Source organism: Lolium perenne, chromosome 4, assembly GCF_019359855.2.
Source record: "Lolium perenne isolate Kyuss_39 chromosome 4, Kyuss_2.0, whole genome shotgun sequence".
NCBI classification, from domain to species: Eukaryota; Viridiplantae; Streptophyta; class Magnoliopsida; order Poales; family Poaceae; genus Lolium; species Lolium perenne.
In genome coordinates, this window is record NC_067247.2 from 218,041,420 (window position 1) to 218,113,508 (window position 72,089).

General features: G+C 43.9%; 1 long non-coding RNA gene across 1 annotated transcript; it reads left to right on the plus strand.

The window, feature by feature from the left end:
- The first annotated feature begins 28,365 nt into the window (after positions 1-28,365).
- On the plus strand, positions 28,366-33,759 carry LOC139830594 (uncharacterized). The gene is made up of 2 exons (XR_011743326.1): positions 28,366-28,918; positions 33,526-33,759. It is a non-coding gene; the product is annotated as an uncharacterized lncRNA (long non-coding RNA).
- The last annotated feature ends 38,330 nt before the right edge of the window (positions 33,760-72,089 follow it).

The following is a 72,089-nucleotide window of genomic DNA, read 5'->3' on the forward strand; positions in this document are numbered from 1 at the left end:
GCACAAAATATGCAATATGTACCAACTGGAGCTAAACCAAATTACAACATCACATAGCACATAGCTACAACATTACTGCTAGCATTTTATTATGATGCCAAACCACACAAGAAAATGATCCCAGAAAGGGATGCCTGTTGAGCTACTAAACCTTTTCAATCTAGACAGTTTTAACTTCATCGACGGTTGAACTCTAGATTTGAACAAGTGCCAGGTTATCATGCCTATTCTGTGCTGCACATGTCCAGCATCCCTGCAAACAATTTTATTTTCATTTCAATCTCAACCAGAAGCAAACCAGAAGCATTTAGTATATAAAGCATTTAGTAAATATAAACCCTAAATACTAACCAACAATGAACTCCACCTAATGAACTAAATACCTAAGCAACATGAACTAAGCAACATTTTAATTTTAAACCAGTAGCTAAACCAGTAGCATAAGCATGAGCATTTTATATATATGGTAGTAGCATAAGCATTGCATTTTGCATTTCATGTATATAAATTGGCAGTAGCATAACCAAAAAACCCTACTGCCTAGCTACCTAGGTACTGCAAGCATTTTTATTTTCATTTTCACATTTTGACCGAATTAATGTAAGAATGCTTCAGGTCAGGAATAGACAACTCAACACTACTAGAATAGGAACAACAATTTTATCATTCACATCATGTAATCTACAATCTACAAACAAGCATAGGAACAACTTAGCATATAGCACACCAGGGACAAACAAGCATAAGCAAATTGCAGTAATCAACTCATACCACCATATCTCAAATTCTCAAACAAGCATAAGCATACTGCCTAGTGTCCAGAGAATGAATTTAAAAGAAAAAAAAGTCACACTGCCTAGTGTCCAGAGAATAAATTGAACCAGAGAATGAATTTAAAAGAATGAATTGAAACAGAAGAAGTCACAGGGCAGCTAGCAAAACCATTTTCATTTTCATTTTCATTTAATGAAGAACTAACATACTGCCTAGTGTCTAGTTTTTATTTTCATCATAAACCATAGCATAAAAAACCCCTACTACTATAGCTACTGCTAAACTAAATGAACCAGAGAACCATGTACATCATTTTCATTTTGTTTTAAATGAACCATAGAATGAATTGAACCCTAAAGTTTTCATTTCATCATTTTTTAAATGAACCAGAGAGCATTATTGCTATATCAACCAGCCAACATCTATAGAATTTATAGAATTTAAATGAACCAGAGAGCATTGTCATAGAAGGCACTACATTTATAGAATTTCAGCCAGCCAACATCTTGCTATATCTTGGCTAGCCCACACACAAGCAATTCAATGTACAAATTCAATTTTCAATTTGCAAGAAATCAACCATAGCACCAATTTTTATTTCCAATTTTCTTACTGCAAGAAATCAGAGGCAGAGCACCAATTTTTATGAACTAAACCTACTATATGTTCCATTAACACCATCAGTAGCATTTTTTCCTCAGTCATTTGATTCTACTGCTTACAGAGATGCACCAAGCAAATTTCTATGAGACCTAAACCAGTAGCTACTGCATCAAGGAAACATAGCATCTACCAAGAATAGCACACCATGGGAGTAGAGAGGGGATCAAAGAGGGAGGGGAAGAGGGAAGGGGAGAGGATGCTTACCGTGGCTGGCGCGCGGGGCAGGTGGTGGGGGCTGGTGGAGGGGACGGTGGAGGACGGTGGCGCCGACGTCCCCGACCTACTACGCGCGCTCCTCTCGGCGATGGTGGCCCGCGCGTGACGCCTCCTCCTCTCGGCAACGGTGTTGACTGCTCCTCCTCTCGGCGGTGACGCCCTGCTCCTCCCCGCGGCGGCGTTCTCCTCCTCTCGGCGGCGCGAAACGGGGGCGGGTACAGGGCGGCGGCGCGGTAGGGTTTGTTTGGGAATGGGGAAGAAGGAGAAAGAGTCGCGTGTGCGGTTAAGTCCTAGGTATAGCCGGACCATCTTATTGCCGGTGCACCACTTGTTTGGTTCACCGGGGACAATTATACCCCCGGCGAACCAAATAGGTGGTGCGCCGGCAATAAGATGGGTCCGGCTATACCTGGGACTTGTCTCCCAGCCCCTGGCTGGCCATTTACTTTTCTATTTTTATTTTCTTTTTCTTCATTTCTTTATTTTTTCACTTTCTTTTATGTTTCTTTTCTTTTCCCCCAAATCCTATACAAAAATGAGTTATGCATTACAAAAAATATGAGTAATGCATTGCAAAAAATATTAGTTATACATGTTGACCAACACAATATTAATCAGTCATACATAAAATATTGGCCATGACCATATGAGTAGTTATGAATTACACAAAATATGAGTAATAGATTGCAAATAAAGTTTTACATCATCGATTGAGAAGAGTGTTTCACTTTCTTCTTGCTTTTCTTGCTCGTTGTTGAATAATTTAGCCCCGTGTCGTGACTTCTTCTTTTGAAGTGTCGACCTGACCTCGGTAGCGTGGTCCTGCTTCTTCTTGTGGTGTATGTTGTGTCTTCGTCCTCGGAGTCTTCCATCATTGGGTCTCCGACTTGTCCTTCGAAGTCTTCCTCGTTGGCGACTCCATCCATTCCGATGATGGTCCTCTTGCCTCTCCTCACGATAACACGGCTAGGCCTGGATGGTTCGGTTATGAAGAAGCATTGGTGCACGTGTTCTGCCAGTACCCATGGCTCATTCTACGCGGTGGCGTTCGTGGACTTTGATTTGTTGGCTTCGGGTAGAAACATGGTGGTGAAATACCGGTCTTCTTTTATGACGCTCTTAGCCCATCTGATACGGAACATCGGCACTTTCTCCCCAGCGTAGCTAAGCTCCCAGATTTACTCGATTCTTCCGTAGTATCTAGTCTTTACGTCACCCTTCCAGGAATCCATCGTTACCCCTGAGTTCTGGTAAACACTGTTCTTGTCTTTTTCTTCCGTGTAAAATGTGTACCCGTTGATATCGTACGCTTGGTAAGTCATGATGTTGGGCGCGGGGCCATGTGACAAGGCCAATACTAGTTTATCCTTGTCAGAAACCATTGGTGGGGGATTAGCATCAATGTGGTCTTTGAACCAGCGCGCCAAAGAGGAGTTGTGCTCTTTGTATATTTCTGCTTCCGTCATCATCGGCTTGCCACTGTTCTCTATCATGGTTTTGTGCTCTTTCAGCGCGCCAAAGTCAATGTGTTGTAGCGCTACTAAGTTGGCCCTGTCAAAGTCGGAAGTCCGACCAGACATGTGCACGTGCAGTTCCTTCCTTCCATTTTTGTGGCCTACTCCCTCGAACCTGCAGAGGTGCTTGTTTTGAGGCAAACCAACACGGTCCTCGATGTCTAGATAATTTGTGCAGAAAGAGATGCACTCTTCGGTGGGCCAGCCCTGGACGATGCTTCCATCCGGATGTGACCTGTTACGAACGTATCCTTTAATGACCCCATTCATTCTTTCAAACGGCATCATGTTGTGTAAGAATGCCGGCCCTAGACTGATGATATCATCCATGATATGGACCAACAGATGGACCATCACGTCAAAGAATGCAGGCGGGAAGTACATCTCAAGCTCACATAGGATCACCACGATCTCTTCCTGGAGCCTTGCGAGTTTCTTCACGCTTATCGACTTCTGAGTTATGACGTCGAAGAAGTTACAGAGCCCAGTCAGCGTTGCACGGACATGGTCATCCATTATACCTCGGATTGCAACCGGAAGAATCTGCGTCATCATCACGTGACAGTCATGAGACTTCATGCCGCTGAAGTTTTGTTTCTTGGGGTCCATGTATCTGCTTATTATCCCGGAGTAATCGAAGGGCACTTTGACTCCTAGAAGGCAATTGAAAAATCGATCGACCTCAGCCGGACTAAAAGTGAAGCCGGAGGGGGGGACAGTAATAGTCTGGCTGCTTCATCCTTTTGCGCTTCTGACCGCCGTCCGCCTCCTCCTCCGACTGTCCCTCTTGGGTCGCCGGGATCTGAAGCTCTTCCCTGATGCCCAAAACTTTCAGGTCGTGTCTTGCTTTCGGCCCATCTTTGGTCCGGTCCGGCATGTTGAGAACAGTGCCAAGCAAGCTCTCGCACACGTTCTTTGTAATATGCATGACATCAAGGCACTGAGGTATATCGAGAATTTTCCAGTACGGCAAGTCCCAAAACACGGACCTCCTTTTCCATACACCAATGAGCGGCGTCGTTTCCTTTTTCTTCTTCTCTCCAGGCTTTTGACGAATCTTTCCCGGCGCAGGGCACTCCTTCCAACCTTTCTGTAATGTATCGATCTCTTCGCCGCTCTTCTTACGTGGAGGTCCTTGGGGTTCATTTGTACCATCGAACAGATCTCCACGCTTTCTCCACGGGTCAGTCTTGTGTAGCCACCTTCAATGCCCCATGTAAACTGTTTTCGAAGAGCCGGGATACTTACCAAGCTGCAAAAACATCGTCTCTTCCATGCACCTGACACATGCCTTGTGTCCATGGCACACCTGGCACGAAATATAACCGTATCCGAGGTAGTCCTGCACCATCGTGATCAACGCAGCTCAAAAAGGGAAATATTCTTCCACGACGGCGTCACATGTATCTACCCCTTCCTCCGCCCACAACATTTCAAGCTCCTCCTTTAATAATTCGAGATACATGTTGATATCGTTTCCTGGCTGTGTCGGCCCTTGAATTAGCATACTCATCTGTATGTACTTCCTCTTCATGCACAGCCAGTGCGGGAGGTCGTAGATCCATACAAACACGGGCCATGTGCTATGTGTGCTGCTCTGGTTTCCGAACGGATTGAATCCGTCTGTGCTCGCACCCAACCTGATGTTTCTGGGATCTGCCCCCAAAACTTCCGAATTCATTGTCTAATGCTTTCCACTGGCTTGCATCCGAAGGGTGCGTCAGCACTGGGTGCTCAATCCGCTCTCCATCATTCAACACTGCCTCCTTTCTTTCAGCGTGCCAGCGCATGAGCTTTGCTTCCTTGCGGTCCGCGTAGAACCGTTGAAGCCGGCGGGCGAGCGGGAAGTACCACACAACTTTCCGAGGAGCTTTCTTCTTCCCTTTCTTGTACCGTTCAGCGTCACACACAGGACATTTGGTCTTGTCCATGTGCTCCTTGCGATACATGATACAGTCGTTGATGCAGGCGTGATACTTTTCGTGGGGTAAGTCGAGAGGGCACACGATTCTCTTGGCCTCGGCTAGACTACCAGGACACGTGTTCCCGGCAGGAAGGAGATCTTTCACGTATTCCAGAATATCGTTGACGCTTGTGTCCGTCCATCCGTGTTTCGCCTTCATCTGCAGCACATCGAGCGCTACTCTCAAGCGGGACTCCCTCAACCCGCGACCTGAGTCGTACAACGGAGTATTCGAGTCTATCTCCAGTTGCTCAAGCTTTGATTTCCACTTGGCGCCTTTCGTATTTTCGAGAAGCAGATCTTGAAGATGAGGGTCCCGCACGACTGAAGCTAGCGGCACCTCTTCGTCGTCGTCAAGGTTATTGTCGTCGTCAAGGTTATTGTCATTGTCAAGGTTATCGTCCTGTGCGACAAACTCTTCATCGTCATCAATTCATGATGCCCTCCTTCTTGCCAGCCATTACCACCTGCTGCCGTCGCCCCATTGACCTCCGCGCCATCATCACTCATCCATTGAGTGTGTCCATGCATGAAACCATTAGTGAGCAGGTGCCCTTGCAATTTTCCTGAATAGGGGTCAAACCATTTCACTCGTTTGCATCTTCGGCACAAACACAATACCTCCGTGCGGTTATTTTCATACATGTCGATGATCGCGTGTTTCAGATATCTCATCACGACGCTTTCACTCATCTCGATAACCATTATCGCCTGTGCACGGTAAGATTATATAATTGATTAGAACCATGCATCCGACAGTAGTTTTCACGGAAAATTTCGGCATGACCTTCCTACACGGTAGGACATAGGAGCGCCAGAAATGTGCCGAAACGGAAACTTAACGAATCAACATTTCGGCGCAACGTTGGCAACTCATTTTCAACGCCAACACACACAAGCACAAACACAACACATATATATGCCACACACGAGAGCTTTGCTTCAAATATCCAACATACGTCGATTTCATTAATCAATTTAATCATTAATCACCTATTTATTTGATATATTCGTCGACGAGATCGAGACGACACGCCACGACAACGGCGTATGGAAGCCGACTTTCTAGATCTAGATCTGGATTGAGCGGTCAATGCGGGATAGTAGATCTAGATCTACATAGGGGGATGTGGGAGATGCATGTAGGAAGGGAAGATTTGCTCAAAAAATATGATTTTGTATGGTCAAATTGGCTAAATTGGTGGTAGAAATGGGCAAAAATGAGCTGGGTTGGGAGAAGGCTCGGGTTTGTGTGGATGAGTGGAGTAATGGTAGTGGGGAGTGGTAGGTGTGCAGAAATAAAATCCCAGGTTACTGCCGGCGCACCAGGACCGGGGTGCGCCGGCAGTATACAGTCGTTCCGGCTAAAATTGATGCGGGCCATGCCCAGCAAGTATTGTCGGCGCACCGGCCCAAGGGTGCGCCGGCAAAAGCTTAATTCCACTGGCGCACCCCTGGGACGGTGCGCCGGAAATACTTGCTGGGTCTGGCTCGGACGAGCGAAGCCACGGCCTCAGTTTGTCACTGGCGCGGTGTCTTGGCTGGTGCGCCGGCAGTGTGCTATCATAGCCGGCGCGGCGACAAAGTGGTGCGCCGGCACCACTTGCCACCGGCGCGGCAGAATAGTGGTGCGCCAGCAACGTTTTCTCCACCTATAGCCATTTTCCTAGTAGTGGCTAAGCACATCTTCCTACCCTTCAACACCTCACCCAGCTTGCGACCGGAAACGCCAACAACAACAATGGAGGGAACGGAAATGGAGACCCCCACTCTAAGCTGAGGGATTTCCAGAACACCAACCCTTCTATCTTCGCCAAGTGCGCCGAGCCCCTTGATGCCGATTATTGGCTTCGCACCATTGAGAACAACCTGGAGGTCGCCGGAGTCGGCAATGATGAGAAGGTGTTGTTCGCCACCCACTTCCTTTCTGGACCTGCGCGTGCTTGGTGGGAAAACATCAAAGCCCTGCAAGTTCAAGGACACGTCATCGGCTGGGAAGAATTCAAGGCCAAGTTCCGCAAGACTCATATTCCATCTGGTCTGATCAAGCTCGTGAAGGACAATTTCATGAACCTGAGGCAAGGAAGTATGTTTGTGGTGGATTATCTGGACAAGTTCACCACCCTGTCTAGGTATGCTCATGAGGACACTGATGACCCACAAGTATAGGGGGTGTATTGTAGTACTTTCGATAAATAAGAGTGTCGAACCCAACGAGGAGCAGGAGGTGTCGACAAGTAGTTTCGATGAAGGATTCACTGTAAATGCTCACAGACAACTTTTCAGGAGGTTTTGATATAGCAGATAAATAAAATACAAGTAAGTAAAGTGCGAGAATAATAATTGCAGCAAGTGGCCCAATCCTTTTTAGCACAAAGGACAAGCCGGTTTGTTTACTTATGATGACCAAACGTTCTTGAGGACACACGGGAATTTAGTCTAGTGCTTTCGCTTCATATAGTTGATTAATCTTCATTGTTTTGATAAGTGTTGTGTGGGTGAACCTATGCTAATGCACCGCCCTTCCTAGGACTAATACATACTTGTGATTAAACCCCTTGCAAGCATCTGCAAATACAAGAAAGTAATTAAGATAAATCTAACCACAGCCTTAAACTCTGAGATCCTGCTATCCCTCATGCATCGATATACCAACGGGGGTTCAGGTTGCTGTCACTCCACAATTAGAAAACAAATACAAGATGCATTCCCCTAGGCCCATAAAGGTGAAGTATCATGTAGTCGACGTTCACATGACACCACTAGAAGAATAACACCACAACTTAAATATCAAACCATTAAATATTACTCAACATAGTTCACTACTAACATTTAGACTTCACCCATGTCCTCAAGAACTAAACGAACTACTCACAAGACATCATATGGATCATGATCGGAGGTGATATGATGATGGATAACAATCTGAACATAAACCTTGATTCAATGGTTTCACTCAATAGCATCAATAACAAAGAGTAATTAACACCGGGAGAGTTTCCCCTATGAAATACTCAAGATTCAACCCTAGATGTTACAGCGGAGACGAGGTGCAACGGTGGAGATGATGGTGTCGGTGGTGGAGATGATAATGATGATGATCCCAATGAAGTCCAGCTCGATGACGGTGACGATGGCGCCGATTTCCCCCCTCCGGGAGGGAATTTCCCCGGCAGATTTCTTCCTGCGGGAGAGCTCTTTTCTCTCTGGTGTTTTCCGCCTCGAGGAGGCGGCGGTGGCTATCCTCGATGATCTCTCGCACCTTAGGGTTTTTGGGAGATGAAGTACGCGAAAGGGCGATGGCCGAGGGGGTCGTGGGCCCCCTCCCCACATGGCGGCGCGCCAGCCCTGGTGGCCGCGCCGGCCTATGGGGAGGGCCCATGGCGGCCCTCCTCGGCCTCCCCTTTTGGCTGGCTCCGTCATCTGGAAAAATAGGAGCTTCAGTATATTTTCCGTCAATTGTTGATCTTCAGAAATATTGTATCCGGACGGTGCTTTTTCCAGCAGAATTCTGACTCCGGTGAGTAATTCTCCAATAATCATGAAACATGCAAAATAGGTGAAATAACATAAGTATCATCTCTAAATATGAAATATATCAGTGAATAATAGTAAATTATGATATAAAATAGTGATGCAAAATGGACGTATCAACTCCCCCCAAGCTTAGACTTCGCTTGTCCCCAAGCGAAACTGAACTCAGTAAACAAGACCACGTGTTTATGGAGTGAAGAGTCGATAAATAAAATACGGACAAAAAGCATAACATTTATTAATTCACACAAGACATTCTAGTAAACAAGTTCCACATATAACTCAACTTGAGACAAGTAAAGGGAAATCACAAATAAAGGTGCATAGGAAATCATAATTGGTGATGGCAAACTTCGTTCTTGGTCAAAGAACAATTAACAGATTGTACTTATATTTTGAGCAGAGCCTTTATATTAGAGCTTATATGGCAGATCTTACATGCTCAATCATAACAATCTCTTCATAATCATTGATAACCTTCAAAGTCATATTCATTCAGATAAAATTTGTACTAAACAAGGAAGAATAAAAGACATGATTAAATAGATCACAATATAAATGGTTGGATCACAACAACTCAATTGCTTGCTTGAGATAGAGGGAAATAGGTTTACTGACTCAACATAAAAGTAAAAGATAGGCCCTTCGCAGAGGGAAGCAGGGATTAAATCATGTGCTAGAGCTTTTCAAGTTTTGGAATCATATAGAGGGCATAAAAATAAAGTTTTGAGAGGTGTTTGTTGTTGTCAACGAATGGTAGTGGGCACTCTAACCGCCTCGTCAAACAGACTTTCAAAGAGCGGCTCCCATGAAGGACGTTATCTCTACCAGCAAGGTAGATCATCCCTCTTCTCTTTTGTTAACACATGTACTTTAGTTTTATTTACGGATGACACTCCTCCCAACCTTTTGCTTTCACAAGCCATGGCTAACCGAATCCTCGGGTGCCTTCCAACATTTCACATACCATGGAGGAGTATCTATTGCAAAATTAAGTTGCTTACTGATAAATCAGGGCAAAATATGTGAAGAGAATTATTAATGAAAGTTACTAATTGGGGCTGGGCACCCCGTTGCCAGCTATTTTTGCAAAATTATTGGATAAGCGGATGTATATGCCACTAGTCCATTGGTGAAAGTCTGCCCAACAAGATTGAAAGATAAAACACCACATACTTCCTCATGAGCTATAAAACATTGACACAAATAAGAGATAATAACTTTTGAATTGTTTAAAGGAAGCACATTAAATATTTACTTGGAGTGGCGCAAAATACCACATAATAGGTAGTTATGGTGGAAACAAATGGCATGGGTTTGGTTTAAGGTTTTGGATGCACGAGAAGCATTCCCTCTCAGTACTGGGCTTTGGCTAGCAAGGTTGGTTAGCAAGCATAAGAGTTGAGGGAAACAAACAAATATACATGTGATAGAAACAATCATGCATCTTCCTTGTAAGCACAAACAATTTTAACTTCAGAATACTAAGCTCATTAGCTAACAAGAAAGAAAGATAATGAAATAATATATCTACATGTATTTCTCTCTTTTCTACTTAAGCTTCAAAGTATTGTTGTTGTTGACCAATGCTAAGTTTGCCAAAGCCAAATAAATTTACTCGATGCTCCCAAAGTGATACCAATACTAACAACAAGATCAATCATATAACAGAAATTGCAAACTAAAATAAGGTGTGCAAAACGTAAATGATAAGACTTCTCATTAATATTCCATAACGATAACTCACACCAAGGGATACATAGATAACCAACTAAAAGAGAGATACTTCCACACTGCAACCATCTTATATGATAACTTCCCTACTCATGATATGACACTACTTGACAGTAAAAAGGTAAAAGATAGTGATGATGTGATACCGCGACACTCCCCCCAAGCTTGGAACAAACCAAGGGGGTGCCAATACCAATGATGAATTACTCCTTCGGTGGTGATGATGAATTGTTGATAAGCTTCTTAACAAGCTCCTTTAGCTCATCAATCTCGTAGGTGAGGTTGCGGATCAGCTCCGAGTTGTGCTCGACGCGGTTAAGAAGTATGTCAGATGGTGAGTCCCAACTTTTAGAGTTGTTTCCCCACTCCTCAGCTTCAGGTCTCATCCTTCCTGCATTGTTAGAACGATCCATATCCCATCTACTAGGCAATTCTGCCCTAGGAATCCTTTCAATTTGACTCTTATGAATTAGAGTGTGGAAGGGGTTATTGATGCCTGGAGGAGATGTCCTTGGAGCTAGGAAGCGACGTGGGACTTTTCCTCCGGTGCTCATTCGTGCGCCTCTCTTGAAGTTGAGCGGATTTGCCACCACCCCGATGCTTGCGACAGTGGTGGTGGAGGAAGAAAAGTTGTAGGGCTTCGCCTAAGCTGGAGCAGCGTATGGATGAGGAGAGGGGCGGCCAGAGGTGGTGGCTTGAGTTGGGGTCGGCCCCCTTCCCTCTCCCCTCTTTATATAGGGGGTCGGCTGGGGTGGCCCCCCATGCGCCCCAAACCCATCTAGGGCCGGCGCACAAGGGGGGAGGGGGGAACTTCCCCCCCCCCCCCAAGTTGATCCCCCCAGGGTTTTGGGGAAACCCTAGGGGTTGGCCGGCCTGGGCCTTGAGGCTTGGTGCGCCTGGCCCATTAGGGCTGGGAAGCACCCCCTCGGCCCATGTGGGCCCCTCCTAGGTCATGGGCCCCATGGTGGACCCCTTCGGAACCTTCTAGAACCTTCCGGTCTTCCACCGGAAATATTCCGAACTTTTCCGAAACCTAGAAATCAACTTCCCTTATATGAATATTATTCTCCCGACCATTCCGAACCTCCTCGTGATGTCCTGGATCCCATCCGAGACTCCGAACAAACTTCGTCTCCATACCATATTCCAAATCTAATTATGCGACATCGAACCTTAAGCGCGTCACCCTACGGTTCACGAACTATGCAGACATGGTCGAGACTCCTCTCCGAGAAATAACCAATAGCGAGATCTGGAGATCCATAATGGCTCCCACATATTCAACGATAACTTAGTGATCGATTGAACCATTGACATACGATGCCAATTCCCTTTGTCACACGATATTTTACTTGTCCGAGGTTCGATCATCGGTATCTCCATACCTTGTTCAACCTCGTTACCAACAAGTACTCTTTACTCGTACCGTGGTATGTCATCACTTGTGATCCAATCACATGCTTGCAAGCTAATCAGACGACATTCCACCGAGAGGGCCCAAAGTATATCTATCCGTCATCAGGATGGACAAATCCCACTATTGATCCATATGCCTCAACTCACACTTTCCGAATACTTAATCCCATCTTTATAACCACCCATTTACGCAATGGAGTTTGATGTAATCAAAGTACCCTTCCGATGTAAGTGATTTACATGATCTCATGGTCGAAGGACTTAGGCAACTATGTATCGAAAGCTTATAGCAAATTGAACTTAATGACTTGATCTTATGCTACGCTTATTTGGGTGTGTGTCCATTATATCATTCAACTAATGACATGACCTTGTTATTAATAACATCCAATGTTCATGATCACGAAACCATGATCATCCATTAATCAACAAGCTAGTTATACAAGAGGCTTACTAGGGACTTCTTGTTGTTTACATAACACACATGTATCAATGTTTCGGTTAATACAATTATAGCATGGTATGCAAACATTTATCATAAACACAAAGATATTATAATAACCACTTTATTATTGCCTCTTGGGCATATCTCCAACAGTCTCCCACTTGCACTAGAGTCAATAATCTAGATTACATAGTAAGATACCTAACACACATGGCATTCTGGTGTTGGTCATGCTTTGCCCTAGGGAGAGCTTTAGTCAACGGATCTGCCACATTCAAATCTGTATGTACTTTGCAAATCTCTACTTCACCATCTTCGATGTACTCGTGAATCGAATGGAAACGCAGCTTGATATGCTTTAGCTTCTTGTGTGACCTTGGTTCCTTTGCATTGGCGATGGCACCCGTGTTGTCACAATAGATGACTAACGGGTCCAATGCACTAGGAACCACATCAAGCTCAACAATGAACCTCTTCATCCATACCGCTTCCGATGAAGCCTCCGAAGCCGCTATATATTTAGATTATGTTGAAGATTTCGCCATCGTGCACTGCTTGGAACTGCTCCAGCTTACTGCAGCACCATTCAATATAAACACGTACCCAGACTGAGACTTAGAGTCATCAGGATCAGTGTTCCAACTTGCATTGGTGTAACTGTTTACAGCGATCTCTTGGTCACCGCCATAACAAAGCAACATATCCTTAGTCCTTTTCAAGTACTTTAGGATATTCTTGACCGCTGTCCAGTGTTCCATTCCTGGATCACTCTGATATCTGTTGGTCAAACTAACAGCATGTGCGATATCCGGTCTAGGACACAGCATGCCATACATGATAAGCCTACTGCCGAGGCATAGGGGATCTTGCTCATCCTCTCTCTTTCTTCTGCCGTAGCCGGACCTTGAGTCTTACTCAAGACCTTACCTGGCAACATAGGCAAGAACCCTTTCTTGCTTTCATCCATTCTAAACTTCTTTAGAATCTTGTCCAGGTATGTACTCTGTGAAAGCCCTTTTAGGCGTCTTGATCTATCTCTATAAATCTTGATGCCTAAAATGTATGCTGCTTCACCAAGCTCTTTCATTGAAAAAGACTTATTCAAATAACCTTTAATGCTTCTTAATAGTTCTATATCATTCCCAATCAATAATATGTCATCTACATATAATATCAGGAATGCTACAGAGCTCCCACTCACTTTATTGTAAATACAGGCCTCACCATGAGTCTGTACAAATCCGAAGTCTTTGATCACTCTATCAAAGCGTCGGTTCCAACTCTGGGATGCTTGCTTCAGTCCATAAATGGAACGCTGAAGTTTGCATACCTTGTCAGCATTTTTAGGATCGACAAAACCTTTGGGTTGTACCATATACAACTCTTCCTCAATATCACCATTAAGGAACGCCGTTTTGACATCCATCTGCCAAATATCATAATCGAAAAATGCAGCTATTGCTAAAAAAATCGTCACGGACTTTAGCTTCGCTACATGTGAGAAAGTCTCATCGTAGTCAACTCCTTGAATTTGTCGGAACCCCTTCACGACAAGTCGAGCTTTATAGACAGTAATATTATCATCAACATCTGTTTTTCTCTTGAAGATCCATTTATTCTCGACAGCCTTGCGGCTATCACGTAAGTCTACCAAAGTCCATACTTGGTTATCATACATGGATCCCATTTCGGATTTCATGGCTTCTTGCCATTTGTTGGAATCTAGGCTCATCATCACTTCTTCATACGTCGCAGGGTCTTCATCATTGTTATCCACAATCATGACATTTAGGCAGGGATCATACCAATCAGGAGTGGTACGTTCCCTCATCGATCTGCGAGGTTTAGTAGCTTCCTCGTTCGAAGTTTCATGATCATCATCATTTTCTTCCTAACCTATCGGCGCAGGCTGCGCAGGAACTTCTTCCGGCACTGCGCTACTCTGATCTATGAGAGAAGTTCATTAACCTCGTCGAGTTCTACTTTCCTTCCAGTCACTTCTTTAGTGAGAAACTCCTTCTCAAGAATGGATCCGTTCTTGGCAACAAAGATTTTGCCTTCGGATCTGTGATAGAAAGTGTACCCAATTGTTTCTTTAGGGTATTGTATGAAGACGCATTTCTCCACTTTAGGTTCTAGCTTGTCAGGTTGTAACTTCTTTACATAAGCTTCGCAACCCCAAACTTTAAGGAACGACAGCTTAGGTTTCTTCCCAAACCATAATTCATATGGTGTCGTTTCAACGGATTTAGATGGTGCCCTATTTAAAGTGAATGCGGCTGTCTCTAATGCATAACCCCAAAACGATAACGACAAATCGGTAAGAGACATCATAGACCGAACCATGTCTAAGAGAGTTCGATTACGACGTTTGGACACACCATTGCGCTGTGGTCTTCCCGGCGGTGTCAACTGTGAAAGTATTCCGCATTTCTTTAAATGCATGCCAAACTCATAACTCAGATATTCACCTCCACGATCAGAACGCGGAAACTTAATCTTCTTGTTACGTTGATTTTCTACTTCACTTTGGAATTCCTTTAACTTCTCGAAAGTCTCGGACTTATGTTTCATAAAGTAAAAATACCCATATCTACTCAGGTTATCCGTGAAGGTTAGAACATAACGATAACCACCGCGCGATGCTACACTCATTGGTCTGCACACATCGGTATGTATGATTTCTAACAAGTCTGTAGCTCGCTCCATTGTACCATAAAATGGAGTCTTAGTCATTTTTCCCATTAGACATGCTTCGCATCTATCAAGTGACTCAAAGTCAAGTGACTCAAGAAGTCCATCAGAATGGAGTTTCTTCATGCGCTTCACTCCAATCTGACCAAGATGACAGTGCCACATATAAGTAGAATTATCATTCAATTTAATTCGCTTAGCATCAACGTTATGAACATGTGTATCACTACTATCGAGATTTAACAATAATAAACCATTCATCTCAGGTGCATGGCCATAAAAGACATTACTCATATAAATCGAACTACCATTATTCTTTGACTTAAACGAATAACCGTCTTGCATCAAACAAGATCCAGATATAATGTTCATGCTCAACGCAGGTACCAAATAACAATTATTGAGGATTAAAACTAATCCCGAAGGTAGATGTAGAGGGAGCGTGCCGACGGCGATCACATCGACTTTGGATCCATTTCCAACGCGCATCGTCACCTCGTCCCTCGCCGGGCTTCGTTTATTTCGCAGTTCCTGTTTTGAGTTACAAATGTGAACAACCGAACCAGTATCAAATACCCAAGCACTACTACGAGAACCAGTAAGATAGACATCAATAACATGTATATCAAATATACCTTTCTTCTTGACGTGGCCGCTCTTCAGATCGGCGAAGTACTTGGGGCAATTACGCTTCCAGTGCCCCTTATCCTTGCAGTAATAGCACACAATATCAGGCTTAGGGCCAGCCTTAGGCTTCTCAGGAGGCGCAGCAACTTTCTTGCCGCCCTTCTTGAAGTTGCCCTTGTTAGGCATGCCCTGCTTCTTGAAACTGGTGGTCTTGTTGACCATCAACACTTGGTTCTCCTTCTGTATCTCTACTTCAGCAGATTTCAACAAGGAGAAGAGTTCAGTTAACTCTTTGTTCATGTTCTGCATGTTGTAGTTCATCACGAAGTTCTTGTAACTTGGTGGCAGTGATTGGAGGACACGATGAATACCCAGCTGGTTAGGGATCACAATCCCCAAGTCACTGAGCTTCTTCGCGTGTCGGGACATAGCAAACACGTGCTCACTAACGGAGCTGCCCTCTTCCATCATACAGCCGAAAAATTGTTTCGAGGCCTCATAGCTCTCCACGGCCGCATGAGTTTCAAAGATAACTTTGAGCTCACGGATCGTCTCACAAGGGTCGTGGTGCTCAAAACGCTTTTGGAGCTCTGCCTCTAGGCTGCACATGATGGCACACTGAACTTCGGAGTACCGAGTCACCCGAGTCTCGTAAACATTCTTTACGTCCTCAGATACTACAGGACCAGGTGGGGGACCTAGCGGTGCATCGTGCACATATTGCAGGCTTTCACCAGTGAGGAAAATCCTCACATGACGGAACCAGTCAGTGAAGTTGCTACCATTGCTCTTCAACTTTTCTTTCTCTAGGAACTGGTTAAAATTGATGGAGGGGGCGCCATGATCTACAACATATTTGCAAAGAGTTTAGACTAAGTTTATGATAAAATGAGTTCAATTTTAATTCTTAAATTAACTAGGTGAACTCCCACTCAAAACAACATCCCTCACATTGTCTTAGTGATTACACGAACCAAATCCACTACACCAAGTCCGATCTTCACGAGAAAAGATGTAGCTTCAAAGGAGAACACTCAAAGTGTTCATCATATCATTCATATGACTCATGCTCTACCTTTCGGTATCCCGTGTTCCGAGACCATGTTTGTACATGCTAGGCTCGTCAAGGCAACCTTAGTATTCGAGTGTGCAAATCCGGCTTGCACCCGTTGTATGCACATGTAGAGTCTATCACACCCGATCATCACGAGATACTTCGAAATGACAAGTCTTAGCAACGGTGCATACTAAGGTTGAACACTTTATTATCTTGATATTTAGTGAGAGGGATCATCTTATAATGCTACTATCGCGATCGAAGCAAAATAAGATGCATAAAGGATTAACATCACATGCAATTCATAATGTGTGATATGATATGGCCTTTCTTCTTGTGCTTTTGATCTCCATCTCCAAAGCACGGACATGATCTCCATCATCACCAGCATGGCGTCAAGGTCAGTGGCGCCGCTTCATGGTTGTCCATCACTTATAGCTACTATAACAACTACTTGAAATAAAGCTATTACATGATGAATAGACGCGCAGGTCTTTAACAAAAATTAAAGACAACCATTAGGCTCCTGCCGGTTGCCATAATACAACAATGAACATCTCATACATCAAATATAATCATCATCACATCATGGCCATATCACATCACCAATCCCTGCACAAACAAGTTAGACGCCTCTAATTTGGTTTGCATATTTTACGTGGTTTAGGGTTTTCGAGTGAGATCCAATCTACCTACGAACATGAACCACAACGGTGATATTAGTGTTGTCAACGGAAAGTGTAAATTGGAATCTTCACTATGGTGGGAGAGACAGACACCCGCAAAGCCACTTATGCAATACAAGTTGCATGTCAAGCGTGGAGCAAGTCTCATGAGACGCGGTCATGTAAAGTTAGCACGGGCCGCTTCATCCCACCATCCCGCAAGATGCAAAGTACACTAACTAAAGCGACAAAAGCATCAACGCCCACAATACCATTGTGTTCTACTCGTGCAACAGATCTATGCATAGACATGGCTCTGATACCACTGATGGGTTCGTTGCATAGAAAACAAAAAAATTCCTACCGCAAAGAAGAATAAATCCAAGATCTAATCTATGGAAAAGCCAAGATCTAATCTATGAGATCGGAGCAACGAGATGGAGATGAGACTAACCCTCGAAGATTCCAAAGCCTACGAGATTAATCTCGTTGTTGGTGTAAACGATCGTCCCGGTGCTACAATCCGACAGCACTTCCGTACTCGGTCGCGCGTATAGTGTCGATGAAGCCCTTCCTCTCCCCGTTCCAGCGGGCGGCGGAGGTGTGGTATATCTCCTCCAAGTTCTAGCAGCACGACAGCGTGGTGGTGGTGGTGGAGGAAGAAAAGTTGCAGGGCTTCGCCTAAGCCGGAGCAGCGTATGGAGGAGGAGAGGGGCGGCCAGAGGTGCTGGCTTGAGTTGGGGTCGGCCCCCTGCCCTCTCCCCTCTTTATATAGGGGGAGGGTCGGCTGGGGTGGCCCCCCTGCGCCCCAAACCCATCTAGGGCTGGCACACAAGGGGGGAGGGTGGGGGAAACTTCCCCCCAAGTTGATCCCCCTAGGGTTTTGGGGAAACCCTAGGGGTTGGCGGGCCTGGGCGTTGAGGCTTGGTGCGCCTGGCCCATTAGGGCTGGGCAGCACCCCCTCGGCCCATGTGGGCCCCTCCTAGGTCGTGGGCCCCATGGTGGACCCCTCCGGAACCTTCTAGAACCTTCCGGTCTTCCACTGGAAAAATTCCGAACTTTTTTGAAACCTAGAAATCAACTTCCCTTATATGAATATTATTCTCCGGACCATTCCGAACCTCCTCGTGATGTCCTGGATCCCATCCGATACTCCGAACAAACTTCGTCTGCATACCATATTCCAAATCTACTTATGCGACATCGAACCTTAAGCGCGTCACCCTACGGTTCGCGAACTATGCAGACATGGTCGAGACTCCTCTCCGAGCAATAACCAATAGCGGGATCTGGAGATCCATAATGGCTCCCACATATTCAATGATAACTTAGAGATCGATTGAACCATTTACATATGATGCCGATTCCCTTTGTCACGCGATATTTTACTTGTCCGAGGTTCGATCATCGGTATCTCCGTACCTTGTTCAACCTCGTTACCGACAAGTACTCTTTACTCGTACCGTGGTCTGTCATCTCTTGTGATCCAATCACATGCTTGCAAGCTAATCAGACGACATTCCACCGAGAGGGCCCAGAGTATATCTATCTGTCATCAGGATGGACAAATCCCACTATTGATCCATATGCCTCAACTCACACTTTCCGAATACTTAATCCCATCTTTATAAGCACCCATTTACGCAATGGCATTTGATGTAATCAAAGTACCCTTCCGATGTAAGTGATTTACATGATCTCATGGTCGAAGGACTTAGGAAACTATGTATCGAAAGCTTATAGCAAATTGAACTTAATGACTTGATCTTATGCTACGCTTATTTGGGTGTGTGTCCATTATATCATTCAATTAATGACATAACCTTGTTATTAATAACATACAATCTTCATGATCATGAAACCATGATCATCCATTAATCAACAAGCTAGTTGTACAAGAGGCTTACTAGGGACTTCTTGTTGTTTACATAACACACATGTATCAATGTTTCGGTTAATACAATTATAGCATGGTATGCAAACATTTATTATAAACACAAAGATATTATAATAACCACTTTATTATTGCCTCTTGGGCATATCTCCGACAACAACCTCAAACAAAATCCCAACTACAACCGCTAGAACAACACTGTCCGCAAACCACCCAATGGATGCTATGCCTGCGGACAACCGGATCATTACTCTAAGGAGTGTCCCAATAGAATGAGCACTGGGCAGCACCCCAATGCGCCCAAGCCAAATCCAGGACAAGCTCGCACTGCCACCGGGAGGAACCAGTACCAGAAGAAGTCAGCTGGATCATCTAGAGGACACCTGAATCATATCAATGCTGAGGAAGCACAGGAGGCTCCAGATATTGTTCTGGGTAAGTTTTCCGTCAACTCTGTACCATCAACTGTCTTGTTTGGTTCCGGAGCATTGCATTCGTTTGTTACCAAGCCGTTCGCCAGAAAGATTGGTTTAAAACCTACAATCATGCAACCACCTATGCTAGTTCAAATCCCGAGAGCCTCAACCAAAACAGATTTGTCTTGCAGAGAGGTTCCCATAGATATTCAAGGAAATCGTTTTTACACGGATCTGATAGTGTTAGGAGAGCAAGGCTTAGAGGTTATCCTCGGGATGAATTGGATGGTTAAGTATAAGGGTCATATAGACTGTGCTCGCCGAGCCATAACCCTGACTACTGAAGACGGTGAGATAATTGAACATGTAGCCACCATGCCATCCTCTAAGGCTTTGTGCAAAAAGACTGTCGCCAGCCCAGCCTTGCATGAAGTACCCATAGCTTTTGAGTACCCTGAGGTTTTTCCTGACGAGTTACCCGGTATGCCCCCTGATCGGGATATCGAGTTTATCATCGAGCTAGTTCCCGGAACTTCCCCCATCGCTTAGCGACCCTACCAGATGAACCCTCAAGAGTTAGTTGAGTTAAAGAAACAGTTGGATGACATGTTGAGGAAAGGGTTGATTCGCCCTAGCGCATCACCCCGGGGATCTCCCGTTATCTTTGTGGATAAGCGGGACGGTACTATCCGCCTGTGTGTGGATTACCGGAAACTGAATGGTGTCACCATCAAGAACAAATACCCTCTCCCGAAGATTGAAGATACGTTTGACCAGATGAATGGAGCCCGAGTTTTCTCCAAGATCGATCTTCGAACTGGTTATCATCAACTCAAGGTTCGAGGATCAGACATTCCCAAGACTACCTTCACCACGCGGTATGGACTTTTTGAATATACTGTGATGTCCTTTGGACTAACCAATGCCCCTGCCTATTTCATGAATCTCACGAACAAAGTGTTCATGAAGTACCTCAACCAGTTTGTTGTGGTATTCATTGATGATATTCTGATCTACTCCAAGAATAAAGAAGAGCATGTTGAACATCTGCGAATTGTTTTGGGAACTCTCAGAGATCATCAACTTTATGCCAAGTTTAGTAAATGTGAGTTCTGGTTGAAAGAGGTAGGATTCCTAGGTCATGTCATATCTGCCGGAGGAGTGTCTGTCGACCTATCCAAAATTCAGTCCATCATGGAGAAGAAAGCCCCTACCAATCAGACCGAAGTCCCCGCCTTTCTAGGATTGGCAGGTTACTACCGCAAGTTCGTTGAGGGATTCTCCAGCATAGCGAGACCCTTGACGCAGTTGTTAAAGAAGGATAAGAATTTTGAGTGGACCGACAAATGTGAGGCCAGTTCTCAGGAACTCAAGAAGAGATTAGTTACAGCCCCCGTCTTGACCATGCCTTATATCACCAAGGAATATGATGTCTACTGCGATGCATCGAAGCTTGGTTTGGGAAGTGTGTTGATGCAAGAAGGCAAGATGATCGCTTATTTGTCAAGGAAACTTCGACCTCATGAAATGAACTACCCCACGCATGACTTAGAACTTGGTACTGTAGTACATGCCCTGAAGACATGGGACCACTATCTAGTGGGAAATCGCTATGAAATCTACACCGACCACAAAAGTCTGAAGTATATTTTCACTCAGTGGGCGTTGAACATGTGGCAAAGCAGATGGATGGAGCTCATCAAGGATTACGACCTCGGCATTCATTATCACCCCGGTAAAGCCAATGTCGTAGCTGATGCCCTTAGTCGAGAGCCATGTTTGTTGAACGCCCTCATCAAGGTTGCTCAACCCAAGCTACATGAAGAACTGGACGAGTTCGGACTCGAGTTGGTTAGCCATGGATTCCTGGAAAATCTTGAGTTGACGCCTACTTTATTTGATAAAATCAAGGAAGCTCAAGTGGGTCATGAGAGTATCGAAGTAATTAAGCGTAGGATGGATAGGGAAGAAGTTTGTGGCTTCACGATTGATGCCGAAGGAGTTTTGTGGCACAAAGGACGTCTCTGTGTACCTAATTGAAGACCTGAAGCAACTCATCATGAAGGAAGCTCACGACACCCCCTACTCAATCCACCTCGGAGGAACCAAGATGTATCAAGACCTAAAGAAACAACTCTGGTGGCACGGTATGAAGCGCGAGATAGCCTTTTTCATTGCCCCATGCGATGTGTGCCAGAAAGTGAAGGCTGAACATCAGCGACCAGCTGGATTACTCCAAACCCTCAAGGTCCCTGAATGGAAATGGGAAGAAGTTGGAATGGATTTCATTACTGGACTTCCTAAATCTCAGCATGGTCATAACTCCATCTGGGTTATTGTCGATCGACTCACCAAGGTTGCTCATTTCATTCCTGTCAGAGTGAGATATCACGGAACCAAGTTGGCAGAACTTTATATGTCCCGAATCGTGAGCCTTCGTGGAGTTCCGAAGAGGATCGTCTCTGATCGTGGTACCCAGTTCACCTCAAAATTTTGGAAGAGCATGTATGAAACCTTAGGAACCTATCTATCATTTAGCACCGCCTATCCCCCGCAAACCGGTGGCCAAACTGAAACAGTAAACTAGATTCTTGAAGATATGCTTCGAGCTTCTGTTCTTGCCTACGGAGCAAAATGGGAAGACTTCCTACCTCTCGCGGAGTTCTCTTACAATAACAACTACCAAGCCAGTCTGCAGATGGCCCCCTTTGAAGCCTTATATGGTGGCCGTTGCCGAACCCCTCTCAACTGGTTCGAGACCGGAGATAGTCAAGTTTTTGGACCTGACCACCTTCGTGAAGCTGAAGAACAAGTTCAACAGATCCGTGATCACCTCAAAGCCACTCAATCCCGCGAGAAGAGTTATGCTGATTCCTAGCGTCGCGAGCTGACCTTCAATGTTGGAGATCATGCATATCTTCGTGTCACACCACTCAAGGGAATGCAGAGGTTTCACGTCAAAGGGAAGCTTGCCCCCAGATATATTGGGCCCTTCAAAGTTCTCGCTCATCGAGGAGAAGTATCATATCAACTGGAACTGCCTACAGAGTTGGTGGATTTCCACGATGTCTTCCATATCTCTCTACTTCGATGATGTCTCCAAGTGCCCGACAAGCCTGAAGTCTTCAAGAACATCGATTATCGCACCCTCGACCTCAACACCAACTTGACCTATCGAGAAGTACCCCTACGGATTCTGGAAGAAGCTGTCCGTCTCACAAGAAGAAGGAAGATCAAGTTTTGCAAGGTCCGGTGGAGTAATCACTCCGAAGAGGAAGCCACTTGGGAACGAGAGGATCAACTTCGATAGGACTTCCCCGCCCTCTTCAGTTCTTAGCCACCGAATCTCGAGAAGAGATTCATTTTAAGGGGGGGAGGTTTGTAACAACCCATATTTTGCAAATAGGTTTAAATTTCTGGAATGCAAAATTTAGGGCCAACAAAAACTTTTTCTATCCTTAAATTCTTGCATACATGTTTGATGTTGCTCTTGATTGTTGAGTGGGTGTAGGTTAGCTTCTTACATTTCCACCTAGGTGATACGGGGTGGCCTTCGGACACCGCCGCCTCAAGACCGACAAGCCCTCCTCGTGGTCCAATGACACGAGCTCGAGCCCAAGCCCTATGATACGTCTCCAACGTATCGATAATTTCTTATGTTCCATGCTTGTTTTATGACAATACCTACATGTTTTGTTCACACTTTATGATGATTTTATGTGTTTTCCGGAACTAACCTATTGACGGGATGCCGAAGTGCCAGTTCCTGTTTTCTGCTGTTTTTGGTTTCAGAAATCCTAGTAAGGAAATATTCTCGGAATTGGACGAAATCAGCGCCCAGCACCTTATAATTGCACGAAGCTTCCAGAACACCCGAGAGCCACCAGAGGAGGGCCTTGTGGGCCCTAGGAAATAGCCCGGCGTGGCCAGAGGGGGGGGCCACGCCCCCCTAGTGTGTCACCGCCTCGTCGATCTTCCGACTCCGCCTCTTCACCTATTTAAAGGTCCCTGACCTAAATCTTCGAAACGAAAAAGCCACGGTACGAGAAACCTTCCAGAGCCGCCGCCATCGCGAAGCCAAGATCTGGGGGACAGGAGTCTCTGTTCCGGCACGCCGCCGGGACGGGGAAGTGCCCCCGGAAGGCTCCTCCATCGACACCACCGCCATCATCATCAATGCTGCTGTCTCCCATGAGGAGGGAGTAGTTCTCCATCGAGGCTAAGGGTTGTACCGGTAGCTATGTGGTTAATCTCTCTCCTATGTACTTCAATACAATGATCTCATGAGCTGCCTTACATGATTGAGATTCATATGAGTTTTGTATCACTATTTATCTATGTGCTACTCTAGTGATGTTATTAAAGTAGTCTATTCCTCCTGCACGGTGTAATGGTGACAGTGTGTGCATCGTGTAGTACTTGGCGTAGGTTATGATTGTAATCTCTTGTAGATTATGAAGTTAATTATTGCTATGATAGTATTGATGTGATCTATTCCTCCTTTCATAGTGTGAAGGTGACAGTGTGCATGCTATGTTAGTACTTGGTTTAGTTGTGTTGATCTATCGTGCACTCTAAGGTTATTTAAACATGAATATCGAATATTGTGGAACTTGTTAACTCCGACATTGAGGGTTCGTGTAATCCTACACAATTAGTGGTGTTCATCATCCAACAAGAGAGTGTAGAGTATAGAATTTATCTATTTATTCTGTTATGTGATCAATGTTGAGAGTGTCCACTAGTGAAAGTATAATCCCTAGGCCTTGTTTCCAAATACTGAAATCACTGCTTGTTTACTATTCTACTGCATATGTACTGCCTGCAATATTACCACCATCAACCACACTCCAGTTGTAGCATCAAGCTATTTTCTAGTGCCGTTACTACTGCTCATATTTATTCATACCACCTGTACTTCACTATCTCTTCGCCGAACTAGTGCACCTATTAGGTGTGTTGGGGACACAAGAGACTTCTTGCTTTGTGGTTGCAGGGTTGCATGAGAGGGATATCTTTGACCTCTTCCTCCCTGAGTTCGATAAACCTTGGGTGATCCACTTAAGGGAAAACTTGCTGCTGTTCTACAAACCTCTGCTCTTGGAGGCCCAACACTGTCTACAGGAAAAGGAGTGTGCGTAGACATCAAGCTATTTTCTGGCGCCGTTGCCGGGGAGGAAAGGTAAAAGGTACTCACACTCCGGATCTCGGCTACTAAGCTATTTTCCGGCGCCGTTGTAAGTACTCAAAGCTATTTCCTTTAGATCCTGCAATTGCATCTTTTTGTTTCTTGTTTTACACTAGTTTGGCATAATGGAAAGCAACAATGAGCTTTTAAAATTATTTCCTGAGTTAAGACATGGATGGTTTGATGCGAAAATTAAAAAACCCATGGAACATATTAGTATGAACACTTTGAATACCATTGTTGCTAATGATATGGAAAATTCTAAGCTTGGGGAAGCTAGTTTTGATGAGTATGATATTTTTAGTCCCCCAAGCATTGAGGAGAAAATTTACTTTGATGATACTTTGCCTCCTATTTATGATGATTATAATGATAGTACTCTTTTGTTGCCACCTGTTATGGAGGATAAATTTGATTATGATTACAATATGCCTCCTATATTTGATGATGAGAATAATAATGATAGCTACTTTGTTGAATTTGCTCCCACTATTACTAATAAAATTGATTATGCTTATGTGGAGAGTAATAATTGTATGCATGAGACTCATGATAAGAATGCTTTATGTGATAGTTATATTGTTGAGTTTGCTCATGATACTACTGAAAGTTATTATGAGATAGGGAAACATGTTTATATGCATCTTTACAATATTAAGTTTCCCCTCTTTATGTTGAGAATATTGAAGCTACACTTGTTCTATCTTCCTATGCTTGTTACTTTGCTCTTCATGAACTTGTTTATTTACAAGATTCCTTTTCATAGGAAGCATGTTAGGCTTAAAGTTGTTTTGAATTTGCCTCTTGATGCTCTCTTTTGCTTCAAATACTATTTCTTGCGAGTGCATCATTAAAACTGCTGAGCCCATCTTAATGGCTATGAAGAAAGAACTTCTTGGGAGATAACCCATGTGTTTATTTTACTACAGTACTTTTGCTTTATATTTGTGTCTTGGAAGTTGTTACTACTGTAGCAACCTCTCCATATCTTATTTTATTGCATTGATTGTGCCAAGTGAAGTCTTTGATAGAAAGGTTGATACTAGATTTGGATTACTGCACAGAAACAGATTTCTGTCTGTCACGAATTTGGGCAGGGTTCTCTGAAGGTAACTCAGAAAAATCTGCCAATTTTTGTGAGTGATCCTAAGATATGTACGCAACTTTCATTCAATTTGAGCATTTTCATTTGAGCAAGTCTGGTGCCTCTTTAAAATTCGTCTTTACGGACTGTTCTGTTTTGACAGATTCTGCCTTTTATTTCGCATTGCCTCTTTTGCTATGTTGAATGGATTTCTTTGTTCCATTAACTTTCAGAAGCTTTGGGCAATGTCCAGAAGTGTTAAGAATGATTGTGTCACCTCTGAATATGTGAATTTTTGATCATGCACTAACCCTCTAATGAGTTGTTTTGAGTTTGGTGTGGAGGAAGTTTTCAAGGGTCAAGAGAGGAGGATGATACAATGTGATCAAGAAGAGTGAAAAGTCTAAGCTTGGGGATGCCCCGGTGGTTCATCCCTGCATATTTCAAGAAGACTCAAGCATCTAAGCTTGGGGATGCCCAAGGCATCCCCTTCTTCATCGACAAATTATCAGGTTCCTTCTCTTGAAACTATATTTTTATTCGGTCACATCTTATGTACTTTACTTGGAGCGTCTGTTTGTTTTTTGTTTTTGTTTTTGTTTGAATAAATGCTTGTGTGGGAGAGAGACACGCTCCGCTGGTTCATATGAACACATGTGTTCTTAGCTTTTAATTTTCATGGCGAAGGTTGAAACTGCTTCGTTAATTGTTAGATGGTTGGAAACAGAAAATGATATATGTGGTAATTGGTATGATGTCTTGAATAACTTGATACTTGGCAATTGTTGTGCTCATGATTAAGCTCTTGCATCATATACTTTGCACCTATTAATGAAGAACTACATAGAGCTTGCTAAAATTTGGTTTGCATGATTGGTCTCTCTAAGGTCTAGATATTTTCTGGTAAAGGTGTTTGAACAACAAGGAAGACAATGTAGAGTCTTATAATGCTTGCAATATGTTCTTATGTGAGTTTTGCTGTACTAGTTCATACTTGTGTTTGCTTCAAATAACCTTGCTAGCCTAAGCGTTGTATTGAGAGGGAATACTTCTCATGCATCCAAATCCTTTGCGCCAAAAACTATGCCATTTGTATCCACCATACCTACCTACTACATGGTATTTCTCCGCCATTCCAAAGTAAATCGCTTGAGTGCTATCTTTAAACACTTCAAAAGTTATTACCTCTTATTTGTGTCAATGTTTTATAGCTCATGAGGAAGTATGTGGTGTTTATCTTTCAATCTTGTTGGGCAACTTTCACCAATGGACTAGTGGCTTCATCCGCTTATCCAATAATTTTGCAAAAAGAGCTGGTGATGGGATTCCCAGTCCCAAATTAATTAACCTTAATAGACACTCCTCCATGGTATGTGATTGTTGGACGGCACCCGAGGATTCGGTTAGCCATGGCTTGAGAAAGCAAAGGTGGGGAGGAGTGTCATCTAAATAAAACTAAGATAAAAGGGCACTCCTTCATGGTATGAGATTGTTGGCAGGCACCCGAGGATTCGGTTAGCCATGGTTTGTGAAAAAAAGGTTGGAAGGAGTGCCACTCAAAAATAAAAATCTTTCATGGGAGCCGCTCTTTGAAAGTCTATTTGGCAAGGGGGTTAGAGTGCCCACTACCATTCGTTGACAACAACAAACACCTCTCAAAACTTTACTTTTATGCTCTCTTTATGTTTTCAAAATAAAAGCTCTAGCAAAAATATAGCAATCCATGCTTCCCTCTGCGAAGGGCCTTTCCTCTACTTTTATGTTGAGTCAGTTTACCCATTTCTCTCTATCTTAGAAGTAAACACTTGTGTTAACTGTGCATTGATTCTTACATGCTTGCTTATTGCACTTATTATATTACTTTGCATTGACAATATCCATGAGATATACATGTTGAAGTTGAAAGCAACCGCTGAAACTTAATCTTCCTTTGTGTTGCTTCAATGCCTTTACTTTGAATGTATTTACTTTATGAGTTAACTCTTGTGCAAGACTTATTGATGGTGAATCTGGGGAAGTGACAGAAATCTCTAAGATTATGGATGTGCTGTTGCCACTAGGGATAAAACATTGGTGCTATGTTCGAGGATGTAGTTACTGATTACATTACGCGCAATACTTAATGCAATTGTCTGTTGTTAGCAACTTAATACTGGAAGGGGTTCGGATGATAACCTGAAGGTGGACTTTTTAGGCATAGATGCATGCTGGATAGCGGTCTATGTACCTACTGAGAATTTCCATTCAGCCGGCTGCGCCCTCATCCGGCTTGTTTCGACCGGCTGCTCCTAGCCGACCGCTATTTTCGCTTCTGCAGCTTTTGCTTTTTTACAAGTCTTGGCGATGTCTCTGCCTTGCTAGGAGAGTTTTGCGCCGAGTTGAACTTAATGTCCGGCTTCGGCTTGCGGCGCGCCAGAGTCTCCACCTCCACCAAGCGCCCTCCTCATCTGCTCCTTTTCTCTCCTCCTCAATCCCCTAGATCAAGTTCTCTTCAAACCCTAGCCTAGCTCTTCTCCCTCACGCCGCCACCAGCTACCTTCCTCCACCTTTGTTTTTTCCTCTCAGCAAAGCAAAGGAGAAAACCCCAAAGCGCCCGCCGCCACCACGCCATGGCGTAACCGCAGCAGGCTACCCCGCGTCGCTCTGAGACCACCGGCAGATGCGCCTCGTCGCCCTTGTCATCCTCTCTAAAGGAATCGAGTTGGTTCCGCTCCAATCGACGTCAAGGTCGCCATCTTCATCTCCGGCCGCCGCGCTCCGGCGAAGTTTCCGGCCGCTCCGGCCATCTTCCGGCGCCACGGACACCTTCTCCGACTTCCTGGTGAGCCAGCGCACCTATTCCCCCTCTTCCTCGTCTCTTTCCATCACCGCACGACCTCGCCTATTTCTGACGAAAATTCTTGTCGCTGTTTTTATGTAACTTCGCTGCCGCTGGCCGTCGTGCTTGTTTCGGTCATCGTCGAGAGTTCTACCTCCTCTATGTTGTCTGCGTCGTCCCCGAGCACCATCGCGTCACCAGCGACCTCACGGTGAGGTAGCCTTCCTCTCCACCTCTCTGTTTTGCATCTCCGCCAGCACAGCATCATCATCGTCCGTGTCCAACCATCCTTCGCCTCCGCCACGGATGTGTACAAAGCTCGCGCACGAGTCTCTGCTTCTTTTGTCGTTGTTGCCTGCAGGTCGCACACGCACACCTCATCCATGGTCACGCACAAACACTTCCGCGAGGCCTCCACGTTCACGTCCAAGCACATGATCTACGCCCCAGTTCTGGTCTTGGTTCCGTGTTGTTCTCCGTCACTGCTCCAATTCAGTTTCGTCAGTTTCGCCCGCGCGCACGCAGCAGTCTGTTTCAAGCTAGGTAGTTCGCGGTTTGGATCAATCCAGTAGTGTGCCTGCTTGCTTCAGCTAGCTATTTCACGGCAATGAGCGATCCAGCAGCCTACTTTCTAGCTATCCAGATGTTCCCTGTTCTCGCTCAAAAGTAAACACACCATCTTACTCAAGGGCCTAAAGTCTAGCAGAAGTGGTTCACGTCACAGAACCAGATCAACTCGCAAGGACAACAATATACTCTTCTTTCCATCCCTGTTTCTTGAGTTCAGATAACACCTATGTTAAAATTCAGTTAACGATTCCTATATAAATCTCTGACGATGTTTCTGTTTCTTATGAAAAGAATGATCCAGCCGAGTGGCTAGTCCACATATCGATCATCTGGTTGACCTGGGATCAAATTCCTGGTCTTTCCGTCCATTTGTCCATTTATCTTTTTATATATAAAAAAACTTGTTTATCTTATATGTTTTGTTCTACATATTCAAATACTGCAATTAAGATATCTTTTGTTATCAGAAAAATGTTAGGAGTAATAAATTGCCAACCATATGCATGTTTGCATCAAACATCATGTCATGTCGTTGTAGTTTTGCATATCACTTAAAAAGTAAGCGCGGAGTATTTGGGAATTGTCGGATAAAGATTTCCTGCTCTGTTGAAAACTGAAGTAGCTCACCCTTGCCATGCTGCTGCCATGCTAATCACACTTAACTTTGTCGGTAGGAAATGCAACTCCAACCTTCATTGTTTTCCCGGGGTTCCGACTCTGATTAAATTGGATAAGTTGCATCGCATCATTGTTGCCATGTCATGCATATCATCTTGAGCATGCCGACTCTTTATCCGTAGTAGTAAGACTTACATACGTCGTGTGTTCCAGCATTTGCTTCTTTCCGGATAGGATCGCGAAGTGGTGTTGTGAGATACGGCGAGTTCTTCGGATGTTCCTCGGCAATCTTTAACATGCAAGCATTTCCTAAACTCTTGTCTCTGCAGGAGTCGCTCACCTATTTTATTTTGCCTTCTCCCTTATGCTAGCCTTGAGTTGCGTTCTTGTCACGTGTCTTATCCACTTGTTACCTCAAGAAGCCCATATTGCCTCCACCACCCTCCTACAGCTAATGTTTCGTTATTAGGTCTGCCTTGCGAGTCGTAGTGCATGCTAGTGCTGTTGTATTTCGTTACCGTTATCCTTACCTTATCGGGTTATCTGTTGGGGAATCATGACACATTGTTTATGGATATATTTTTGGAGATACTGATGCTTTACTTAATTGTTAACAACTAAAATTGTAAGAAGAGGCATCTGTGAACCCAATTGCGAAAGCATCAGAACTTTGACTCGCTAATGTCCCCTAGGACACGAGTTCTTGTTATTTGTTCCGAGATTGAGCGCTCTACCCGTACGTGGGGATGATTATCGGGACCCCTCCTCACCCATTACCCTTTCTCAAGTTAGTTGAAAGGGGGCCACAACCTTGGTTTTATTTGCCTATGCCATGTATGCCATGCTTTACTTACTGTTGCCTTCGGGTGTTTACTTCCTGTTGCCTTCGGGTGTTTATATTCTATACTGTACCCCGCGGGATGTTTATCGAAGCGTGTGGTTCGCACGCCTAGCCGTCGTCGCAAACCCTGAGTCCGCTTCGGAGTACGGCCGGACTTCGTCACGGGTAGCTTAGTCGGTGGCCCCCCTAGGCATTCTTGCAGATCTGGGAACGGTCTTGTTGTGAGACTTTACTGTCGCTCAGTGTTGTTGATCATGCGTATGGTTACATTTGGGCAACCCCTGCAGGGTGTACATCTTATTGATGAGCCGTGTCCGCGGTTATGGACGAGTTGAAGCTGTTTAGAGCATCCCCACTCGTTGGCGCTCCCCACGCCCAAATCCGGCGATAATTTCGTCCGGATAGGACGAAAAAATGGCGTGGGGAGGGCCAGTTTCCCAGCCGCGGTCCCAGGCCTAGCCGTTGATTTAATTTTGGAAAACGTAAACTTGACGAAATACAGCAAAACCTGAGGAAATTCGGCAAAAACGACTGAATTTAGACTAACTTTAATGATATTTACTATATAGAGGGCGAAGTTCATAGATAGAGGCCGAATTCGACTATATTTCGAATTCGGCTAGGGGAATACAACTCTAAATTTTAAAACACGGCCCTCTACATGCCCAAATGGCGGTAGAACACCGTGTAGTCGCCGTCGTCGCCGCCATCGTCGTCGGAGCCGTCGTCGTCAAACTGCGGCGGCGCGGCCTGGTTGCTGCCCTGGCCGGCGTCGCCCCACCGGCCGCTGGTGCGAGGCGGGGACGGCGATGGCTTGTACCATTCGTCGTCGGAGGCTTCGAGGTCGATGACGGGGACGACGACGCCGGATGGAGGAGTTGCAGGCCGGCGGTAGCGAGCGACGTCCTCGCGCAGGGTGTTGTCGGCGGTTGGAACGGCGGCGCGGGCGGCGAGTTGACGCGCGGCGGCCAGATCCAGCAGCCGCCGCTGCTGCTCCGCCTCCTCGCGCTCCCAGTCGCGCCTCGACCACTCCAGCGCGGCGTCCTCGGGGAGGGCGTTGTCGGCGGGCACCAGGTCCTTGAGCGACCTGGCGATCGCCTCCGCCACGGCGGCATCCTCCGCGCGCTTCGCCTCCTCCTCGGCGAGCTTGTTTGCGGCGTCGTTGATGGCGGCCGCGACGGCCTCCTTCTTCGACGACTTCCTCTTCCGTCCGCGCTGCGGAGAGGAAGGCTGGTCGCGGATGACGAGGGTGCCGCTGCTGCGCCCTCTGGTCGTCGGTGGCGACGCTGGTTCCTTCTTGACGATCGAAGGAGACGGCCACTCCTTCTTGACGGTGGCCGGCGTCGACCCGCCTGACCTGGACGCCGACCGCGAGCCAGACGAGGAGGAGGATGGGTCCATCCTCCTCGGCATCCAGGAACTACCGTGCCGGCGCGACACGGTAGCCGCCTCCGGCGGCGGCATCCCCAGGACGGGGGAGTTCCCGGCCTCGATGTGCGCAAGCACATTTGCGAGGTTGCGGCCAGGCGCGCTCCACCATCGGCGGCGGTCGGCGGCGTTGTTCCTTGCCGGAGGAGGAGGAGGGTCGTCGTACGCCGCGAGTTCGCGTTCATACCTTCGCTGGAAGAACGCGATCCACGATTCGTAGTTCTCGGGGAATAATCGTGGATCCGCGCGCTGCTCGTCACTGAGAGTGACGAGCACCTCGTCGATCGCCGCTTCGAGTGCGCCCCCACCCGTTGGCGGCGGCGGGATCGGCACGCCGCCTGCGCACAGCCTCCATCCTCCCGGCGCGCGGAAGTCTGGCGGCGCCGGGTAGCCCGCAGTGTGGAGGAGCCGTCCCTCCCATTGGTGGAGAGAGCGGCGGCCGAAGCCGTTGTTGGCCACACCGTCGTTCGCCATTGCTGGTTCATCCGAGTTGGGGGAAGATTTGGGGGAAGGCGAGCGAGGTGAATGCGGGGCAGACGCGGTAGTTCGGCGATAAATAGAGGTATGCGCGCGTGAAACCGAGGCGACGGCATTAACTCGTCGCGTGGAAGCTACGCGGCCGGCGAATGCTGACCGGCGGCAGGCTTTTACAGCATGCGGAAGACGATGCGATGAGGACGACGATCGGTCTCTCTCGCCGACAAGTTGGGGCCACCAGACGCGCGGGAAGTTTCCTCAACGTTTCGCGCGCTTTCGTTTCGTCCGGAGTCCCCGAGCGCTCCCCGGGGGCGGGGATGGCGTGGGCTCGCCGGATGAATTTAGGCCCAAATCCGGACGAAATCGAGGAACCGGGGGCGCGACTGGACCGAATAACGCCGTTCGGATTGGAAAAAGTCGCTCGGGGCCTAGTTGGGGAGACGAGTGGAGATGCTTTTAGCTCGATCATAAAACAACTTACACCTTTATGTTGCTGCTAATAATCTGCTAATAACTTGCGTAGTAATATAGCATTACTACAACCGCTACCTAATAAAACTTGTCCACCGTGTGAGTGCCTTAGTAAGTACTTCCTTGCGAGAGGGGAACACATCGGTCGGGTTATGTTTGCAGAGTATAGAAATGTTAGTTTATGCGCTCTCTCCCCTTCTCTGTTTAGACGAATGTTGTAGAGTGTCTCTATAGGTTTTTAGTGCTTGCGCGTTGCCGCTTAACCCGACCATATTGCCTATGATGTTCCTCTTGCGTCCTCTAAGTTCCGTGCGTGCCTCAAGTATAAAGAACGACTAGTTGACGAATGCTTGTATGTCTTGAAGTCTTGTTAAGTACGAACCCGTACTTATTGCTGCTTTGGGACATAACCGGGCAGGTATGAAGATATGTCCGATGAAGACGACGTTAGCAAGGCTACCCTTCCGGCTTGGCCTGGGCAGGGTTATGCACGCCACTGGTTATCTTCAGGACTCTTAGTCCAATTTGTATCTTGTCCATACTCGGACATATTTGATCCTCAGTATGATTTAGATCTTATGTTGTATATTTGTATCTTGACTCGTTGGAGCGTTGTTGTAATATATGTTTCTTGTGGGTTCTATTGTAATCATGTTGTAATGTTACCGCTCATGTTAATTCCTCTGGCATCACGTGTGTGATTCGTCGCGCACGTCGTGTCGGAGGGCGTCCCTGAATCCATATCGTGCGGATTTCGGCGGGTTCACTGGGATCCTCATGGTACCGGTTCCGGGGCGTCACACCACTTAAGGGTAGTGTGGTTGTACTGGCTAGGTCCGGTTAGGTACTCAGTCACCAAAGTTTTTCGAAAACAATTTTCTCCACTTGCCTCCTCCGGCAATTTTCTTCACAAAACCCTTTAGCTTTTCATAAACTCACACTTGGGCGGGGCTACCCCATTCCAAGGTTTTCGAAGAATTTCTTTTCTTGAATTTTTTTTCTCAAACCTTTTTCAAAGGGGATCCCAACCTATAGACCAGCTTCTCTTGAAAAGCGGCGACAAGAAGGAGAAGGTGTTAAGCACCATATCGCTACCAGGATTGTCCAGTAGGTATCAACGAGTGGCAGCACCTGCAAGGGTGGAATGTTATAACTTCGAGTGGTAGAACCACTCACACAAATAAATAAAAGACATGCAATTTATAAAACTTCTAGTAATGCAAGAGTAAGACAAATATGGGTAAGGTATGCATCAAGAGGTGGCTTTCCTTGGTTGGCTATTTGTCCCTGGACTTCATCTTCACGAATCATCTGCTCTCCCTTCCTCTTCAAAATCCTCACCGAGATCCTCTCTTTCTCCGGTAGTGTTCGCATTCTAACATCGCAAAAATAAAAGCAAACATTCAACACATAGCCATAACATCAAACCACACAGTCAACACACAACATCAAACCACTAAATCAGAGACACTGAACATATCAATAACTAGCACCTAGGGACAATTGGTTATTTTGCTAAAAAGGCTCTACCTCACAACAAAACATAATCTACACAATCAAAGGGGGCTAATGACTTTCGGAAACCACCAGTAGGGTCTGGTGCCAAAGTTTATTATAAAACATTTTAAACAAAACAACTCAATTTCCCTAAGGGTGAAGTAAGCAACCATACCAAAATATCAAGTTGCTCCAGAACAATGCACACAAAATTTTGGTAAAATCACAGAGAGTAAAACTAGACTTTAAAAAGCTACAGAAATTGGATTCACTAAATTTGGGTTTCTAAAACAATAGATATGATTTTTATAAAGCCAAAAATGGCTTAGGGACCAAATAAATGGCCTAACTTTTTCTGTGGCTCACAAAAATACATACATCATACCTACTGGAAACTATTAACATGTAGAACACACTTGCACTGGAATCATGCACAAATAAGTTTTCAAATAATTTTAAAGATTTAAACAAAGCAGAAACTAGATCACTCCAATATTCAAGAACACAAGTAACAGAGCAGAACTAACCAGAGTCAATCATACCAGTGGATAGGTACTACCAAAAGGGATCTAACAAAACTGGTTTGACATTTTTCTGAATTGTAAAATAATTTACAAAAATCAGATACTGAAAAAGGTACCCTGTTTCAGTAGTAAAGTCCTCAGAAATAAACTACTACTCATAAAATTATTTCCTTTGGCTCAAAAGTACCCTATCAAGATATTTACCAGTAGCACTTGGGTTTGCTCCAAAAATAAATGCATTTTTCAAAATAAAATTCAAAGAAGAGCTCTCTGGTCAGTATTTGGTTTGGAAACCAAACAACATCCACGAAGCTCCTGCATGTGAGACCTATACCAAAAGAAGGGTGTTGGCTTCTACTGCACAACAAAAATGACCTCATGCAAAAAGGATCTATACAACTCACACACTAAATAAAATACATAACCAGAAAAATTTTAGGGTTTTATTTACCAGCACAGATCTACAACAATACATCACATGCAAGCAATTTTGTGTGGTTAGGAAATCTATCGGGAGTGTCCAAGATTTCGAATCATCAAATTTGGACACTAGTAGTTTCTTACAGATTAAAACATGCAAAAGAAAAGAATAACAGAAACGGGCTGAAATCCTGGCCTGGCCAGATCCGGCCCAAACCTACTGCGGCCGCGCGGGAGAGGAGAGGCGTTACAATGGCTCGGGGCGGGGCCCGTCGGCCTACGTCCATGCAAGGTCAGACCGCATGCCACCGCCAGATGCAGATCGAACAGCCGAGGGCGCGCCGCTCCGTGTTGACCTAAAACCAGCGGCGTGGCCCTGGACTAACGACGGTTCCGCGACGGAGGCGAGACGGGGAGAAGTCGGGAAGCTCACCGGGGCTCGAGGATGACGGGGTCGCGTCGACGGACGGCGAGGCGGCGGCCGCAGGTTCTCCGCATTTGAACGACATGCGCATGCAGTCCCCTGGACGCCGATGAGGTCTAGCGCGAGCTCCGTGCTGGCAATGGTAACGGTGACACGTGTGTCGGTCTCCCAGCGAGTACCTGGCAAGGAGAGGGCGAAGTTGAGGCATCTAAAGAGAGGGACACGCAGAAAGGGAGAGTGAAGTGAGAAGGGGTGGTGACGACAATGTCGACTGGACGCCAACATGCAACACTGCAGGCGCTGCTTGGAGCTCTCCTCTGGCGATAAGGAGCGGGGAAGGCTTCGTCTCTGCTGCTTCTGAAAGGCGCAGATGAGTGGGAGAGGAGGTGAGCCAGGGAAGGTTGGAGAGAGGGCGACCGTAGCCTCGGCCACGGCCAACGAGCTTTGGCCCGGTTCTCTCCGTCGGTGAGGATGAAAACGGAGCAGGTTTCTCTCCTCGGCTCTTAGGAGAGCTGGAGTTAGATGAGATGAGAGGAAATGAGGTACCTAGAGGTGGGGGAGGCTTAGGTTCGGAGTAAAAAGGCGGGCAATGGAGCACGATGGACCATGAGCACGAGAGGATGTGGTGATGTTTCACGGACGCGATTGGCAGATGGGCGGTGGCATAGTGTACATGATCGAGATGCAAGTGTTGTGCATCCTACGAGAGGGAGAGGGGCGTGCATCTCTGTCCAGGACAACGAGCCATCTGCGGGAGGACGCAGGTGTTCCACAAGAAGAAAACGACGAAGACGGATATGAGAGAGGGAGCTGCGTTGAAGAAGGGTCCGTGGTAGCGTGCCCTAAGAGCCCAGGGCCTTGGTTTTGATAGGAGAGGAGGGGATGAGCAGAAACGAAAACGGCACCCACGGCCGTGGTGACCACGGGGGTGTTGAGCATGGTTGGGGATAGAGGAGGGCGCTTCTCTCATCGGGAGCGTGCGCACCATAGAGGGGATGGACATGGGAGTGCTCTGGCGTGGAGGTTCTGGCAGAGGTGCTTGTTTCCATTCTGAGGCATGTCATGGGCGAGCAAGGCAGTAAGAGAGAGAGAGAGAGAGAGAGAGAGAGGAAGGATAGGGTCACAAGGGTGGCGTCCAAGGGAGGGAGTAGGTCGGGTGGGGTCGTGGACTCGTGCAGGTACTGTCTGATATCGAGGAGAGGAAATGCAGCAATATCTTCCCAAGATTTTAGCATAAACACACATGTCTCTCCCTCTCCTTCCCTCCAAGAGCAAACAAACAAAAGGGTGCACTGTAGCAATGACCAGGGTATATGAGAGAGAAGGGTAGGGCTGCTGGAGTGTTGCAGGATCGTGGCTTGGCCAGATGTGAGAGGAGAGGGGTACATGAGCATGGGATGCCATGCAAGGCTCGGCCAATTTTCTTGAGCAAGCCTAAATGGCTACTTGCTCACATTGGCCAAACTAGGATAGCTAGGTGGTGATGCAGCTGAAGACCTAGTACATGATAAAAAGAGAGGAGGATTAGAGAGAGTTTAAGCATAGAGAGAAGAGAGAAAACATAATTCATGCCATGGTCGGCATGACCATTTCCTCAACAAGTGCAATGCGAATATGAGTCTAGGAATTGCCCAATTGAGCATGGTATAAAAGCAAGGTGATTTTTTTGAGGAAGGCTAGGACCAAAAATTGAATTAGAAAATGCCTTGAAGAAATAAGAGAGTGAGAGATGAGAATAGACATTAACCAACAAGTTGCTCAAATGAACTCCTAAGAAGATTATGGATAAATGGATGAGGTGGTGAGGTTGACTCGATCAAGAAGGTACATAATGTGTGCAAGGGTTTCTATTGCATTTGAACCTAATAGAAATTTAATTTAGGACACTTTCTATGCCTAGGGCTTATTGGAGAGAAAAGTGTATGAAAAAGTTTTTGGAAATGGTGGAGAGTGGTTAGGTGGTACAAGGGTTTTCAAAATGCTCTACTTGCTTTACTAAGCCAGGTATATTTTCTCGAATTTAAAAATAGGCAAGAAATGGTACAAGTACAATAAATATGCATTTTGTTAAAAAGAAAGAAAAATAAAATAATGATATAGAAATAATTATTTGGTGGAAATGATATGATAAACATACCCATCTCATTCCCTTGTTTTATTTGAACAAATAATTTGAAAAGATTTAATAAAACTAGAAGTAGTTTTGTGGTTAAAACTAGAGAAGAAAATGAATAGGGTTTTGGAAAAAATTAATAAAAGAAAGTAAGAATAAATTTGTGAAATATGATCTCAAGGGTATATGATTACTACATAATGTAACAATCATTTACACACTTGGTTTTGTGAAGATTAAACTTGGATTAAAGAAAAACAAGAGGTAAAAGTGGAAAAAGGGATCTACAGCTAAAACACTGGATATGGTACAAGATCCAGTGGAATATATGAGTTATGAGGATAGCATGAGACATGCAAGACGTGGAAGTTGTAGAGGGGGTTGCATAGATGAGATCCATGCCTTGAGTTCACCTATAACAGTTGTGGGTGCTAAGAGACCAACTGTCAAAGTTTGAATGTTTTAATAGTGCTAGAAATAGATTATTGACTTGGCCTCAAAACCATCAAGGAATAGAGGGTAGATGATTGATCTGGTCAAGGGCATTGGTAGGGTTAGGAAGTGCACATGACAAGGTAGGACCAGTGCTAGGTGCATGGTCTCAGATGACAAGGGATAAATAAGGCTACGGCCTCCGAAATTGAATCTGATAATAGTTCTAGGACTTAGCCAAATTTGGAGTTTGTTCCAAGGTTGGTGTCTAGGGTTTAAGATATAAAAGGATTTTGGGAGTGGATGATTTTCAAAACTTGAATACAGGATAGGGTGAGCTAAAGTACATCACAGAGATGATTTCAAGATAGGTGCATTCATGGTTCCACAAGTGGAAGTGGTCTTGCTATATGGTAGCTCAAGAAGATTATAAACAAGCAGATCAAGTCAATTTATCTTACTAAACCATTTCGAAAAAGTTTTTGTTCCCCCTGATTTTTGCACTTTGGACAACTAAACAAGGTTGCAAAAGTTGGGGTGTTACACGACCTCCAATCCCCACAAACGGCACCAATTGACGAGGGATTAACTCGCCAATGCCTACATATTATAGACTTAGGGTTTCGTAAGAAGTAGAGGGCAAATAGATCTCGAAGGTTCAGCCGAAGAAAGGTGCTCAACTCAAGATTATGGTGGTTCTGGTTACAAAGATTTCGGTCCTCTCTTTCTCCCTCGGCTCCCCTTTATATAGGAGGTGGAGCCAAGGCTTTTTCTGTGTCGTACAAGTTACAAATTGTTGAGCCGTGCTAGGCCTTTCCTATATTGATACAAGTTTCCTACTACAACTCTACTTTCCTAACCCGCAGATCTATAACTTCCTGGGCCTCCAAAGCTTCGGGTCCATGGGCTTCATACTTCCTTATAGAACCAGGGTACTTTATTCGGCATGCCTATTAGGCATACCTATGCCACCGCTAATATGTATTCAGCTTCGGCGGTGGATAGTGTTGTGGAGTTTTGTTTCTTAGATGACCAACTTACCAATGATCGGCCAAGAAATTGGCAAGCCCTGGAGGTATAATTCCGGTCAACCTTATCACGAGCCCAATCAGAATTCGAATAGCCTATGAGTTCAAAGGTTGACCCCTTTGGATACCACAGCCCGAGAGTAGGAGCAAGAACAATGTATCTTAAGATCCATTAGACCGCCACCATGTGGCTCTCCTTAGGAGCAGATTGAAAAAGAGCACACATCCCAACACTTAACATGATATCCGTCCTAGAAGCACAAAGGTAGAGCAAGGATCCAATCATGGACCGGTATACCTTTTGATCTACATCCTTCTCATCATCACATGATCCAAGTTGCCCCTTTACGGGCATGGGTGCCTTCATTGGGCTTGCCTTGTTCATGTTAAACTTCTTGAGCATGTCCTTCACATATTTCTCTTGGGAAATGAAGGTGCCGTTTGCAAGTTGCCTTACTTGAAAGCCTAAAAAGAACTTCAATTCCCCCATCATGGACATCTCAAATCTCCTGGTTGTCAACAACTCAAAAGCCTTGTTATGTTCAGGGTTAGTTCCACCAAATATAATATCATCAACATATATTTGACATAAGAATAGGCCACCCCATTTAACCCTCTTGGTGAAAAGGGTGGAATCGACTGTACCCATGTAGAACCCATACTTGAATAAGAAATCCCTAAGGTACTCATACCAAGCACGTGGAGCTTGCTTGAGACCATAGAGTGCCGTCTGGAGTAAATACACGTGGTTTGGATGGCAGGGGTCTTCGAAACCCGGAGGTTGAGCCACATATGCAGTTTCTTTTAGGGGACCATTCAAAAATGCACTTTTCACATCCATTTGATATAGCTTGAAATTATGAATAGATGCAAATGCAAGCAAAAGGCGAATAGCTTCAAGACGGGCAACCGGCGCAAAGGTGTCCTCATAGTCCATACCTTCTATCTGGGCAAACCCTTGCGCCACTAACCTTGCCTTATTTCTTATGACAATGCCATTCTCATCTTGCTTGTTCTTGAACACCCATTTTGTCCCAATGACATTGATGCGATGATCTTTGGGTATCTCAACTAGAGACCATACTTCATTGCGGGTGAAACATTCCAATTCTTCTTGCATGGCAATTATGCAATCTGGATCAACCAAGGCTCTGTGTACCTTGAGTGGCTCAAAACTAGACACAAAAGCATGATGTTGACAATAAGTGATAATGCATGGTGTCTACGAGTTATCACTCCTCTTGAGATGCTACCAAGGACTTGATCCACTTTCATGTCACTTGCCCTTGAAGCAGCCTTGATCTTCCGAATGGTTCCTTCATGATCAATAAATTCATCTCTTGCTAGTTCTTGATCATGAGGGACAACTTGAGCTTGACCATGGGATGAGGATGATTCATGATCAGCATCTTGGTCTTGCTTAGGAGGCTGAGGGTTTTCTTGTTGTTCTTCGAAATGTGGCTCATCTTGAGTAGGAGATGAATCTTTGGCCGCACTTGATGGTTCATCTTGAGTTGAGCTAGGCTCCACTTGAGCTGAGCTTGAGGCTCTTCTCCACCAGCTTGGTCATTAATATGGATCTCCATGGGCCGAACGTGTCCAATACCCATAAGCTTGATGGCATTAGAAGGGTCAACATCACATGCAACACATGGAACAACTTGCTCCACTTGGGAGACATTATCCTCCAAGAACTCCACATCACAAGATACTTCAACAGTCCCATTGGACTTGTTGAAGTATCTATAGGCATGAGAGTTCTCCGTATATCCAACAAATATACCCTCTATAGTTCTAGTTTCAAATTTACCAAGCTTCTCTTTATTGTTTTTAACAAGACATTTACATCCAAAGACAAGAATGTACAAGACATTAGGCTTGTTACATGTGAGAAGCTCATATGGGGTTTTCTTGTGCAATGGATGGATGAAGAGCCGGTTGGAGTAGTGGACAACAGTAGAGATGGCTTCTCCCCAAAATTTATGGGGTGACTTGAATTCACTCAACATAGTTATTGCCATCTCAATAATAGTCCGATTATTCCTTTCAACCACACCATTTTGTTGAGGGGTATATGGAGCTGAAAACTCATGCTTGATGCCCTCATCATCAACAAACTCTTGCATAGTGTAGTTCTTGAACTCGGTGCCTTTGTCGGTTCTTATCGCCTTGATCTCAGCTTCATACGTTCGTTGAGCTTTCTTGGCGAAGATGATGAACTCCTGATAGGTCTCATCCTTAGACTTAAGGAGAAAGACACAAGAATATCTTGAGTATTCATTAACAATGACTAGTCCATATTTTCTCCCACCAAGAGTATCATAATGAGATGGCCCAAAGAGATCCAAGTGAAGGAGCTCCAAAGCCCTAGAGGTGGTGATGATACTCTTGATAGGGTGTATCTTCTTGAGTTGCTTCCCAGCTACACATGCGTTGCACACTCGATCTTTCTCAAAAGAAATCTCGGTTAGTCCAACAATGTGCTCACCCTTTAGGAGTTGTTTAAGATTTCTCATGTTGGCATGACCAACGCGGCGATGCCACATCCAGCCCTCGTCATGTTTGGCCATTAGACATGTAGGGAGAGAAGAACTCTCTTTTGATAGGTCAACCACGTAAAGGTTGTTCTCCACATGTCCAACAAGGACCAATTTGAGATTATCACTCCTAAAGACTTTCACACAATATTTAGTAAAATGTGAATCATAACCAGCATCTGCAAGATGATAAATAGAAAGTAAATTGTAACCAAGGGATTCAACAAGCATGATAGTCTCAAGGCACAAGTCCTTAGAGATTGCCACCTTGCCATACCCAAGTACCTTTCCCTTTGAATTGTCACCAAAGTTTACGCTTGATATTTTTTAACATCCTCTATGAACTGGTCAAGCACACCTCTTCCTCCGGTCATATGATTGGTGCATCCACTGTCAAACACCCATTTTGGACTACCGGAGGAATACCCCTTTCCCTTTGATTTAGGAACCCATCGATTAATGGGTTCCTTTGCAATAGCAAAAAGATATTTTGGTACCCAAATTGAGTACCCTCTATAAGCATAGTCATCGCGAGGGCCAACATATTCAGCATAGATATCACCATAGTAATCTTTAAATAAATCATAGTGATTGTTTGGTCCCGTGCGGTCACCACTAGTGGCTTTTCCCTTTGAGGCTTTGGCATCATTAGTGACCTTCTTGTTCTTTTCTTAAGTGGGCATCTCCTTCTTGTACTTGTTCTTCTTGTAGGGCTTGGGAGCGTATCCAAGTCCATACTTCTTATTGTTTGACCTTTGCTTACTCAAAAGATCATCCAGTCCCACCTTATTCTTAGAGGTAGTGAACTTTGCCAGCTCCTTTGCAGTCTAAGATTTTCTTCAAGAATATTTGCTTGTTCAAAAGTAGAGTTGTTGGGATAATATATGAGACCATATTTAGTTACCAAAGATTCAAGATATTTATTGGTCTCAACATATAGAGATATTTCTTCTTTTAGTTCAGCATGTTCCTCAATAAGTTTAGCATGATCACAAGTAGAGGAAGTAGAGGAACTAGCAACATTTTCAACAATAATGGGATCACTCAATGATCCAAGAGCCTTCTTATAAGTGTCTTGGAGTAGTTCATGGTTCTCTCCAAGTTTCTTGAGCTCATCCTTAACAAGTATGTTAGACTTTTCAAGATGGTCAAGATCCTTGGTGAGAGAAGCATGAGCAACTTCAAGCTCCTTCTTTGAAGAATTCAGCTCTTGGGCCATTAATTGAGCCCTTTCGATAGTTTCTAGGTCCTTAACTTTATCAAGTTCAAATGTTTCAATTAGTTGCTTAAGGCCTTGAGATATGCACCTTTCGTTTTTCACCTCTTGTCTTAGGAGATTGAATCTCCATTTCTCATTTTCAATATGACATTCTAATTCCTCAATGGACTCATCCCTTTCATTGAGGGAGTCCATCAAGAAATCAAACTTGACAAGATTATCACCATGAAGGGTCATCTAACTTTGAAAAGACCTTTAAGAACAACATCTTCATCTTGATTATAAGTTTTAACATCATCAAGAATGCTAGATAAAGAAGGTGGGGAGTGTGTTACCTTTGCTTCACTTTCCATGAGACAAGAGCCAACAATCATAGAGTCTGAAGAGTCATCGGAGTCATCATAAGTCTTTTTTGCCATGAAGGAAGAACCAATAACATTTGGAGTTGAAGACTCCATGGAATAATACTTGGAGTAGTCATATGTGAAGAGTGACCTGGGTTCGGAGAAAGCCAAACCAGCCACTCCTGCCTCCTTCTACTCATCTTCTCCCTCTTCATAGGAAATGTACACAACATCAGCAAAGTATCTTCCCTTGTTCTTCTTGAATCTCTCATTTATTGGGTTTTGCTTCAGCTTTGGCTTGACACCTTTGACAAACATTGGCTTATCAACCCTTTTCTCAGAAGGCACTCGTTTGCAAAGTGATTATCTTCATCACAATTGTAGCATGTTCTCTTCTTCTCATTGGAGGAGATTGGTAACTTCTTCTTGTACTTCTTGACAAAGAAAGCAAAATCTGTGCCAATGTCAATGGTTGAAGTCATCTCTTCTTCTTCCTCAATCTCATAATCTTCTTCCCTTCCTTGGACTGCCCTAGCCTTCAAAGCAATATTGTGGGAGGGACCATCAACACGGTTCATCACCATGAGTCTTTCTCCTTCCTTGTCCATGTTGTCATTGGCACCCACGTAAGACACACGATCATTTGCGGATAGATCTGCTTGGTTGGTGAGGATTCACAAATTGAGGGCTAGGTTGGTGTCCTTCTCTTTGACAGCAATCATGGAAATAATCTTGGACTTTATGAACAATTCATTCATCTCAAAGCCATCATTGTATTTCTCACATCCAAGGCCTTTGACTTTCACTCGAAGAGCTCCAAGTCTTCCATATGCATCAGCATAGTTTCTCCTTCCTTTATCATGAACAAAGTAGCCTCAGTCTTGGCTGACTCATAAAGAGACTTTTGAATAAGATTGGTTCCCTCTTGGAGTATTACAATCCTATCCCAAAGCTCTTTAGTTGAATCAATGTCATTGACTTGGTCAAGCAGCTTGCGGTTGATGCCACTTCTAATTTTGTCACATGCCGAAGCATTGACTCGACGGTTGTAGAATCCGGTGGAGGTCAACTTGGTGGGATCTTGTGGCTTCCGGTATCCATCAACAAGGATCTCCCACATCTCCACACCACAGCTGCGAATATGGGACTCCATAGAAGATTTCCAAAAGGAAAAGTGAGTTCCATCAAAATGGGGAACATTCCCACTATGGTTTATATGAGGCATGGGTGAAGTGTTTTTAGGATAGTCATGATTAACTTGGTTGTAGGACTCCACATGGATAGCAACCCCACTACTAGTCCCACTACTTAGATCATGGCATTCATTTCTTCCATTTGGGTGTGGAGATCATCCTCGTTTTTCTTTTTCTCAGCTTCATATGCTAAGAATCTGGATTTCATCTCCTTAATCGAAAGGTTAGCATCTTCATCCAAACTCTCGAAAAGTTTTTCCATCTCACTCTTAAGGCTGTAAGGCCCTTAAGAGTCTAGGCTCTGATACCAATTGAAAGTTCAGAGATGGTAAACCTAGAGGGTGGGGGTGAATAGGTTTCTACAAATTTTAATTCTTTCTTTGCAATATTAGGCTTTGCGTAATATAAATGTGAGCCTAAGACAAACTAGGTGAGACAACCTAGATGATGATGCAAGTAACTTAAGCACGAAGGCTCAAAGAGATTAGATAACACAAGTAAATAGTTCGGTTAGAGATAACCGAAAGCACGCGGAGATGAAGATGTATTCCCGTGTTCCTTTCCTCAAGAGGAAAGTACGTCATGTTGGAGAGGTGTGGGTTCTCACGAAGGATTTCCCAACGCCACGAAGGCTCACCTTCTTCTCCGAGCTTATCCCACAAAGTAATATCCCTTTCACTTGTGGTAGACTTTGAGGCAACCTCCAAACCTCCACAATCCTTGTCAGGAGCAAATCCACAACCCGGATGCTTCCGGACAATTCTGGCCACCTAGGGTTTCCAAGAAACCCTAGAGAACATGTATCTTGAAGAATACAAGGGGGAACAAGATTTGGCTCGATGAGACTGTAGATCAAGACCTCCTCTAGCTTTTCCCCGGAGGGATTTGCGTTTGGGTGGAGGAGGAGGGATATCTGAGGCTTTTGGTGCTTGCAACAATGGAGTATAAGAGAGAGAGAGAGAGAGAGAGAGAGCTCAAGAATAGAGTATAATGTATTGCCTAACTGTTCTGAGGTAGGGAAAGGGGTATATATAGTCCAGGTCAAAATCCAGCCATCGGGTAGTGTCCACCTCAGCATCTGGTCGAAGTGGCTGGCCCACCGCCACCGGGCGTGGCGCCGGACCACCCGGTGAGACACCCGGTCCTTCCGGGTCTCAGACCGGGCCAACCGGCAGCTGCCGGGCGAGGCACCAGGCGAGCACTGAGTGCCCCCTGGACTATGTCCGTGGGCACCGGTGTGGGACCCGACCTGTGTCGGGCCGTCCGGTAGGGGATGGGTGTAATATCCCAGGTTTAGAGGCTATAAAATGAGAACACCAAAGTGTGCATTGCATTCATGCATAGAAAATCCGGGGAATTTTCGCGCTTTCAAATAAAACTTACCACAGTAACTGAAGTTTCACTTGACTTGCTGGAATTGAAGTAGATCATCAAGTCAAGCGCTATAAACTTCACTGTGATCTTTGCTAAAACCCTATTTTGGGTAGAGATGATTTGATCTATGGGTTAGATCAAATGGAATTAGCTTTACAACAAACAAAACCTTAAGTAAGGGTCAACTACAAGATCTTATATAAGATCTCAACATGACATTCCTTACAACAACACGTGAATAATTATCCAACCATTAATCAAAGAACATGAATAATTAAGAAACTATTCTTAACTTATATTTTCCATGTCTTTTATTAAATAAATATTTCCTACCATGAGTCACATGGTATATCTTTTCAACTACAATACTTGAACCCAAGCCAAGGACATACATATTCATTCTTCATTAACCCTTGACCATTCCAACCTTGTTTCCCAACTCATTCCATTAAACCTTAGAGAAAGGAGAGAATCATTTATATGTTTATATTATTCATTGAGTATAACCCTAGGCTAATATTTGAATCCTGTCCTAGTGAGATAAGTTATTGATATTAATTAATGCTAGAAGAAGTACAAGTAAAGTATTAAACCCTACTTGACCTAGCTAACCTTTGATGGTAAGTAAGAACCTATTATTTTAGTAATTATAGAGAGGAAAGTGTTGTGATCATTACACCTTGGTAATGATCATAAACCCTATAGAAAACCCTATCTATCTCAGAGAGCTTAAGCTAACTTTGTATACTCAAGTATATGGACTTATACTTGATCTTGGAGAAGAGAACCATGATTCACTAATGAATTATTATAAGGTCAATACTTTGATCATTACAAATTGGGTGATGATCATAAACCCTAAGAACCTAAATGAATGTAATGAGAGAAATAATAAAGAGAGATTAGTGAGGAAGAATTGATCATGTCTAATGCATGATCTTACCTTATAAATTGAGATGATAAGTTAAACCTATATATGTGATCAATAGATCTCATTCTTCTCATGAAATGATAAGTAAATCACTAGTAGTTAAACAAACCAATCCTCATGCCTTGTGTAGAGTAGTAATGCTATTGTATTTAAACCTTGCCTATCAAAACACTTGAGACAACCTAGCATTGCTTTGATACAAGAATTCTACCTAAGTGAGGAGGAATAACTCTAATCAATTATACACAACCCTAGCTATTGCTCATATTCTAATCCTAGTTGTGTATCACATTGGTGATCACTACTTAAACCCTAAACTACATTTGAATTCCAACCCATGGATTACTTTGGATTATAATTATAACCCTGCCATGCCTCATGCCTATTTATACTTCAATTTAGTGAATCTTATGAAAAACCCTAAACCTTTTCACATAGGATCCACTCCACATAAAATGATATGTCCTAACTTGTGTATCATAGATCACAAGTATAAACCAAGCCACATATATTTAGGACTAAATGCCATTTGGTGAGTAGAGTGAAATAATTATCTAATTATATTTTGCCTCCCAAGGAGTTGCTTTGTGAACCAAATGAAATAATATTTTATAAAATAGAATCACCTTGTCAAGTGAATTGAATTTGATGAGCATAGGATTTGTCTTAATTAAGTTACACAAAAAAAATTGAGTCAACATTAGAAATCATAGAGATTATCCAACCACTTTGCTTAAACCCTTAGAAACAATTATCCACATAAAATCATGAACCTATTCCATACCTTTTACTATTTGTTCAACTCTAGCCATAATTAAATAATAGGTGAGTAATCACTATGGTTAAGCACTAGAAAATTATAATATGTTCACTTTCCACATGATATAAATTTCAAATCATTTAAATATATTTGATTCTTAAATTTAAAAAGCAATTTAAATGAATTCCAAATTCATAACTATTTCAAATTTTGAATTATGTCTCATAAGAACACAAAATAAATCAATTATAAAATGGTTGTTTATAAACAAAACCATACAGTAGGTAGCATTATCAAATTGTTTTGATATTCAAATAACTTATAACCTGCAAAATAAGACAGAATTCAAATTTGGATGCAAATAACAAAATAGAAAACAGAAAAAGAAAACAGAAATTTGAAAAAGGAAAAGAGAGGGAAACTTACCTGGCTTACCTGGACCGTAGCAGCCGAAGCCAACCCAGCAGCAGCCCATCAAAGCCCAGGAGTAGTCCAGCCCACGTTCAAATACCGTTTCGCTGGCTTTAAAGATCGTGCGAGAGGAAATAAACGTCGTCGTCGTCTCCGAGCTCGACAGCGAGGCGGAGCCAGTAGGCCACGATCTCTTCATCGATAAGCCTGCCCCGAACGTCACCAGACACTCAGAACCACGCCCAACCTCTCTCGCGTCCGAGCTTATCCGCGGATGAGGAGAGCCTTGCCAGCTAGAAGCTTCCAGAGACCGCAACCTCTCTGACCATGGTCGTCACCGTGTCGAGGCCACAGGGCTTCCCTTGGCCTATAAATAGGTGGAGGGCATCGCCGTGCACACCTTGCTCGCCTCCGCCACTTCAAACCTTCTAAGACGCTCTCTATCTCTCAAATTCGTCCACTCTCTGTCGCGGAGTCGAAGACGAAGCCGACGGAGGAGGCCACCCCAGCCTCCGGCGTGTGGTCCAGGAGGAGCGCCTGGACTCAAGGAGCATATGGGAGGTGCCCAGCATCCAGGGCCGTGTGGCGGATCAATTTCGTCAATTCCTTCTGCAACACATCGCCGGAAAATGGTCAATCATCGTCGTCTCCGTCAACAATCGTCGTCGTCGACCACGCCGTCGTATTCAGGGTGAGCTCGCGCATCTAATGAGCCAGATCCCGCTTCCTAGATCCGTCTGTAGCTCGCAACCGATAGTTGGTCGGAGCCCGCCGCCACCGCAGACGTGTTCATCGGCGATGCTCGAGTGACCATTGGGTGGTGTCGTTCACGCTCATTTGCTCAGCATCAAGTACTGGTTCGAACGCACCTAGTTAGTTTGCCTCTGGAGGTCCCTAGCAGCTGTTCCGTCGCTCGCTGGAGCGTCACCGGCATTCTCTCTGGCGAGGTTGACGTGGCATCGCCACCTCAGCTCTGTTGACTGGTCGTTGCCCGCGTGGCAATTGACTCAGTCAACAGGCCTACCTGTCTGTGTCTGTGGGTACAGATCGAATAGGTACGTTTAGATTTTTGCTTTATTTCAAATTCCAGGAAAATGCTGAAACTTTGTGAAATCATATAAAATTCATTTCAACTCAGAAAAATGTGAATAATATATCAAAATGCTTACGAAAATAAACTCTATTAAAATAAAATATAAAATAAAATGTGTGTCAAAATAATAATTCACTTATTTTTAACCTGATTAATTATGCCTTTTCATTTATTTAAAACACAATTTGAATTCAATAAATTAGTTAAGTATCAAAATTAAATTATAATTATTCAGTAAATAAATAAAACATTAAGATTATTTTTCTTTACCATAATGGTATTCACTTAAATATTAGTGATAATTCATAAACCCTAATTTGCAAATTACTATTTTCTGTTTTCCTTAAATAATAATAAATCAAGGAAATATTAAAGGGCTAATATTATTTTAGGTAATACAAAACTTGTTTACTTAGACAACTTTAGTTAACAAGTTAAGTATTTTAAAACTTAACAACAATTGTTAAACCCTAGTTTTTAATTAAACCTAATTAGGAGTTACTCCAATTATTAATTCTTGTGAAAATTAATAAAATGTCAAATCATTATTAATTTTGTTTCAAAGTAGTTACCACACATTTGTTGTCAATTATTAGTTGAAGAATTGTATCATAATTTAGAAACCCTAATTTTAATATAAGTAAGACCTTGATCTTATTATTTTATGTGTTGATTCCCAATTGTTTTGAACCTAAAACCCTAATTGTTTATCACATGTGATCATGTTAATTTCATTTTACATTCAGAACCCTAATAAGCAACCAATGAATGCATACTCATGCTCCACTAGGATAAAACCAATTCAAATAAGATTATCATTTCATGTATTTATTTTTGATTAAACCTATATGATCCACTAGTGTCTCCTAGGTATAAACCCTAGCTTGTTAATATGTTAGCACCATTGATCACCATACCACACCATTGAATTCAACCTCAACCATCAAACCCTAGTAGAATCCTAATGATGAACCCTAACACCAACCTTGTGTAGCAATTCACATCACATGCTCCTATCCTACTAAACCCTATTAAGGAATCTTTAGCCACCTAGCTTTAAACCATTAATAATTACTTAGTAAAACAAATAGGAAGCTATAGTAAACCCTAACTCATAGCACCACCTTGACCATCATTCTTTGATATGATACCCATAATCAACCATAGTAATAAACATGCTAATACTTGCTACATATAAGATCAATTTTACTTAAGAACCAACTAGTCCTTATTAGAGAATTAAAATGATCCAATAGTAAACCCTAGAAGCCATAGCTTCTATTTATAGTAGTTATTATTTCTTAATTAACCCGTTCTTCAAAAGTTATTCTTTTGAAGTACAAATTCTAATCAAACCCTAGAAGCCATAGCTCCTATTTATAATAGCTTTTAGTCTTAATTAAACATGTTCTTCAAAAGTTATTCTTTTGAAGTAGGTATCCAGCAACCCATGGACCATAGTTTTTATGTGAAATACTTACTATTTCTTAATTAACATGTTCTTCAAAAGTTATTCTTTTGAAGTATAGTATAAGTAATCATCAACCATGTCCAGTAGAACTTAAAATTGACAACTGTTCTTTACATATTACTCCACTACAAGTCCTTTATGTGTGTACTTGTTAAGATGCAATATATCACTTACTTATGCTATAAAATCACCAACCTAATAAGAACCTTGTTTGAGAACCATCCTAAAAGTGCAACACATCCTAAAGAAATCTTTACAATTCAATCAAACCTAAATCATCGAGGTTAGGTTACGCTCGGGACGATTGCATCTCATACTATGCATTATAGCATCTTTGCTAGTTCTTAAACATTGTCCTTACCGGACAGTGATGGTATTTCAGAATTTGGAGTTCTCACGTATCGAAGCTTTTGCCTGCATAATCTTGCAGTCAAGAAAGGTGAATGGACGAGATGTCGCCTAGAGGGGGGTGAATAGGCGTTTAAAAACTCTTGCGGATTTGTCTTGTAAGAATGCGGAATTAAACGAACGTTTAGTTTACAAGCACAAACCCTAAATATGCTAGGCTCAACTAAGTGTAACAATAAAAACTAGAGCTAAGCAAGATAGGCACAAGATATATGTAGCACAAGTGATAGCAAGATATATGTACATCAAGCACGATGGCTATCACAAGGAAAGAGAGCTCGGGTATAGAAATATCCGAGGCACGCGGAGACGAGGATGGATTCCCGTGTTCCCTTCCTTTGCAAGAAGGTACGTCACGTTTGGAGGAGTGGAGGTCCACGAAGGATTCCCCGCGCCACGAAGGCTCACCCTATTCTCCGAGCCACACCCACAAAGGATAATGACCCTTTCCTTATGGTTAACTTTTCCCCCGCTCCGGAGATGGCAAGCTCCACAACCACTTCACAAGCTCCACGAAGGAGAAGCCCGGGCCTCTTCACAATCTTCCTTGAAGAGATCACCGGAGCACCAACCGCCAAGCCAACTAGGAGGTCTCCCTCCAAGAGTAACAAGCTCACGGTCTCTCACTCGAACTAATCGTGGTGGAGAGCTCAACACTATGCAATGATGCAAAGCAAGAACACTAGAGGTGTTCAAGTCCTTCACACTCAAATCCCACCCAAGCAACAAATGCTAGGATGAGATTGGAGAGGAAGAACAATGGGGAAAGTCAACAAAAGACTCCAAGATCTAGATCCCAAGAGTTCCCCTCACTTAGAGGAGAAATGGATTGGTGGAGGTTGTAGATCTAGATCTCCTCTCTTAGATCCCTCAAGAATGGGCAAGAATCATGGGGGGAATCAAGAGAGAGGGCAAGTTCTTCAAAGGCAACAATGGAGAAGAGAGAATGGAAGAACTAGTACAACCCAAGGTGGAAGAAGGGCTATTTATAGCCCAAGAGCAAATATAACCGTTGGGGAAAAGTTGGGCTGAGTCAACCGTCAAGGAGGCCGGTCAACCGGGCCTGGGGCCGGGCCATCCGGTGCAGGACCCGGTCAGACTGGGCCACAGACCGGACCAGCCGGTTGGAGCCGGAACGTGCACCGGAGCAGGAGCCGGTCGGCGCTGGGGCGGCCGGTCCACCGCCCGGCTAGACCGGACGAGCGGCCGGACCCGGCCGGTCCAAACCGGACCCCGCGCCAGGCCAACACCGAGCAAAGGGAAAAGTCCCCTGGATAGTGCCCGGTTGGCACCGGTCCAGTGGACGGTTTGAACCGGGCCATCCGGTGGGACGGCCGGTCAAACCGGGCAAGAAACCGGGCCAGCATGAAAAACATGTTGTACAAACACTGTGATAACTTTTGTGTCCGGACCCCGATTGACATGAAACCAATTTTGTTGGAAAGATAACGACGAAATATGGAGACTCCTTGTTACGTCCAAAATGTATCTACTTTCCCGAACACTTTTGCTATTGTTTTGCCTCTAATTTGTGTATTTTGGATACAACTAACACGGACTAACGCTGTTTTCTGCAGAATTGCCCTGGTGTCTTATTTTTGTGCAGAAAATCAACTTTCAGGAAAATCCCCAGAAATAATTGCAATGGGCCTATTTTCACAGAAGACTTACGGAGCCAGAAGACGAGACGGAGGGGGGCCACGAGGGGCGCCCACCACATGGCGGCGCGGTGGGCCCCTGGGCCGCGCCGCCTCGGCCAGCCCCCGATGCTCCCCTCTGGACTACCTAAAGCCCTTGACCTAAAACGAACGTGGGGTTCGACCAATTTGCCAGAAGACATCCAGAACTCCGCCGCCATCGCGAAACTCAATCTCGGGATCAGAAACTCCGTTCTGGCACCCTGCCGGGACGGGGAATTGGAGGAGATCACCGCCATCATCACCACCGACGCCTCTCCATCAACCATCCATTCTTCCCCCATCCATGTGTGAGTAAATCCCTCGCTGTAGGCTGAAGGGGATGGTAGGGATTGGATGAGATTGTTCATGTAATAGCATAAGATTGTTAGGGCATAGTGCCTAGTATCCGTAGTTGGTACTTTATGATATTGTTGCAACTTGTTATGCTTAATGCTTGTCACTAGGGCCCGAGTGCCATGATTTCAGATTTGAACATGTTATTGATTCATGATGATATTCATTGTTTTATGATCTTACCTGCAAGTTGTATACACATATTGCTGTCCGGAATCCGAGGCCCCAAAGTGATAGAAATTGGGACAGCCAGAGGGGAAGGCTGTGATATGAGGATCACATGTGTTCACAGAGTGTTAATGCTTTGCTCCGGTACTCTATTAAAAGGAGTACCTTAATTACCAGTAGTTTCCCTAGAGGCCCGGCTGCCACCGGCTGGTAGGACAATAAATGTTGTGCAAGTTTCTCATTGCGAGCACGTACGACTATATACGGAACACATGCCTATGGTTATTTAGTACTTGGATACTGTTTTATTATCATCTGCAAATGCCCTGCCTTGATTATTACATGAGTTCTCTTATCCATGCAGCGCCCGTTCATCCATCCCTATGCCTATAGTATTTTAATCCTGATGTTTACTATAATCACTACTGCTGTCTTTATTACACTGCTGCTTATATTTCACTACTGCTACTGCTATAAAACTGTTGCTACTGATAAACTCTTGCGAGCAAGTCTTTTTCCAGGTGCAGCTGAATTGACAACTCCACTGTTAAGGCTTACAAATATTCTTTGGCTCCCCTTGTGTCGAATCAATAAATTAGGTTTTACTTCCCTCGAAGACTGTTGCGATCCCCTATACTTGTGGGTAAGTTCACCTGAATTGATATTGTTCGCTGCAAATCCTCCATCATGGGTAAACCTCGCGATGCTAAAGTCGCCATATTACCATCCACTACAAGAAAAGGTACAACTCTGAGTACCTCTGCTGCTCTTGATTCACCATCTGTGATAAGTCAACTTGTTTCACCACCACAAGCTTTACATGCTGGTACTTCTGCTGAATCTGAAAATTCCTCTTATAATTTTAATGATGTTTCTACTGTGCTTGATGATAATGGTTCATTAGGTCCTTTTCTAGATGCTACAATTGCTAGGTCTAGACAAATTGAAAATACTGAAATTCCTAATGAAAATAATGTTACACCTGTTAATTCGCCTGAGTCTGTTGAATACTCTAGTGATGATCTTGATGAAAATTATGTGGAACTTGATGATGATTTTATTGATAAATGTAATGCTACTACTGATGCAAGTAACATTAAAAAGCTTCTTGCACAACGTGCTGTTAGATATAAACTGTCTCCTGATCCTAAATTTGCCACATCTCCTATAAACATTAAGGATAAGGATTATGATTTTTCTCTTGATTTATCTCATATATCTATTGTTGAGAAAACACCTTTTTGTGGTACTGAAAAAGAAAGTGTTGTAGAGCACATAAATGAGCTTTCTACTTTGAGTAGCTTATTTTCTGATGATATCAAGAAGCGTACTTATTTTGTTGCTAAAATTTTTCCTTTCTCATTAAAGGATGATGCTAAAACTTGGTATAATAGTTTGCCTCCTGATTCTATTGATAGTCCAAGTAGTTTGCTTGATGTTTTCTTTCGAAAATATTTTCCCGCTAGTGCTCAACATATTGCTTTGCAGAAAATTTATAGTTTTGACCAGGAAGATGGAGAGAAATTGCCTGAAGCTTGGGCAAGGTTTTGCTCTCTTCTTAGAGCTCGGCCTGGACATGATTTGGAAAAGCATGACTTACTTGATATATTTTATAGTGGACTAACCATTGAGTCTAGGGCATACCTGGATAGTTGTGCTGGTTGTGTTTTCAGAAAAAGAACTCCAGATTTAAGTCAAGAATTAATGGCTAGAATAAGCCAAAATCATGATGATTGGACTACACCTGAACCAACCCCAACACCAATATTGAAGAAGAGGGGTATGATTAAATTAAATGATGAAGATATGAGGGAAGCCAAGAAATCTCTTAAAGAGAAAGGTATTAAATCTGAAGATGTGAAGAATGTACCTCCCATAGAAGATTTATGTAAGATAACCCTCCCTTCATCCATAATTGAGGTACATTCTCTTCAACGCTTTGATAGAGGAGACATTCCTTACTCAAAACCTCCTGATCAATGTTTAGATGAGTTTGATAATTATGTTGTTAAGCAAGATAATTTTAATATGAGAGTAGAGAATCATTTAATGGAAAATTCTCAAGCTATTAGTAAATTGCATGATATTGTGGAGAGAACCTCCATTGATGTTAAGATGCTTGTTAAACATTTTCATATGGTTCAAACTCAAATTGATCAACTCACTAAAGTGCAAAATGACTTGTTAAAAAATACTTCTAAAGAAAAACATGCTTATGAAGTAACAACTAGAGGTGGTGTTTCTACTCAGGATCCTCTATATCCTGAGGGGCATCCCAAAAGAGTTGAACAAGATTCTCAACGAACTAAAGAAATTAGTGCTCCTTCTAAGAAAAAGAAGAAGAAACATAAAACGGTTGTAGAATCCTCTGAGCCTGTTAATGATCCTAATAGTATTTCTATTTCTGATGCTGAAACTGTAAGTGGTAATGAACATGATAAAGATAATGATAAGAATGATGTTTCTGATAAATAAGAGGTTGAAGATGAACCTGAAAAGCATGCTAAAAATAAAAAGTACACTAAAGAAGATTTTATTGCTAAGAAACATGGTAATGAAAGAGAAACTTGGGTTCAAAAGCAAATGCCTTTTCCTGTTAAGAAACTAAAATCAAAGGAGGAAGAACACTATAATAAATTTTGTGATTGGATGAAACCTTTGTTCATGCAAATCCCTTTGACTGATGCTATTAAATTGCCTCCTTATTCAAAGTATATGAAAGATATTGTCTCTAACAAAAGGAAAATTCCTAATGAGGAGATTTCCACTATGCTTGCCAATTACTCATTCAATGGCAAGGTTCCAAAGAAGCTGGGAGACCCAGGTATACCGACTATCCCTTGTTCCATCAAGAATAATTATGTTAGAACTGCTCTATATGATTTGGGAGCAGGAGTTAGTGTTATGCCTTTTTCTGTTTACAAGAGACTTTATTTAGATAAGTTGATACCAACTGATATATCTTTGCAAATGGCTGATAAATCTACTGCTATTCCTGTTGGTATATGTGAGGATGTTCCTGTTCAAGTTGCTAATAATTGCTTAATATTAACTGATTTTGTTGTGTTGGAAATGCCTGAAGATGATAGTATGTCTATTATTCTTGGAAGACCTTTTCTTAACACTGCAGGGGCTGTTATTGATTGCAATAAAGGAAAAGTTACTTTCAATGTTGATGACAAGGAGCATACTGTTTATTTTCCCAAGAGGATTGATAAAGTATATGGAGTTAATACAATTTCTAATTTGAGAACTATCAAAGTGGGAATTATTGATTGTCCTATATATGAGCCTAAACAAGGATATCAAAATATTATGATTGGATCCATATCAATACAATATAAGGTAACATGATTGATTTGAGGTTTATTTCTTCTTATGTCATGTAATATTTATTTGGTGGCAAGACTTGATCAACCTTGTTAATAAGTACATTTTATATGCATAGAAGAGCTAAACAACATTTCTTTCTTTCTCCACACTTGTTTACTTTCTGTAGTACTACTTGTTTTGCAAGATGCTTTAGTTGTTCAGAAGTTTGAAAATCGTTTTCTGCCCTGTAATAGTTATTTTAACACCCAGGAATGTGCATTTTACGAAGTTTTCAAAAATTTACAAATATTATATCACTGGTCCTATTTTTCAAAATGCAACCTGGGAGTGCCTGGGGCTGACCAGTGGGGCACCCCAGGGCTGCACCCCATGTGCCGGCGCGGCCAACATGGGGGGCGCGCCACCATGTGGGGAGGTCCCCTCCTGGCCTCACTCAGTCATCCCTTCCACTCATTCCACTCTCTCTCTCCCGAAAAAACTCGTACCAGTTTGTTCTCACTCGCGTTTTCGCCCGAGAGCTCAGGATTTATCGATATCCTTGATCAGCCCAGATTTTCGTCTGAAATTTGGCACATTTGCTCTCCGGTATGTGACTCCTCCGATTATCCAAGTAGAATTTTGTTTAGTTGAGTATATCTTGTATTTTGCTGCTGTAGGTGACATGTTAAGTGAGTTTGCATGCTTGCTCTAAGTTGTAAAAATTAGTGTTGATGCATGTTTAGTACTCTATCAAGTCCCTATAGTAGTTTCCCTCATTTATATGTCTCAAAATCAACTTTTATAGTGATTGTCGAAAAATTTCAGAAAAGGAAAATGCATAACCACACCTTTGGAGAAGTATTCGAGAGGGATACGACAAGAGTGGCAAGGCCTTCAAGGGCATCCACTCGAGTTAGGCGATCCTAGTGATGAGAAATTAATTCCTATTAAGCTTGATATGCTGCTATGAAGGGTCACCAATTTGTCACAAGTAACTCTAATTTAGAAAATATTGTCTATAAAATGTTGTTTATTGACGGGGATGAGAGGGAACTCCCTTTGCCGCGGGCCGATTTGTTCAGTGTTCGCAGGAGGCCGTGGTCGTGATCCAAGGAGGAGGTGGATGAGCAGCTGAGGATACTTGGCTTTCACCAGCAGCACGACTCCGAGGACGCTGAGCCCTTCGACGGGTACACTGTCACGTATCCTGGTGCGTCCTCCAGCTTGTACCAAGGACAGGATCCTCCTTCATCATATTACGGAGGTGCCACCTCATGGGCACCGTGGGATTGATCTCAACTTAGGCCAAAAGCCTAAGCTTGGGGAAGGTATGACGGCATCACTCATTCATTGCATATTACAATTGTCGGATATTTGTACATACTTGGTTCGCTTCAGATGGTTGCCTCTAATATGAGGAAGATGATATTTGGGGAAGTGCTGTCTAAAAAATAGATTCTGGACTGATACTAAAACAATACCTAAAAATAGCCAGAACGTTATTTTGAGAAGCCAATTTTTGTGCATGTTCCCTAGGTTATTATCTAACTTTCATTAGTTGAGCACTTTTCGATTTGAACAGCGGAAGATTTTCAAAAAAAAATGGCTGTACTGCTGTCAAGTTTGACGGATTTCTGCTACTTTGTGTTTATGTGACTCTTTTAGTTTTCATTTTCTTGTTTTTGCTTTGTTTCTTTCCTAAAACACAAAAAGACCAAAAATATTTCTATTGTTTCTCTTTACCATTTGTTTATTTGGTTTCTTGTTCCTATTTTTCTTTATTTACTACCGTTGGTTTGCTATAAGAAAATCCAAAAAGATTTTACTTTCGTTCTTTTTTCAATTCGAAAACACCAAAAATATTTGTTGTTCTTCTTTGGCTTTGTAAAGTTCACTATGGAGTTCAGCGATCTTCGGTGGTTGGAGCTTGGTTTTCATTCCATATTATTCAAGTCACACAAGTGAAAGGCAATAATGACGATCTACGACAACTCGACTGTGGTGAGAGGCTGGTATGAACTCTATTTGTTTTCATTTTTGTACATATACTCATCCATGTGAGCATGCTTAGTTGGTTCATGTGAGGTATATGTCATTTAATGAAAATATAGTAGTTCATGATCTCTCATGTTTAGCACCAATTTATTAATATGAGTAGCATGTCATAAATATTTGCTTGCATTGTTTTATTCATAGATAGGTATGATATTGTGGTATCCTCCTCTGAATAATTCATTTGAATCGACTTGGCACATGCTCACGCATGCATATGACTAACAAAAGTCAATTAAGCCTCGATGATTTACTTTGCCTCAGAGTTCTTGTATCACTTTTATGCCTCCGTTAATTTATTTTGTCGCAAGCATGATTATGACAGTTATTGCTCTCTTGTTTGTCGCTTCCCAGTCTATTGCTAGCCTTCACTTGTACTGAGCGGGAATGCTGCTCGTGCTTCCAAACCCCTGAAAACCAAGTTATTCCAAAGTGTCCACCATAAATACCTATGCATGGCATCTCAAACCATTCCAAGTAAATTTTCGTGTGCTACCTTTAAAACCTTCAAAGTACTTCTCAATTTGTGTCGATGTGTTATAGCTCATGAGGAAGTATGTGGTGTTTTATCTTTCAACCTTGTCATTTACTCCTGACGGACTTTCATCAATGGACTAGTGGCACATCCGCTTATCCAATAATTTTGCAAAAAGAGCTGGCAACGGGGTGCCCAGCCCCAATTAATTAACTTTCATCAATAATTCTCTTCACATGTTTTGCCCTGATTTATCAATAAGCAACTTAATTTGCAAATAGACACTCCTCCATGGTATGTGAATGTTGGAAGGCACCCAAGGATTCGGTTAGCCATGGCTTGTGTAAGCAAAGGTTGGGGGAGTGTCATCCATAATGAAACTAAAGTACATGTGTAAACAAAAGACACATCCTTCATGGGAGCCGCTTGACGAGGTAGTTAGAGTGCCAACTACCATTCGTTGACAACAACAAACACCTCTCAAAACAATTTTACTTCTGTTTTAAAAATGAAAAGCTCTAGCACATGTTAATCCCTGCTTCCCTCTGCGAAGGGCCAATCTTTTACTTTTACGTTGAGTCACCATCCTTTCTTTGAGCACCTTCTTGAGAGCATAATTGTCATTCTTACTGTAATATGTTTGTCCCAGAATATGGTTAACTGTGGTATAACTTTGATGCTTTTATCTTTGATAATCTTTACTTCTAGTCTTTCCATGAATTTCAGAGGTGCCTGGGCATTTATGTTTTGCTATACAAATACGGGCAAGCGAGATACCACTTTATCACATATTTTTATGAACATTGCAATCCTGCTGATAGATATGATTCATGATGCTTATTATTAGTTGGTTGGTATCTTTTTCATTATTGACATAACTATTAGATGACTTTATTTGCATGTATCTTATTATGAATTGCCTAAGTACTCGTCCATATCATCAGAATATTTACATCATATGAACAAATGTGTTCGTGAAAGTTCTTTTATCGCACTCAGTTGTTAACTGAATTGCATGAGGACAAGCAATAAGATAAGCTTGGGGAGTTGATACGTCCAAAACGTATCTACTTTCCCGAACACTTTTGCTATTGTTTTGCCTCTAATTTTTGTATTTTGGATACAACTAACACGGACTAACGCTCTTTTCAGCAGAATTGCCCTGGTGTCTTATTTTTGTGAAGAAAATCAACTTTCAGGAAAATCCCCGAAAATAATTGCAATGGGCCTATTTTCACAGAAGATTTACGGAGCCAGAAGACGAGACGGAGGGGGGCCACGAGGGGCGCCCACCACATGGCGGCGCGGTGGGCCCCTGGGCCGCGCCGCCCTATGGTGGCGGCGCCTCGGCCAGCCCCCGACGCTCCCCTCTGGACTACTTAAAGCCCTTGACCTAAAACGCATGGGGGGTTCGACCAATTTGCCAGAAGACATCCAGAACTCCGCCGCCATCGCGAAACTCAATCTCGGGATCAGAAACTCCGTTCTGGCACCCTGCAGGGACGGGGAATTGGAGGAGATCATCTCCATCATCACCACCGACGCCTCTCCATCAACCATCCATTCTTCCCCCATCCATGTGTGAGTAAATCCCCCGCTGTAGGCTGAATGGGATGGTAGGGATTGGATGAGATTGTTCATGTAATAGCATAAGATTGTTAGGGCATAGTGCCTAGTATCCGTAGTTGGTACTTTATGATATTGTTGCAACTTGTTATGCTTAATGCTTGTCACTAGGGCCCGAGTGCCATGATTTCAGATCTGAACATGTTATTGATTCATGATGATATTCATTGTTTTATGATCTTACCTGCAAGTTGTATACACATATTGCTGTCCGGAACCCGAGGCCCCAAAGTGACAGAAATTGAGACAGCCGGAGGGGAAGGCTGTGATATGAGGATCACATGTGTTCACGGAGTGTTAATGCTTTGCTCCGGTACTCTATTAAAAGGAGTACCTTAATTACCAGTAGTTTCCCTAGAGGCTCGGCTGCCACCGGCTGGTAGGACAATAGATGTTGTGCAAGTTTCTCATTGCGAGCACGTACGACTATATACGAAACACATGCCTATGGTTATTTAGTACTTGGATACTGTTTTATTATCATCTGCAAATGCCCTGCCTTGATTATTACATGAGTTCTCTTATCCATGCAGCGCCCGTTCATCCATCCCTATGCCTACAGTATTTTAATCCTGTTGTTTACTATAATCACTACTACTATCTTTATTACACTGCTGCTTATATTTCACTACTGCTACTGCTATAAAACTGTTGCTGCTGATAAACTCTTGCGAGCAAGTCTGTTTCTAGGTGCAGCTGAATTGACAACTCCGCTGTTAAGCCTTACAAATATTCTTTGGCTCCCCTTGTGTCGAATCAATAAATTGGGTTTTACTTCCCTCGAAGACTGTTGCGATCCCCTATACTTGTGGGTCATCACTCCTCACAGGATAGTTTTAGATGTTTTTAGAGAGGGGGATCTCCTACCGTCGAGAAACGGTGAAGACGTCCAAACTCGAAAATGCAATAGAAGATGCATGCGGATTCCGTTTTCGATGAACTTGGGCTTGCTGTAAAGCTAGCAACAAGATCAAGAACCTCTCACAGAGAAACACCAAGAAGCAATAGGGATATGCAAAGCATGCAAAGGATTGAGCTCCCTAAGCGATGCGATCAAGTTACCCAACTGAAAGCCCCTCTTGATAGTGCGGCTATCTATCCTATTGTAGTGGGTATACTTTATGGGTATATCAACGGCATGGCCTAGATCCGGCAAGCCCAGGTGGCCCACAGATGGTGATGTGGCATGTGGCCCATCGGGCGGCCCAGTTGCTGTAGATCCTGAAGGATGAAGTCCGGCCAAGGAACAGGAAGCCGGATCCCAACCGACCTACGAAGGAGGCCGGATCCGTGAAGGCCCATGAAGTATCCGGATCCAGCACGGTTCTGATGGAAGGCGGATCCTTGACGTACACGGCAAGATATTGTACCATGGTTAGGCAACTTGTATTCCGGCTAGGACTCTCCGTGTAAACCCTAGATTCGTGCGCCTATATAAGCCGGATCCCGGGAGCCCTGAGGAGAGATCTCGAGCTAGAAGCGAGACAACCACAACTCATTGTAACCACGCGAAAGCGCCCAGATAATTCCAGACAAGCAGCCGTAGGCCTTGCCATCGTGCAGGTGTTCCGAAGCTGGGTAAATCGCGTACCACCGTCCCGTGTGCACTCCGCCCTATGGCCCCTACTTCTTCTCCCCTCCATGAAGATCCCTCCTTTGGAGTACCGTCGAATAGGCAACGACAGTTGGCGCCCACCATGGGGCCAGCGGCGTCTGGAGGCCGGAACCGGGAGGGTTCCTCCATGGGAAGCTACGACGACTCCATCGCTGTGGGGCGTGTCCTCTACGCCGGGAAATTTCCGATCGTCCCTCCGGACGAATGCTGGATTCCGGCTAAGACCAACCCCGTCAAGCTCTCCATCGTCCCAATTGGCGGCATTCACATCTTCATCGGCGAAACCGTCGATTCCGACGGGAACGCACTGGTAAGTAACGCGGACGCGACCGCCGCTGAGCAGGACACAGTCGCGAAGATCCGATCTGAGATGCTAGAGCTTCCTAGCGAAGATTCCGCCTTAGATCTGGAAAAATCAAAACCCACCAAATCCGCCCCTAAGCAGGAAATAAAGGTGGAAGACCAATGCAGATCCGCGTGGGTCTCCCAGGTGTTAGAGAAGCAAAGGTGTCACTTCGTGCACTTCTTAGCCCATACCGCAGGAGCCGCCCCTCAAGAAGTCGGAGCTGGCCCCATGCAGGTTGAGGCACCGGAAAACAGCGCCGCTCCGGATCAGCAGGAGGCTGTCGGAGAAATCGACGCTCCGGGTGAAGAATCAATCCTGGGCAACCTAAGCCCAATCTCCGGGGATACCTCCTCCATGGATATCGAAGAGTTCGATCGCAAGCTGAAGGAATTCGGAGGCGGTGATCAGACTGAAATTGAATCCGCCCAGCCTAAGCAGGTCCTCGCAACCTTGGCGGCGCTGGACCAGCGGGAATTGGAAGATGAGAATACCCACTCCGATCCACAGCCATCCAATGCAGGATCTCCGCTATCGCGGGAACGACCGCAGAAGGAAGTCCTGTCCCCAAAAGAACTGGTTGAGCAGGTAGGCATGGATGCAATCGCACACTCGGATATCCTCAACAAACCCATAACTCCTGAAGACGCAGCAAATGCGGAAGCTCTAGAAGCCAAGAGACAGGAGATGCTGGCGACAGCCAAAAAAATCGCCACCACCGCAGCAGCAATGCTAGACGAGAGGAAGGAGGCCGCGAACTTCGTGGACAATTTTCTCAAGCGAGAGCACCAGGTGGACGAATCATTGGCAAAGGTCAAGCAACTCCGGAAGCACTGGGAAGACAAGATCACCGAGGCTCAACAGGAGGCTGATAGAATCAGGCGAGAAGCTGTAGATCCTCGCAAGATCACCTTCGCAACTCCCACCGAGCAACAGCCATTCGCAACTCCAAAGGATAACATGAAGAAGGCTGCGGAGATCTTAAAAAAGAAGGACGAGGAGATCGACATTGACTACGTCCGTACACTCGTCGCCTCAGCAATGAAGGAGCAGAGCAAGGCAGATACTTCGCGCGGGTTGGAATCCAACCCGGATCATTGCATCTCTATCGCGCAGAAGGACTCCTATGACAATCGTCATCGCGATGATGAATCACGGACCGGATCCTCGGAACGCAAAAAGAAAACCATAGAACATCCAAATCCAATCCTTGTGCCATCAAAGACGCCCCCGTCAGATCCAAAGAAGGGAAAGGATGCGAAATACACTGGTAGGGACAAGTACCGTAATCCGTCACCTCCGCCCAACGGATATCCGCGTCCCCCACTTCCTCGTCGCTGTAGTCCAGCCGGAAACACCAGACCCCATGGGCCTGGTGGAATCAATATCCGCGACAACGTGTCTCCTCCAAGGAATGGGAACAGGGAGCGTACGCCAGAACTCCGCTGAAGCCGGAACACTGATCGTGAGCCCGAGCCTAGGAGGAGTCGGAATGAGGAGCGCGACCCGGAGCCTCGCAGAAGCCGGAACGACGAAGACAGCCAGCACCATGGTGAAGGCAGCCGTCGAAGCCGGAGTCAGCATCGTGAAGGGCGAGGAGAATCAGAAGGCGGAAGCAAGAGGTCGCATCGGCCCCCTCGCAGATCTCCCTCCCCACCACCTAGCGGTGGCGGCGGACCTGGAGGCGGAGGCGGTGGCCGGAGATCACGCTCACGCTCAAAATCCCCCCGCAATGGTTCGCGTGATGCGCGGGAACGTCTCAATGAATACAAAACTGACTACATCGGCCCAAAATGCTTTGGCAGGATGATTCGAGAGGAACCAAAGCCAAGGATGAACCTCAAGCTACCCGGAAACCTGAAGAATTATGATGGCACCGAAAGGCCGGATACCTGGATCGAAGATTACTACAATGCAGTGACCTTCGCCGCAGGAACCCCTAACATCGCTTGCCGCATGCTTCAGTTGTACCTTGTAGGTCCAGCCCGGATCTGGCTCAGCGACCTCGAGAAGAACTCCATCTTTTGCTGGTTTGACCTGAAGACAGCCTTCGAAAAGAACTTCAGGGGCACCTACAAGAGACCTGCCACGACAAGCGACCTACATGCATGTATCCAGAAGAAGGGCGAAACATCAAGAAACTTTCTCACTCGATGGTTGGCAACCAGGAACGAGTGCGAAAACATGGATAATACCACAACCATGCACGCCTTCATAGGTGGATTGCAGAGAGGAGGACTGCTGCAGCACAAGCTCACTTGCTTGGTCAATGCAAATAAACTGACCTTGGATGACATGATCACCATCGCCAGCGATCACGCTGCCGCCGATGATGCTGATGTCTACTGGTGCTTCTATTCTTGTAGACAGTGTTGGGCCTCCAAGAGCATAGGTTTGTAGAACAGCAGCAAGTTTCCCTTAAGTGGATCACCCAAGGTTTATCGAACTCAGGGAGGAAGAGGTCAAAGATATCCCTCTCATGCAACCCTGCAACCACAAAGCAAGAAGTCTCTTGTGTCCCCAACACACCTAATAGGTGCACTAGTTCGGCGAAGAGATAGTGAAATACAGGTGGTATGAATAAATATGAGCAGTAGCAACGGCACCAGAAAAGTGCTTTGCTGTCCAGGACTGGCGTGTGGTTGATGGTGGTGATATTGCAGGAAGTACAAATGCAGTAGAACAGTAAACAAGCAGCGATGATAGCAGTATTTAGGAACAAGGCCTAGGGATTATACTTTCACTAGTGGACACTCTCAACATTGATCACATAACAGAATAAATAGATAGATGCTAGACTCTACACTCTCTTGTTGGATGATGAACACCACTAACTGCGTAGGATTACACGAACCCTCAATGCCGGAGTTAACAAGCTCCACAATATTCGATGTTCATATTTAAATAACCTTAGAGTGCATGACAGATCAACATAACCTAGCCAAGTACTAACATAGCATGCACACTGTCACCTTCACGCTACGAAAGGAGGCATAGATCACATCAATACTATCATAGCAATAGTTAACTTCATAATCTACAAGAGATCACAATCATAGCCTACGCCAAGTACTACACGATGCACACACTGTCACCATTACACCGTGCAGGAGGAATAAACTACTTTAATAACATCACTAGAGTAGCACACAGAAAAATTGTGATACAAAACACATTGCAATCATAAAGGGATATAAATAAGCACTTCACTATGCCATTCATAACAGTGAATAAGTATTCTGTGAAATATAGCCTAAGAGACCCACACGGTGCACACACTGTCACCTTTACACACGTGGGACAAGGAGTCTCCGGAGATCACATAAGTAAAATCCACTTGACTAGCATAATGACATCTAGATTACAAGCATCATCATATGGATCTCAATCATGTAAGGCAGCTCATGAGATCATTGTATTGAAGTACATAGGGAGAGAGATGAACCACATAGCTACCGGCACAGCCCTTAGCCTCGATGGAGAACTACTCCCTCCTCATGGGAGACAGCAGCGGTGATGAAGATGGTGGTGGTGTCGATGGAGGAGCCTTCCGGGGGCACTTCCCCGTCCCGGCGGCGTGCCGGAACAGAGACTCATGTCCCCCAGATCTTGGCTTCGCGATGGCGGCGGCTCTGGATGGTTTCTCGTACCGTGGCTTTTCCGTATCGAAGACTTAGGTCAGGGACCTTTAAATAGGCGAAGAGGCGGAGTCGGAGGGGGTACGGAGCCGCCACACAACAGGGGGGCGCGGGCCCTAGCCTGGCCGCGCCACCACCATGTGTGGGCCCCCTGTGGCCCCTCTCTGGCGGCTCTCGGGTGTTCTGGAAGCTTCATGCAATCCTAAGATGCTGGGCGTTGATTTCGTCCAATTCCGAGAATATTTCCTTACTAGGATTTCTGAAACCAAAAACAGCAATGAAAAAAGAATCGGCACTTCGGCATCTCGTCAATAGGTTAGTTCCGGAAAACGCATAAATATGACATAAAGTATGCATAAAACATGTAGATATCATCAATAATGTGGCATGGAACATAAGAAATTATCGATACGTCGGAGACGTATCAGCATCCCCAAGCTTAGTTTCTGCTCGTCCCGAGCAGGTAAACGATAACAAAGATAATTTCTGGAGTGACATGCCATCATAACCTTGATCATACTATTGTAAGCATATGTAATGAATGCAGCAATCAAAACAATGGTGAATGACATGAGTAAACAACTGAATCATATAGTAAAGACTTTTCATGAATAGTACTTTCAAGACAAGCATCAATAAGTCTTGCATAAGAGTTAACTCATAAAGCAATAAATTCAAAGTAAAGGCATTGAAGCAACATAATGGAAGATTAAGTTTCAGCGGTTGCTTTCAACTTTCAACATGTATATCTCATGGATAGTTGTCAATGCAAAGCAATATAACAAGTGCAATAAGCAAGTATGTAAGAATCAATGCACAGTTGACACAAGTGTTTGCTTCTAAGATAGAGAGAAATAGGTAAACTGACTCAACATAAAAGTAAAAGAATGGCCCTTCGCAGAGGGAAGCATTGATTGTTATGTTTGTGCTAGAGCTTTGGTTTTGAAAACAAGAAACAATTTTGTCAACGGTAGTAATAAAGCATATGCATTATGTAAATTATATCCTACAAGTTGCAAGCCTCATGCATAGTATACCAATAGTGCCCGCACCTTGTCCTAATTAGCTCGGATTACCTGGATTATCATCGCGATACATATGTTTTAACCAAGTGTCACAAAGGGGTACCTCTATGCCGCCTGTACAAAGGTCTAAGGAGAAAGCTCGCATTGGATTTCTCGCTTTTGATTATTCTCAACTTAGACATCCATACCGGGACAACATAGACAACAGATAATGGACTCCTCTTTAATGCATAAGCATTTAGCAACAATTAATGTTCTCATATGAGATTGAGGATATTTGTCCAAAACTGAAACTTCCACCATGGTTCATGGCTTTAGTTAGCGGCCCAATGTTCTTCTCTAACATTATGCATGCTCTAAACATTCAACTAGTGGTAAATCGCCCTTACTTCAGACAAGACGGACATGCATAGCAACTCACATGATATTCAACAAAGAGTAGTTGATGGCATCCCCAGGAACATGGTTATCGCACAACAAGCAACTTAATAAGAGATAAAGTGCATAAGTACATATTCAATACCACAATAGTTTTTAAGCTATTTGTCCCATGAGCTATATATTGCAAAGGTAGAGGATAGAAATTTAAAGGTAGCACTCAAGCAATTTACTTTGGAATGGCGGAGAAATACCATGTAGTAGGTAGGTATGGTGGACACAAATGGCATAGTGGTTGGCTCAAGGATTTTGGATGCATGAGAAGTATTCCCTCTCGATACAAGGTTTAGGCTAGCAAGGTTGTTTAGAGAAAACACAAGTATGAACCGGTACAGCAAAACTCACATAAAAGACATATTGCAAGCATTATAAGACTCTACACCGTCTTCCTTGTTGTTCAAACCCTTACTAGAAAATATCTAGACCTTAGAGAAACCAATCATGCAAACCAAATTTTAGCAAGCTCTATGTATTTCTTCACTAATAGGTGCAAGGTATATGATGCAAGAGCTTAATCATGAGCACAACAATTGCCAAGTATCAAGTTATTCAAGACATCATACCAATTACTACATGTAGCATTTTCCGTTTCCAACCATATAACAATTAACGAAGCAGTTTCAACCTTCGCCATGAACATTAAAAGCTAAGAACACATGTGTTCATATGAACCAGCGGAGCGTGTCTCTCTCCCACACAAGCATTTATTCAAACAAAAACAAAAACAAAAATAGAAACATACAGACGCTCCAAGTAAAGTACATAAGATGTGACCGAATAAAAATATAGTTTCAAGGGAGGAACCTGATAATTTGTCGATGAAGAAGGGGATGCCTTGGGCATCCCCAAGCTTAAATGCTTGAGTCTTCTTGAAATATGCAGGGATGAACCACCGGGGCATCCCCAAGCTTAGACTTTTCACTCTTCTTGATCATAGTATATCATCCTCCTCTCTTGACCCTTGAAAACTTCCTTCACACCAAACTCAAAACAAACCCATTAGAAGGTTAGTGCATAATCAAAAATTCACATGTTCAGAGGTGACACAATCATTCTTAACACTTCTGGACATTGCCCAAAGCTACTGGAAGTTAACGGAACAAAGAAATCCATCCCACATAGCAAAAGAGGCAATGCGAAATAAAAGGCAGAATCTGTCAAAACAGAACAGTCCGTAAAGATGAATTTTAAAGAGGCAACAGACTTGCTCAAATGAAAATGCTCAAACTGAATGAAAGTTGCGTACATATCTGAGGATCACTCACAAAAATTGGCATAATTTTCTGAGTTACCTACAGAGAATTAGGCCCAAATTCGTGACAGACAGAAATCTGTTTCTGTGGAGTAATCCAAATCTAGTATCAACCTTTCTATCAAAGACTTTAATTGGCACAACAATGCAATAAAATTAAGATAAGGAGAGGTTGCTACAATAGTGACAACTTCCAAGACACAAATATAAAACAAAAGTACTGTAGTAAAATAAACACATGGGTTATCTCCCAAGAAGTTCTTTCTTTATAGCCATTAAGATGGGCTCAGCAATTTTAATGATGCACTCGCAGGAAATAGTATTTGAAGAAAAAGAGAGCATCAAGAGGCAAATTCAAAACAACTTTAAGCCTAACATGCTTCCTATGCATAGAAATCTTGTAAATAAACAAATTCATGAAGCATAATGCAGCAAGCATAAAAAGACTAGACAAGTGCAACTTCAAGATTTTAAGCATATAGAGAGGTGTTTTAGTAACATGAAAATTTCTACAACCATATTTTCCTCTCTCATAATAATGTCCAGTAGCATCATGAGCAAACTCAACAATATAACTATCACATAAAGCATTCTTATTATGAGTCTCATGCATAAAATTATTACTCTCCACATAAGCATAATCAATTTTATTAGTAATAGTGGGAGCAAATTCAACAAAGTAGCTATCATTATTATTCTCATCATCAAATATAGGAGGCATATTGTAATCATAATCAAATTCATCCTCCATAACAGGCGGCACCAAAAGACTACTATCATTATAATCATCATAAATAGGAGGCAAGGTATCATCAAAGTAAATTTTCTCCTCAATGCTTGGGGGACTAAAAAGATCATGCTCATCAAAACCAGCTTCCCCAAGCTTAGAATTTTCCATAGCATTAGCAACAATAGTGTTCAAAGCATTCATATTAATAACATTCCCATTAGCATGCATATAAAGTTCCATGGGTTTTTTAATTCTCACTTCAAACACATCATGTCCTAATTCAAGATAAAGTTCATAAAGATCTCTCATATTTTTGTTGTTTTCCATTATGCCTAACTAGTGTAAACAAACAAAAAGATGCAATTGCAGGATCTAAAGGAAATAGCTTCGAGCACTTACAACGGCGGAAAATAGCTTAGTAGCCGAGATCCGGAGTGTGAGTACCTTTTACCTTTCCTCCCCGGCAACGGCGCCAAAAAAGTGCTTGATGTCTACTGGTGCTTCTATTCTTGTAGACGGTGTTGGGCCTCCAAGAGCAGAGGTTTGTAGAATAGCAGCAAGTTTCCCTTAAGTGGATCACCCAAGGTTTATCGAACTCAGGGAGGAAGAGGTCAAAGACATCCCTCTCATGCAACCCTGCAACCACAAAGCAAGAAGTCTCTTGTGTCCCCAACACACCTAATAGGTGCACTAGTTCGGCGAAGAGATAGTGAAATACATGTGGTATGAATAAATATGAGCAGTAGCAACGGCACCAGAAAAGTGCTTTGCTGTCCAGGACTGGCGTGTGGTTGATGGTGGTGATATTGCAGGAAGTACAAATGCAGTAGAACAGTAAACAAGCAGCGATGATAGCAGTATTTAGGAACAAGGCCTAGGGATTATACTTTCACTAGTGGACACTCTCAACATTGATCACATAACAGAATAAATAGATAGATGCTAGACTCTACACTCTCTTGTTGGATGATGAACACTACTAACTGCGTAGGATTACACGAACCCTCAATGCCGGAGTTAACAAGCTCCACAATATTCGATGTTCATATTTAAATAACCTTAGAGTGCATGACAGATCAACATAACCTAGCCAAGTACTAACATAGCATGCACACTGTCACCTTCACGCTACGAAAGGAGGCATAGATCACATCAATACTATCATAGCAATAGTTAACTTCATAATCTACAAGAGATCACAATCATAGCCTACGCCAAGTACTACACGATGCACACACTGTCACCATTACACCGTGCAGGAGGAATAAACTACTTTAATAACATCACTAGAGTAGCACACAGATAAATTGTGATACAAAACACATTGCAATCATAAAGGGATATAAATAAGCACTTCACTATACCATTCATAACAGTGAATAAGTATTCTGTGAAATATAGCCTAAGAGACCCACACGGTGCACACACTGTCACCTTTACACACGTGGGACAAGGAGTCTCCGGAGATCACATAAGTAAAATCCACTTGACTAGCATAATGACATCTAGATTACAAGCATCATCATATGGATCTCAATCATGTAAGGCAGCTCATGAGATCATTGTATTGAAGTACATAGGGAGAGAGATGAACCACATAGCTACCGGTACAGCCCTTAGCCTCGATGGAGAACTACTCCCTCCTCATGGGAGACAGCAGCGGTGATGAAGATGGCGGTGGTGTCGATGGAGGAGCCTTCCGGGGGCACTTCCCCGTCCCGGCGGCGTGCCGGAACAGAGACTCCTGTCCCCCAGATCTTGGCTTCGCGATGGCGGCGGCTCTGGATGGTTTCTCGTACCGTGGCTTTTCCGTATCGAAGACTTAGGTCAGGGACCTTTAAATAGGCGAAGAGGCAGAGTCGGAGGGGGTACGGAGCCGCCACACAACAGGGGGGCGCGGGCCCTAGCCTGGCCGCGCCACCACCATGTGTGGGCCCCCTGTGGCCCCTCTCTGGCGGCTCTCGGGTGTTCTGGAAGCTTCATGCAATCCTAAGATGCTGGGCGTTGATTTCGTCCAATTCCGAGAATATTTCCTTACTAGGATTTCTGAAACCAAAAACAGCAGAAAAACAAAGAATCGGCACTTCGGCATCTCG